General features: G+C 39.7%; 2 protein-coding genes and 1 long non-coding RNA gene across 3 annotated transcripts; 2 read left to right on the top strand and 1 right to left on the bottom strand.

Annotated features, from left to right (window-relative positions):
• The first annotated feature begins 1,293 nt into the window (after positions 1-1,293).
• On the top strand, positions 1,294-3,984 carry LOC139131852 (uncharacterized). Its single transcript, XR_011552205.1, has 2 exons — positions 1,294-1,493; positions 2,627-3,984. It is a non-coding gene; the product is annotated as an uncharacterized lncRNA (long non-coding RNA).
• A 4,582-nt stretch (positions 3,985-8,566) lies between these two features.
• Positions 8,567-24,841, bottom strand: LOC139131851 (uncharacterized). The gene is made up of 6 exons (XM_070698143.1): positions 24,299-24,841; positions 23,414-23,483; positions 16,039-16,097; positions 12,437-12,574; positions 11,603-11,855; positions 8,567-10,860 (listed from the first exon to the last, which is right to left on the bottom strand). Exons 1-6 carry the CDS (start codon positions 24,329-24,331, stop codon positions 10,700-10,702), a joined length of 714 nt encoding a protein of 237 aa, XP_070554244.1. The 5' UTR covers positions 24,332-24,841; the 3' UTR covers positions 8,567-10,699.
• A 6,812-nt stretch (positions 24,842-31,653) lies between these two features.
• On the top strand, positions 31,654-58,866 carry LOC139130531 (general transcriptional corepressor trfA-like). Its single transcript, XM_070696293.1, has 2 exons — positions 31,654-33,371; positions 57,178-58,866. Exons 1-2 carry the CDS (start codon positions 31,714-31,716, stop codon positions 58,766-58,768), a joined length of 3,249 nt encoding a protein of 1,082 aa, XP_070552394.1. The 5' UTR covers positions 31,654-31,713; the 3' UTR covers positions 58,769-58,866.
• Positions 58,867-61,651: the final 2,785 nt, after the last annotated feature.

Raw genomic sequence — 61,651 nt, 5'->3', positions numbered from 1 at the left:
ATAGAAATCACACAATTTCTTGAAATCTCAAACATGGGCACAGGATCTTCTTTTCTTTGGATGGGATCTAGCTGCACCTCATTTAACTATCAAACTCTAGGTGAGAATTTCAGTGAGGCAAACCTGACCTGGCATGTTGCTGTTATGCGTCGCGAAAATGATCATTCATACGAATTCACCTTACGAGCGAAAGGTGTCTCTGTTTATCGGTTAGTGACCTTAGACATAACCAGTGAGGACACTTCACAGGCGCTTGGCACATTGCTGGGATAATAATCGTATTAATATGTAGAATGTCTATATACGACTTGATTATTCAATAAAGAATCACCATATGTGATCTTAGTGTAGGCCTACAGGCCTACACGTTGACTGGGGCGAAATGGTTGCCTGGCTCGGGCCCGCGCGAACGCACTGCATAATCATCAATGTGTAGAATGTCTACATGACTTGATTATTTAATAAAGAATAACGGTACGTGATATTACTGTACATGTCGGCTAGCTTAAGCGAGCGGCTGTAGAGCTTTGCAGGGCTTTGGCCCGGCTTGGGCCCATTGTCAACCGCTGCACACAGGATGGAAAGGTAAGAAAGCTTTTCACCGCCCGATTTCATTAATCAGCGAAATTCACGAACTCTGAGCGTTTCCGGTGATAAAAACTGGTCAACGGTCAGATGGTTGCATAAGCAATCGATCGACTGGCCTCTTTTGCCTAAAATCATACCTTACCCTATGCTACTGGCGAGAAATCGTCCTGAAAATCGGCCTGGGCACACCAACCCAGCGCCGGCCATCAGCTGCATGCAATGTACGCGTCCAATGAGAGAAGAGCAATATTGAAAGACAAGACGTCATCTGCTCATCTGCGAAGGGTTGTATGCAGTACGTCATTGCATGCAGCTGATTCAAAATGGCCGGCGATTCTTTTATTGAATAATCAAGTTGTATATAGACATTCTACATATTAAATACGATTATTATCCCAGCAATGTGCCAAGCGCCTGTGGGACACTATTGCATTTTTTGAATGACAAGTTACAGCACTAACCTTGTGCAACATCAAATTAATTAAGGTACAAATCATTAAATGGGATAGAAAATACAAATAGTGCATTTCTGACAGGGTGAATTCAGGTGCAAAGTACATTTCCTCATGAACATCGTCTCAATTCGCACCAAATTTATACTCATTTACTTCCAAAATGTATGAAAGGTCGACTGACGACTCGACACGCAACGCCTGCTTTTACGTCGCCTATTGTTATGCTAAACAGTTAAATGATGTCATTGCGCAAGACAACTACGCAATGTGAACAGCTACACACCTAGCTGCGTAGGCAAGGCTGAAAACAAGTGATCTGGTGCTTCATTGAAAACGTTTATTGATAATCAACCGATTATCAATTTTGAACCCGGGCATGCTTTTTAGGCAATGCAGTGACGGGGGAGGCTGTACGGAACGCGACGTTGCTTTGCCAAAGGCGAACGCAAGGTACGTAAAATGTGTACGTATATTGAATGTGTGCATTGAGTGTGGTGTTGAGTAAGGGTTCAGTGGCCACCACGGCCACGTCGGCCATTCACAGCAGCTGACGACAGACCATGTTGTACCACGATTGAACTCCCAGCTTTGTAAATGTAATTGGAACGAAAAGCGTCATCTCTTCGCATTTTTTGCGTAACCTATTTCTATGTTTGCCTTTAGGACTTGACAGAAATAATTTATGGCCAAAACTAGTATACTCGTCAGTTGTCAATGGCGCTGTTCAATACTCTCTATGATCCGAGTCAATGACCTCCAGTCCGTTCAGACATATGTTTTGGTATAAGTGACAAATGGTACTGCCCGAACACGGGTCCACGCAAATGTGTGTTGTAATGAAATTGTTCTCAGGTTAGGGCCTTCACCCTATTGAAAGCAAAGAGGTACTACCTTCGTCTTACGTTTAAGTCATGGTTACGGTTATGACTTTGCGGTTAGAAGAAAACCAACATGCTTTAGCCAGGAAGAATTATTAAATTGTTCCTCGGAATTGCCGCTTCTACTTTAGCATTGTTTGATTTTTTTGAAAAGAAAACGCAAATGTTAGACCCTACTTGAGGACGTTAAACAAAACAATGAGCTTACTGCGACTGTTTTATTGTTTGGACACTTTTTGGTATGTATTTTTAAAGTTGTAAACCTCCTTGGAGCACATATGGAAATATTCAGAATTTGTTCTGTCAATAACTCCTGTGTATTTGTTGCCTCTATTACAGTGGCAGTTTGTAGAATTTACACTCCAAGTCTTCCATAACAATGTAACTAGTGAGAGATTTCGCTGAAAAATTGCGCTAACTTAACAAAAACAAATACTCCCCGCCTCTGTAGTTTGCCTAAAATTCGAAGAACAATTTTTTTTTCTTCTGGCATTAGTATCGTTATCCCTTGCCTTACAGCGGCGAAAGAATTTGGTTTTACGGTCTCTAATTGATATCATCAACACGCATTTGTCAATTGATTAAAACAAGGTCACTGTCAAAAGCGAAAAGACAGTCACCAAGAGTGAACAGATAAATCAATAATTTATATGAATTATAGAATAACAAGAAAGCTTTAATAATATTTGCCACTTTTTCTTGCAGATCATGACACACTAGAAATTAACTTTTGAGTCGTTGTGAGGACATCGTCCATTCAAAGATAGTGGCACACCTTTAGTTTTTGTTACACTGGATTCAAAGACCGTATCTTATGCCAGCGAAGAAAACAACCTTCAACTACCCATTCAGGCAGCAATCCTGGCCGGAAGGACGCGCCAAAGTCAGGGCTGGATTTCTGTCCAGAATATGGAGGAGGGCAGTGAAAACGAGGCCAAAATATGCATTTGCTCTGATACTGACGTTTTCATTTGTCAGCATGGCGTTCATGATGTACAGTCTAGCCTCGTTCAGGGACGACAGTTTAGCCGCAGAGAGAGGCATCGCTCTCGATCACGGTATCTTCTTCGATGACATAATGATCAATGTACAGAAGGCTCGTACTATGAAGCCAGAGGAACCGATAACGAATAAGGAAAAAGAAAAGTCTGCGTTCCTTGGCAAACTGATAACGAAGTTAAAAGAGCCGGTATAGTTTCCCGTACACATGTATTTTTTAACAGATAGTGAAAGATCTCAGTTTCATGTTACAGGAAGAAGGGCCCAAGTCAATGGTACTTGTCTTTGCGAATTTGTCACATTTGTCAGTCCAGTGAATATGCCATCATGGCTAAACACTATTCAAACATGAACGGGTAGGAACTTCTTCACGATGGAAGGTCCTCAGCATACGATTACATACCATTGCAGGCTAAAATGTGGTGCGATTCACAATATTACATGTTGCGATAAGGCTTTTCTTCGTCAGTCTTGTTTGAAAGACCAAGAGTGAGGTATTAATTCAGAGGATGATTCACTGACACTGTCCTTTGCTTTGAAATTTAGCCCACAGACTCCTTTGGGTGACATTCATTTGATCTGATAAAATGGCGACGATAAGTTTCGACCCTCTTTTTCTATGGAATCCTCGCGATAGCTTCATTCAAAGATGGTTGGATATTATTAATAATAAATGCCATACGTGCTGTATTTGAATTGGTTTTTTGTCACGAAATAGATTAAATAGCCATAACAATTGCCATCTTATTTGCTACTTAGGAGCTATGAAGCAAACGTTTAGTCTGCCAAATTGTTTGCATCGAAAAATGACAACAAAGCTAAATTTTCTACTTTCAAGTCTTGTTTGTTGGTTTGTAAGGATTACCTCACTCATGTGTAAAATTAATGACAAAATTTGCATATGTACAATTTTCAAGGGACACGTTTCTCATTTTATAAAAACGTCAATTTCTGTAAAGCCATTCATATTATAGCTTTGAAATGTAAAATTATTTCATCAAATTGTGTTGTGGTTCATCTCACTGACAGATTTAAAATGATAATAAAATTTGCTGATCTTCTGAGTTTTGGTCAAAACATCATTTTCTCCAAAACAGTAGTCCGATTCGCGAATGAAGTCCACAGTTCACATATGAGAGAGCGATTATTTATAAATTAGGCTAGCGTTATACTCAATCAATTTATTTTTAAGTCTCATACCATTGAAATGAGAGGAAACAAAAGTAGTTATCTGTTCGGAAGTGTTATACCAGTATCTCGGTTTTGTCTTCAATTCAAGTCATCCGAAAATTCCCATCCGATCTATTAAAGGGCCAGTAATGCTAATTTTTGATAATTTTTTCACCATTTTTGGTTTTAATGTCAACCATGATTTTTTTTGTTCTGCTCCCCAAGGCATGTTGATCTACACAGTATTTAGCTTGTCAACTCAGCCCGTACGTGTACAAACTGCATTGTTACTATTGAAAAGTGAATTCTGGTCCGGACTAGAATTCAAATGTAAACAATAACAATGCATTTTACACTCATAGACGCTATGTTGACGAGTCACATAGTTAGTGTTTTAACATTCTTTTGCGAGTAGAATAATAAAAAGTTAGCGTTACTGACCTTTAATGTAGAGCTAGGTTGCAGTATGTGAATGTTGAAAGGTTACAATCATGCTTCCCCCGGGCCACCCGTCCCTTCCGCTCCCTCTGTCAAACAACTCAACCTGAATTAGTTTGAGGCTGTATATCATGATATCTGCAACTTTGTGATACCTGTCGACAGTCTTCGTCATGTTACTTAAGGTATGACGTGGGTGTATTTGCGGAGAGATTACAGTACGGCTGTACAACGGAATGCGAGTTAAGAATTAACGTCAGAAGCAGATCAGTACACAGTTTGAGGGCTGATACACGTATCTATGGACCGAAATTCAGCGTAGGAAAATTTAATCAACGGATTAAAAGAAATACTCCGAACAGACCTTTGCCCATGTAAATCACTGCGCTTTGACAACGAATGCTATCTTTATTTACAATCACGTAAGCTGCGTAATTTTGAATTGTGAATTATTCCAACCGTGGTACAAAACACTAAAAGCGTCTGCCCATCTCTGATGAATAAATACGGATACATTATCAGATGAAACTACCTATAGAATTTGCTTCTCAATTATTCAACCGCTGAGCTACGAATGTTAGAGATAACAACACCGAGAAGTTAAATTAGTCAGGATATTGTTTCAGATATCGATCTGACATTAAATGTTGACATTAAATGGACGAACAACTTTCAGCAGTTTATTGCCTATAGAAAATTGCTACTTCAATGCAATCTGAATCTATAATGGTTTCAATATACGGCTAGTTTTCAATCGGATTCGAACCCATAACATACGGCATCAGTCGCCTAGCTGAGAGGCCACAGACAGAACCGCTCGGCTAAATCTCCACTCCCAAAAAAGAGCGGTTCAATAGCCGGCTAAGTTGTTACATTTTTCTGACTGAGACCGCTCAACACGTTGTAGAGTTCGTGAAGCACTCACGCACGCATGCTCACTATCATACATCGCACATACACACTTTATCGAAGCGAAGAAACGAATTTCGTCGCTTTAACTGGGCAAACGATAACCTCGGGGACAATTCTGTCCACCAGCAGTGTTACTAACCCAGGGTAGAAAATACGGCTAGTTTTCAATCGGTTTCAATGCTTCTTTGTGTCTGGAAAAATAATATGACTTGAAATCTTCTTTAGTATTTAGGGAGCCGTCATTATTTATGGCCTGGGGGGGGGTCGGAGGAATCTGAGGGGGGTCACTCAAAAAATCGAAAGCTACAAGGGGGGGTTGCTCAAAAGTTGAGAACAAGAAAGGGGGGGCTACTCAATTTTGTTGACATGTATTGAAGCATTTAGTGGAGTTACGAATTAATACAACAATAATAGTAAAGATATGTATATTCATACCCGGTATTTGTGTACACACACACACACACATAATATACATAATATACTAAAATCTCATTACACTATGTGTTTCACGTTATTGTGATCTTCAGACGAGAATGATCAGCTATTCGACGTGGCAAGCCTTATGTTAGAGGCTAGTACTGAGAACATTTTTCAGTATTTCCTGATTAAAGATTGATACACTTGCCTGATCATTAATGAGAAACGTCTGCTTTCTATATTCTACATTGTATAGGTTACCGATAGGGGAAAATGTGTACAGCAAGCTTATTCTGATGCTATAAAGTTTAAAACCAGTTGAATCCCTTGACAACAAACCCATCTTTTATTGCAGGATAATAATAATTAATATAAATGTGAATTTATGTATATCTGTCGCTATTTTTTCGGTTTCAAAAAAAAATAGTTGAAATCAGTGAACTGAAATATAAGTTTTGAAATACTGTCTCAGATTTATTTTCCTTTGAGTTTTTTATACGAAAAGAATACTCCCCAAGTGCCACCAAATAACACCATTTTAACCTCTATTTTTAAAAAGCTCCAATGGCAGGAGGGGGGACACCCCCCTCCTGACCTCCCCCGCGACCGCTTATGCGGTCTCTTGTGGTGCTTTCGCACCAACTCTTCCCCCTCTTGAAAAAAATTCTACAGAATAACTGCATGTCACCAGAGCACTGGATACAGACCTGTACATCAGCCCCTGCCACAGCAATTGGAACCTCCTTCCGACAAAGACCTATACCACAGGGGTTTAATCAGGGTCTGTACAGGGCCTGTCGCAGCAGCAATCCATTTTACTGTATAGATATTTAACTTTCCCAATTTTTTTTTTGGGGGGGGGGAGGGGGGGGGTCACTCAAATTTTCTGTAGTAGAGAGGGGGGTTACTCAAACACGTCATGGTTGGCAGGGGGGGTTACTCGAAATTTGGAGTTTCGAAAGCAATCCTCCGACCCCCCCCCCCAGGCCGTAAATAATGACGGCTCCCTTAGTCACAATATGTGCTGTTCAGAATACAGTACAAATCTCCATATCATGGTGTTCTCCGGGCCCGGCAACCAACACAATTCAAACGGAGCTTCTTGTTGCCATATGGTACGGGGTAAATCATACACATGCCACTTTCAGTTTATATTCGCATAAAGATTTTACCCATGCGATAAAAGATTTTGTCCTACTTTCTCATTGAACATCTGTCCATTATCAAAGTCATTATATTTTTAGTTAATAGGAACGGTTCTTTACTCTCCACCGCTTTATTACCATAGGTCGCATCAAATGTTTCCGTTTCAATCCAAATTGCCAATAGATTAGATTTATCTTTTGCAGTATCAACAATGCAAGTACGTTTCTATGGTTATATGAGGCCATAACTTTTGTTTTACAATATCATGCGCCCACCACATGTTAAGTAAATAAATCAATATCTTTAGACCGACAATTAGCGATAAGACTACCATGCGATTTCGTTGATTTTTTCCAGACAAATTTTAAAAATTGTCCGATTTTATCTTGTATTGAGTTTTTCTACATATTAACAAAATGTTGACAATATCAATTTACAAGCATTAGCTATTTCGTAACCCATGAAACAATGTCAATCAAACACCCTAAAATAAATGGTTCAGACTACTGGAACAGCTCTTTTGATGATTGTTTTGCAAAAAAATATTCAAATATATATAGGTAAACAACCATAATAAAAGACACAAACCTCTGGCATCCATGGACTAAATGTTAAAGGACCCATGAAATCACTTTATGTCCAAGAATTTGAATCATGCCGAGATGCTCTCGGACATGACGTGTTCATATCGGCCACCACTTGTTGCCAGCTGGGAAAAGTGAAAGTCTAGATTGACACTTCATCATGACAATTGTTTGCACGGTCCACCTGCACCTAAGATCACCCGATCACCCGATTTTTAATTTGTATACTTAAAAATCTGCGTTTCAGATTTTGTAAAAAAAATCGCAAAGAGTGTTCGTCAATTTTCAAATAGCTTAATGACTTTATGACTTTAAGGTAGAATACGCCTCGGGGACAGAAATTCAGGCTTTCAAATGTTATCAATTCTCTTCTGATCTACCACTTGTTGGGGTTCATTTTAAAGCTCTCGACGAAACAAAGTTTTGACCGCCTTAGTTTTACGAAAATCGAAAATTTTATTTTTCCCCATAGAGTTAACACAGGGAGTGCGGCCAATTGAATTTCAAATATCGGGAAATTTTAGGGAATTTGTCCGACTCTGGTGCCAAATTTTGCACGGTGACTCATGACTTTTATTTTTGCTTTGGTAACAGAATGGTCGAAAGTTTCATTGAGGTAAGATTGAGCAAAAGTTCAAGTCTTTCACTGTTGAGTTGCATATTACATTAAATAAATCAGAATACGGTCATCGTCCTGGTAACTCACAAATCAAGTTTGAAATTTATTGAACAGGAATCTTTTTAGTAAAGAAGAGCTTTTAACCAAACATAGGCAAAATTTTAGAATCACAAAAATGCGAATTACAAAATTATAAAATGTTCAATGTACAAATCAAAAAAACAAAGCATTTATGCGATTATTCTTAAAGAGAAAATTTCAAGTGTCCAAAACTTTGAAGGTCGCCGACACGACGGTCACGTGGGCGATAGGTTCAAGTTCAATTAGACTATTCACAAGCTGTTATGATATTACTTTGTTTTTACATTAACTATTCAGTGTTCACTAATGATGATTATGGTGATGATCATGAGGAGGGGGAGAAAGGTTGGCAGGATGATGTTGAGTATGGAATGTATCATGAACGACATGATGAAGAGTGATGATAAAGAGGGCTGGTGCGCCATCGTCTTGACAATATTAACAACATTGACATCATTAATTTTCTCTCGTGGTACACAGCACAAGTGCATTTTGTTATTCAAACGGAGACCATCAGCGAAATGCCCTCAAGGGAAGTTATAGCTCACATCCTCAGGGCACCTCCCGTATCCCTGCCAGTCGGGTATATAAATACTTCGAATCACTTGCACAAACTGAGGGCGCAGTGCGACTTGCTGTGCACCGAAAAACATTGCTCCAAATATCACAACGAATATCATTCTGCTCAAATATCGACATAGTTTTATTCTGAAAAGAACGGCAACGACGCTACGCGCAGAGTTGTATCAATGGCGTTTTAAAGTTTTTTGTATGAGAGTGTATAATGATATTTGTTTATGCACACATATCGACGAAACTGGTCTCTTCCATATCCATCATAATACGGCCTTTGATGCAATATGTCACATCGTGGACACCGCAGTTGTTGTGATAAGGGCCAATATTTTATGGTTCGATGGCCCGTTACCATGGCAATTTGATCTCATATTTTCTAATCTACTTGAATACACTTGAGTTATATTTGCAAGTGATACGACTTTCACACAATCTTCCTTCGCAAAAACTGTCATTTTTTTTTTTGCAAAACTGCCCTAGCTCACGTAAGGCTGCTCTGCAGAAGATGGGAGAAAAACAGACGTCCCCATTAATAGTGCGCTTGCACTCTTTCATGACATTGCCACATCACATGCAATGTCCTACGTAAACACATCATTCATTGTACAGGCCTTTTAAACCAGTGAGTGTATGACAATGTAATATCAACCCCCGCCCGGTCACAGCTGCTGAAATCTTTGCATAGAGGTTATTGCATCCGGGATGAAACGCGTGACGCCGAACGATTATTTTTTTGTTTTCGCACCATTTACAAGTTTTCACGAATCCTCCTTCTGTGTTGCATGGAAAAGAATAATTTCAGTATCAAAGGCAGGCGAAAAGCCAACAATATAACGGACATAAGCCAGTGGCACCATCCTGCATCTGATGTTGTTGTGCTCAATGTGAATGACAACTGTTATACAAGGGACTCACTTTTGCGCAGCGAAACGTTCGAACTTCACAGAATTGCCAAGGCGGCACAAGCGGCTATCGACGGTCTAGCTGAAGTGTATGAGTGTAGTATCCACATTCATTGTTGACAACTGAATGTTGAAGGCAGTAGAATTTATTTCGTCAATTAATGACATTTCATACTGTACTTGATGCAAAGTATTAACGCAGATAATACTTTTTATTTCAACACACTTCACAGAGAATGAGAAGAAAATGCAATTGTTTAATATCAACAAAAGTATTATAATGCTACAAAACTGAAATCCATTGTCCCTCCAACGTGGAAAGACTGTGGTCACGTGAACGCCACATCTAGCATGTCTAATGTGCAGACGAAGTGAATATTTGAACAAAACTGTCTTAAATTGTTGTAATGCTCTTCTGTATGTAATTTATTCGAGATGAGAGAGGGGGGGCAGAGGGAGGGAGAGTGTCACACAACACCACTGATGAGCTTCTAAAAGATGGTGCAAAATTTCGAAAGTTAGTTAAACTTGTGTCGTAAATGCCATTCAGAGTTCCAAGTATGGTACATGTACTTCACGCTGACAAGGTCATGGTCGCTGTTTTCATCGCCAGCCGCTACCCGCACTTGCGACGAGTCACACACTCAACAAACAAAGGATCCGGGAAAATTTCTCCGGTTGCATGCAATTGTAAATAATACCGCTAACCATGAACCCCCGTTGCACATGTGTTACAGTTACGATTGAGTCACGTTTTTCATACTTATAGAGCATGATCCAGGTCAAGGAATCCATGCTTTCCGCTCATAGAGTTATTTGCTTCTCCTTTTCAATGAGAATCCGATTCACCGTCGTTCCCTCAATTAGAAATCCGAAGAACATTCTTAATCTAAAAGAAGACAACATGCCACCTCATCAATGTGTTGTAAGTGTTCTAATCTTCTCCAGTACTGTCCTTTCTAAGGAAGTTCATGTCCAACGTTATGCTTATAGGTGTAACTGTTGTGACTGGAGTTGAACTTGGCGCTTTCGACGAGGTTCGGTGCTCTTGAATCTTGTATCTTACGCCCCCAACGGTGATGGCCGAGAATTTTTCTGTAAGGGCAAAGAAAATCGTGAACGAGAGTACATACTTTTGCAATGCAGTTTTAAGAAAGACGTAAGGTATTTTACTTCACACCGGTGTTGGCCTTTGTCTTTGCTCCAAATATCATGAACCAGCTTCAGTTTTTGGGTTTATAGTACACCGCGTTCTAGTGTACTGACGAAAGAACTATAATGGAGAGAAGAAGCGTGCAAAAGTTTGAATTGTGAAAATATGCTATCGGTGAAGTAATCAATTTGGGCATGACTTAGTTTTGTCAGTGCGTTTTTCGGTGACAATGTGTATGGAAACTATTGTACAAGTTTGTTTCAAATTTCCTGTGCAAATAACAAACTCGCATCCATTTCAGGTAATGACCTTGGTATAGCTACAAACTCTTGACGACTATTCCAATATTTGTGCTGTGACTTGTTTCAAAACAATGTGACAGCTGATTCTTGCGTCTTATTATCACAATATTTGCCAATAAAAAAAAATAGAAATGAGTGGATAGCTACAATAAAAAGGGGCACTTTAACTAACATGGAATAACAATTCTAACTTTTTTATAGTCTCTTCTGTATACCTTACCAAACTTTTAGATTCATTCAAGCTAGGAATAAGAAATGTTTTGTTGCTGCAGGGTACAACATGTACGCTCGTAAAATGTCAATGAAGTTAATATTTTCGTCAATATCTTAAATTTACGTAGACTACAATCAGTAGTGCTTTGTCGACCCATTGACATCTCACCTGGCGTACTGGTGGTGCATCTAGATGATGTGTAATCACTACCAAGGCTTGAATTGATATGGTAAGCTTGTACTAGCTTTCTGGGACTCGCTTTTCTCGGCGTCGAGTTGCTTGAGCTTCTTACGGGTATAAACAGCGACTTACTCGGCCTTGCCGATTCCCAGTGTACAGGCGGTTGGCACACCAGTGCCTCGCCACAGCTCAAGCCCTTCTGCGTCCGATCAAAACCAGGCTCTGGAATTTTCACCAAACTCTGCAAAACATTTTGACAAGAATGAACCGAATTCTTAGATTAAAAATCAGGGATGACATTTTCTTATGTTTTTGTTTTTTATATACATGTATACTTGTCTTTGTGTGTGTCTTTCCATCCATATTGCTGCCGGTCTGTCTGTCTGTGTTTCTGCGTGTATTTAATAAGCTTGTGCGTATGTATGTATGAATGTGTGTATGTATGTATGTATGTATGTATGTATGTATGAATGTGTATGTATGTATGTATGTATGTATGTATGTATGTATGTATGTATGTATGTATGTATGTATGTATGTATCAATCTATCTATCTATCTATCTAGCTATCTATCTATCTATCTATCTATCCATCTATTTATCTATCTATCTCCGAAGATGTTGCTACCTATCTCCTTTCTTCGCTACCTTACGTGTCTTATATAAATACAAAATATGAATGCATGGACTTTGAGAAATTTCAGTTTTAAAATGCTATTACAAAAATATTGCATGATTGCTCTGATGACCATACGTATGAGAATGTACTTTGTTCAAAAAATGTTTTTAATTAATTAGTTTTCCAACAGTTTGTACACATACTTTTGCATGGTAATTCCCTTCAACAGGTGAAAGTCCCATAAAGGTGTATCTGGCTGGCGGGTGCCTATTCAGAAAGCCAGGTTCATCGGCCTTCACGCCGAGAACTCCTTTCAGACTTTTGATTCGCCGTTTTGGTCTCTGAAGGAGAAAACAAGGCAATGTCAGCGGGAAAAATATCAAAACTGTCAATGCATAAACCCGCTACTTATTGAGCGTGATCATGTGGTGAGATTTCCGTCAATGAAAAAGTCTAAATTGTGTCGAGAATCATAGCAGTTGGCAAAATATCACAGTTTCATCAAAAGAAGTATTACGGGAGTGACTGCCAGTGTATATGTCTGGCCTTCAACGGTTTTGAACAATTTTATAGTGGTTTAAATTTGAATTTCGATGTGAGAGTGTTTAAGTTGAACACGACATCATCCATTCTGGCCTTCAACGGTTTTGAACAATTTAGAGGTTTAAATTTGAATTTCGATGTGAGAGTGTTTAAGTTGAACACGACATCACCCATTCTGGCCTTCAACGGTTTTGAACAATTTAGTGGTTTAAATTTGAATTTCGATGTGAGAGTGTTTAAGTTGAACATGACATCACCCATTCTGGCCTTCAACGGTTTTGAACAATTTAGTGGTTTAAATTTGAATTTTGATGTGAGAGTGTTTAAGTTGAACTCGCCATCACCCATTCTTTGTCTTTTTAGGTAGAGTATGCGCGCGCCTTGAAAGTGAAAGACGTCTCAAAGTTTCCTTTATTAAAACTTTCAACATTCTCTTACCGAATCAAGAATAAAATCAGGGGGTGGCCTTCCAAAGTTTGATACTAGAGTTTAACAGGATACCTAACTTTTATACCGATATTTGAAATTCAAAATGGCCACCATCTCTGTGTTATAAATAAACATTTTGATTTGTAGAAGAACCAAGAAAGTGGAAGAATTTCTCATATCAAGGCCTTTAAGTTATTATTATTATTATGATTATTATGATTATGATTATTATTATTGTTATTAAAGTAAGCGTTAATAAGAAGAAATGCAAATACCACGCTAAAGGGTAAAACAATACCATAAAAAACAATAATAACAGTGACGTTAAAACTGCATTAATAACATGTTCAAGACAAGTCAATGACAATGACACATTCCCCACTTGTAAATGGGTACTTTAATTACAAGTCTTCTGAGAGGAAAGAGTCCTCTTCATTATTAGGTCTGAGATTAAAAATACTGCGATACAGATGGGGCTTAATTGCCAAAAATGAGTTCCATGGTGGTGAAAACATAAGTAAGCCGCCATACTAATTACAAAAGGGCATTAAAATGAATCAATTAGTAATTAATCGACAGGATGCTGCCAAACATTTTTGCATCCTATCCTAACACTGACAGATTATCACCGGTACCATATTTCATAAAGTTTGATGCAGTACTTTGGACATTCACCCTAAAAACAAAAATCTATTTTGTAAATGCAAACTAGCAATTAATTTTTATATATAAATGATACCACTAAGTGTCATTGATTTGTATTTACGACACTATGAGAGCAAAATCTGTACCAAGTTTCATCAAATTTAACGCAGTATTTGTGGATATATCACTCTTATTAGGAAAGTTCATTACATATGCCATTACAAATTAATCAACTTGACACTGATAAATGTCTTTTTCACTGTTAAAGCAATGTGAGCTTAACATCTGTACCAAGTTTCATGAAATTTGATGCCGTATTTCTTGACATATCAGACTAATTACGAAAATTCAATAATTGACATGATACTGGTACATGACGTTCAACAAATTGATGTGCATGTATGACATAGGTCAATGTCCTTGTGCCAACTTTGAATGACACTGCTATATGTCTGAGTTATAGCTCTGTACATGAAAAAATCGTAACAAAATGGCCACCAGGCAGCCATTATATTGCATTGGACTGTGAAACCAATAGACATGCATATTTATGACATGATAGGTCAATGTCCTTGTACCAACTTTGAAAAAATCAGTTAATACATGTCCAAATTATGGCTCAGGATATGAAAAAATCATAACAAAATGGCCACAAGGCAGCCATATTGCATCGGATTATGAAACCAATTGACATGCATATTTATGACATAGGTCAATGTCATTGTACCAACTTTGAATAAAATCTGATGATACATGTCTGAGTTATGGCTAAGGACATGAAAAATTGTAACAAAATGGCCGCCATGCAGCCATATTGGATCGTATCGTGAAACAAATTGACGTGCATATGTATGATATAGGTCAATGTCCTTGTACCAACTTTAAATAAAGTTGGCTGAGATGTGCCTGAGTTGTGGCTCCGTACATGACAAAATCGTAATGAAATGGCCGCATGGCGGCCATATTGGATCATATTGTGAAACAAATTGACATGCATATGTATGATATAGGTCAATGTCCTTGTACCAACTTTGGATAAAATCGGTTGAGATGTGCCTGAGTTATGGCTCCGTTCATGAAAAATTCGTAACAAAATGGCCGCACGGCAGCCATATTGGATAGTATCACAAAACAAATCAATGTGGATATGCATGACATAGGCCAATGTCCTTGTACCAAGTTTGGATAAAATCGATTGAGATATGCCCGAGTTATGGCTCCGTACATGAAAAAATCGTAACAAAATGGCCGCATGGCGGCCATATTGGCTTGTATCACAAAACAAATCGACGTGCATATGTATGACATATGAAGAGTAATCCTTGTACCAAGTTTGAATTAAATCACTCCAGACATCTCTGAAATATCTGCGTGAACGGACGGACGCATGCACGGACATGACCAAACCTATAAGTCCCCCGATCGGTGTCCGTGGGGACTAATGAGGCAGCTGTAAATATCTTTAGTCAATCAAAGATAACGGACACCGTCTGTCAACCCATCTGGTACAGATACAGCCTTCATACTTATAAACGTGAAATATGAATAATGCTTGTCAAAATTTAACAATGAAATGAAATACTGTTCTTTCAAGCAAATTCCATTAATACGTGATAATAAATCAGCATTTTTCATTTCATTTATCCATTAAAGTGCATATTCCATATATGCATGTCAAAACAACATGCACGAGAATTATTATAAGTCTCGACTTCATTAACTCAGGACAACTTATTATTATTGTCTTTCTCATTGTCATAATATTACGTGCAGGCAAATATGAGCTCCCACAAGTGGAAGATCAGAAAAGATTTGTAAGAATTCAGTGTTCGAATGTCTGTTCCATGGGACAGGAATTGATCACTTATCGAACGCGTGAAAAACCTGAGTGTGGCTTGAATAAAACATGAATATGTCACATGGACATTTATATGTACTAAAGGACATGTCGCCTTCACAGCATATCGAAATATTAGAATGAAAAGTTTTTAGTTTAAAAAGCACCATATATTGCAATTTATAATAACTCCGAATTTAATAGAAATATTGAGTTATATGATCATCCATTACAACGCTAGCTTTGTCGTTGGTCAATACATTAAAATATAATTGCACACAATCTTGTACGTACTTCAGTTCACAATGAAAATATCGTAATGGATCACATACGACGTGACAGATCACCTACCTGGTAAGTTGAAAACATAGACTGGTCGTCATGGAAACACACCACACAGTTATCATCGTCTGTCAATAAGACAGAAAAGAAATTGAGCAATTAATTGACTTTTCATCGGCGTAATGTCAACGCCCCCACACATCGAATGAGCGAGACGCCATTGTTGTTCTTTTTTAGAGCATGATCAGTAATTAATGGACGAAGCCTAACTGATAATCGTAACATGCGTGAAATCGTAGGCTATATTCGCTTCATACTTTTCCACTTGGAGGGAAAGGACTTGCGCAGTAAGTAAATATTGACAGGCTCGTCACCTGAATAGAGCTACCTATTAGCAAGACGTTAGATTCTTGTAGATTTTTGTGCCTCATTCTTACACAAATATAAGCGACACAGACGGAATAACATTGTGGCATTTCTTGCTTTCCCGCCACTGACAAAATGTACCTCAAATAACCTCACTAAGTGAAATTTTGCCGATAGGTATCCTCGCCGTTTCAAAACACCCATTAGAGCATCAGGGTAATTCAGATGTGAAGTACTAAAATAACCTTCTTTTAATATTGAAGAGGACAGAATTGGCTATATAATAATGCATCAGTTGAAGTCTACGGAGGAAGTGTAATTTTCGATCTCGTTGAGGATCTGATACATTTCACCATTGTTATGCTATTGTCTTCACAGTTTATATAAGCTCAGACACGGTTCCTCCTTGCTGGGAAAGTTCAAAGCTTTCCGCGCATTACAAAAAATACATGGAGTTTGTAGCAATAATAACAAACAATTCACGGAAAATTTTAAAGGGAGTTGTACGTGGAAAGAATCTGAAGCCTTTGCCTGGCCATGTGTCATGTCTATCACCAACAGTGTACTTTGCTTCGAAAATTACAAGGAATTCTAACTATGACCACTAGGTGGCGGAATAGTGCTCCATGACAACCGTTTATATTTTCCGTTGACAGCTTGCGATGTACACACATATTTTCACCAGTTCAATTTAAACAGAGTTGAAAGTATTATCGATCGCACATTCCGTAAGGGTGGGTGTCTAAACGCCTGGCGGTGATTTCAAGTCTTTCAGTTAGCAACCCACGTAGTCTACTCAAAGTCAATAAAAACCGTCAAAGTACCGCGGTAAGACGTACGATGCAGTACTGCATTCTCTGCCATTGTGATCGTATTTATCTCTCGGTACATTAATAGCTATAGGGAGGATATGATTTATGTGTCTCGTCCTTCGCTCGGGCTGCCGTTCAATTCAGAATGGACCGAGTCCGCGTAGAAGTGATATTTCGTTTTCCGGGGAAGTTATAAAAGGCGCTCGAAACGAAAACTGTTTCGCATAAATGTTGTCACGACTTTTGTGTTTGTCTGTAGGCCTATTTTTGTTTAAATTTATACATTTATGATCTGGTACACTTTCCAGCATTGTTGGGGCTGATGTAGAGCTCATAATTTTTAAGGATTTCATCACCTGGGAACAGATTAAGGGGGCTTGCGTAGATTATGGAAGATTAACGAAATGCAGTCTGCTGGTCGTCACGATAGAAAGGAACCCGGCCAGTATGATGGCGTCAGCTATTTTAATTTAGTGACAGATTTATGGGTCGTTAAAGATATAATAATAAAGGTTTATTGCAAAACACATTGTGACCAAAAGGTCAAATTACGTTTATATACAAGACTTTAAGAAAAAAATAACTTGTACGAAAAATTTACATTGCTGTCCACAGCGTTGTAAGAAAAAAAAAAAAACAAAATAATGTTCAATCCGTTACATATTTATACGTCAACAATACACTCTAGAAAAACACCAGACTAACTTACATACTGTACAAAACAATAAATTAGACAGTGAGACTTTACACTTTTGTCAACAAGTTAAAACTATAAACAACGGGACTGACTTCTTTACGTCGTGTCCGACATGGAAACACTACACGATTACGATTTCTTGTCGAGTAACTGTGAGGAACAGGTGTAGGAATGTGGTAGTTGAGCTTATGATTTGGTTGTACAATATCTCTGGCAAACTTCAAACATAATTTTTGCCGCCTATCTTCCAGGGGTCAAGTTTAAGCAACGACAATGATTTACTGTAACTATAAAATGGGTACATAATTCTTAGGGCCCTCTTCTGAATGCTTTCTATCTGCGAACGCTGTTTTTCTGTCAGACTTCCCTGCCACACAAACACATACACGCATACTCTAGCGTAGATCTGATCAATGATACATAAATGCGCTTAAGATCATCAACTTTGGCTCCGAATCTACACAACACTCGTAAAATATGCAGCCTCTTTGATGCCTTGGATATCATTTCCTCAACATGTTTATCCCACTTTAATTTATTATTAATGGTTAAGCCAAGACATTTGAAGTTTTCAACTGACCCCAAATGCACATCATCGAGTACAAGAGGCTCGGGTTGGCTGAACTGTTTGGCAAAACAAAAGGACATTTCCTTACACTTTTTGGGGTTCAATTTCATATTATTTTTGACTGCCCAGGCACTAACTTTGTCTAACACTGTCTGCATAACAGACGTAACAGGTGCACTTAGGTTGACACACTCAGACAGAGTAGTGTCATCCATGAAAATAAAATGAGAACAATCAATACTTTCCTGCATATCATTAATCATGATTGTGAATAAAATTGGCCCAAGTTTAGTGCCTTGAGGTACCCCTGCTCTTAAACATTGCCAGCTGGAAAAACAATTACCGATTTTGACCTGTTGACGTCGCCCTGATAAAAAGTGGGCGATCCATTTAACAATGTTACTATTAACCCCGATTTTAACAAGTTTTGATACAAGAATGCTATGGTCGATCTTGTCGAACGCCTTACTAAAATCAAGGTAGCAAACCCTGGTCATATTTCTATGACCTTCAAGCTGTTCAATCCAATTTTGCACCATATCGACAAGGGCAAACGTCGATGATGACTTTTTAGCACAAGCAAATTGCTTTTCATCAATCTTACCACTAATATCAAGTTTTAACCACTTTTCAATCAAACATTCCATGATTTTTGCAATACTACAAGTCAAGGAAATAGGACGAAAATCATCGAGTGAACTTGGATTGCTATTCTTTGCTAGTGGAACAATTATCGCTTCTTTGAACTGATGTGGTACAAAACCTTCCTCGAAGGAAGCATTGAAAATGTCAACTAATGGTTGTGCAAATTCTTCTGCAAACTCACTCAGGAGTTTGTTCGAAATATTATCAGGGCCACCGGCTTTATTGGTTGGCACCGACCTTAATAATTTGACAAGGCCTTGAAAGGTAACCTTGGGAAGTGGATTACCTTCTGGAAGGTTTTGTATACACTCTGAATAATTCAGTGGAACGTATTCTTTCGTAATATTGACAAAGTGGGAGTTAATGGCATCTGCCAAAGCAGAGCCATGTAGACGTGAATTATCAATTTCTAACTCTGGGATACTCTGCGATTTATTTCTTCCACACAGCTTATTTACCTCGTTCCACCACTTTCTACTATCTCCGGTCTTACAATTAGCTAACTTCTTTGAATAGTAACTTTCCCTGCTATAGTATATTGTACGTTTCACCTTGTTTCTCCAGAATTTATACAAGGCCCATTTCCTCTCATTAAATGCTCTCTGGCGATTTTTGATCATCCGTTTAATTTGACTGGTCATGAAGTCAGACCTATGAACCTTGACCTTCTTAAGGGGAAAGTACTGGTCAATTGCGTCTGAGACTGATGACAAAAAGGCTGACACCTTTCCTTCACTAGATGGGCATTGATAAACATTCTGCCAATCTTGATTTATAATCCACTGAGCGAAGTCACGTTTACATGAATCTTTAAATGGACGAATGATAATTGATTTGGCAGGAATGTAAACAGACTTACTTGATCGCCAAAGAATCATTGAGTGATCTGAGGAACACAATGGGCCAAGTGGCTCTGGTTGGTTATACCATCGATCTAAGTTAGTTAAAATAAGGTCAAGGGATACTTCTCCTCTAGTCGGAACTTTCACTACTTGTTTTAAGCTACAGTTATTAACAATATGTCTTATTTTCATCCGGTTAAAATCACCAAGAATGATAATACCTGTCTCCGGTGATTTTGATATTACTGTGTCTACAACGTTCACCACGTGGCTCGTAAGTGTTTTTTCGTCACTGGCAGGTGGATGATACAAACAACCTATTAGCAGCTGGTTCACACCTCTTGGTAACCAATGTGGGCGGACGGTACACCACACAGATTCCACACTATCGCAATGATTGTTTAAAAGTTTAGGTCTCAAGGATTCGTTTATATACAGGCATACACCTCCTCCGCGTTTCTCCGGTCGATCTCTCCGAAACAGGTAGTAATTTTCCATAGATACAGTGTGGTCAGCAATGTCGTTAGTGAACCAGGTTTCAGTAACTGCTGCTATCTGAACATTATTCATGGAGCATATAGACTGTAGCTCATCTACTTTCCTGACAAGTGATCTCGCATTGCATAGCATGAAATTGGGAAGCGATCTAGATTTTTTGCTTCCAAGTGATTGTCGTAAGGGTACGAGAGTTCTTTGATTACTTCTACGTGCATTGCGTTGGGGTGACGAGTGGTTGACCATACGGCTAGTAATTCTCACTGGTATCAGCTGATTTTTCCACTTGCCTGATGCAGTTCCTCTCTTCGTTGGCTGCGTATTACACAACTGCAGTGAACGAAGTCTTTGCCAGGTGGAAACATCCAATCGGTACCTCATAGGATTATTCATGACAGCTGTCAGAATGTTTGTCAGCTTGCTCCTTGAATATACAAAGGTAGACATGCTTGGGTTGAAGAAGTGAGGAAATTCGTCTAAAAGCACAGTTATTGACGAGAAAATCTGCACGAGAAATCACTCCTGGAAGCTGGACACATTCACAAACATGGACACCAAAAACTGTACATCAAAAACTAACATCAAAAGACCTCAAACTGATAAAAAAACGTAAAAACCTGGAACACAACAAACACCTGGTGCTGCCGAAGCGCAACCGCAAAATACAAGATGATGACTTGAAGTTGATGGCGACCGAAGTACAACTCCAGCCTAATGGTACATTGCCTTCGTTGAGACAACCCTTTCAGAGAGCAACGCACTGTCAATTATGAGCGGAACCTTTATTGCAACTTGTTCAAAAGTACGCGTGATAGAGGTATATGTTTCCATGTTCTAATATGGAAGACCATTTTGGTATCAACTTCTCTGATACTAAAACTCCGAGTCGTTAAAATTGTAAATGTCGATAACGTTGATGACTGTATATAATTAACGACACCTCTTTGCCACTGTAGACTTAGATCACGATTGCAAACCCTAGCTTCGTCTGCTAAAGATCGAAGAAAGAAACGCTTCGTGTGTACCCGAGATATTTTCATCAAAAGACTTTCCTTCTGGGTCACAGACTTAGAACGATAAATGTGTGTTCACGCCGATTTAAATGGCCAGCGTGAGCCGATGGGGTCATGATGTCATGAAATTTTCAAAACGACCAATACCCGTGAGATTTACGGAGAACTGCCTAAAGATTCCATAACAATTGTTCAGCGTTTCTTTTCTTCCTTCGTTTGCTGGCATAGGGTAGAATGCAGGGCGCTATGACACCTTTGAAACTTCACTCTTAAAACATATTTCTCAAACCGACTACCTTTGTCCCAATGAATTTTTGAACTTTAGCCAAGGTTGTGCGTTAAGGGTTTCTATCATTGTTACTTATGCAGACAATTTCCCATCGAGTATTCACAGCAGTTTCTGGTATAATTCTTCTTTTTTAAATTCGAGCCAGCTGAAATCTTTGCAATTTTCTCAATTTGGTAATCAGTAGCAAACGTTGACTTACATACCCTTTGTTTTCGTAAGGTCAGCCAAATACGTCATTATAATATTTCAAGAGTTGCATAATTTGATCGCACCAAGTCATTAGGGAAAAGGCTTTCATATTGAATGGCACGCTGTTAATAAAATATCTTAAGATGTCACAATCTGGCACCTTTGCATAATCAATCTTTCGACCGGAGCTAGTCTGACATCACAAGGAGTTAACTTGGTGCCATCAAAAGGATGAATATCTAAATAATACGGCAGGCTTTAATGAGTGTTGATCTGTTTTCAAATTTTCCAAGGATTATCCTTCAAGTACATTTAAAAACAGTCATTAATCATGACACACAGAAGTCATCGCATCTGCATTATTTGAAGCCCAATACCTGCATTTTGGTGAAAACTAAAATCCCTTTCTTACACACAAAGAAAGGAAAATATTTCGTTAATTTTTAAGGAAAAGATTGATGTCTCAGTCAATGGCATAACACAATGAAACAAAAATGTTCTCGGTCATTCCCATACCCTTGAGGATCGCTGTAACTGAAAACGATGGAAACAGGCGAAAAATGCAACACCCCCTCTCTCTCTCTCTCTCTCTCTCTCTCTCTCTCTCTCTCTCTCTCTCTCTCTCTCTCTCTCTCTCTCATTACTATTCCTGTAAATTTTAGGCCGCACACAACATGGCTTCTCCGACACTTGAAATAGCATGGTTCTCACACTAAAGTTACTGACAAAATATTCTAAACCGGCTACAATAATACCGGGACCATGAGTCTGTAACTTTTTTAATTAAGCAAATCTCGTTCATTTTAGCATTTGAAACATCAAGGAATACTCATTTAAAATAAGTAAGGAATTACTGACTGTACGTACAATATCATGGCGAACTTTTGTGGCTACGAAATGAGCTAGTTGAAACGGTTAGGATGATCACTTGCAAGCGTTGCAATTTGTCACACTTCTCATTCCGAACTACAAAACTATGAAATTAACGAGTGACTCTTATACTTTAATACGGTTGGCACAAAGTGTATATACTGTTACAATATATCTAATACACTTTGATCTATCCATGTCAAGCGAATCTAATATTTCTCACGATCGTATCACTTCGGCAATGAAGTCTCCTCTACCGAGACCGGAATGTCGGCCAGCATATAGAGCTGCTTACGTTGGGTGTCGGCATGCGATAGATTAAGCACTCGATCACGAATATACCGGTTGTTATTACAAATTTCTGGTGTCCCAACTATTATGAACTAAAGAATTACTCCTTTTGAAAAGCGTGGTAAATCATTGACGATTGTTCTGATTGTTCGTGAATATTCGACTCAATATGTCTGCAACGAAGTGAAACGTGTAACGCCAGGGGTATGAGTGGCGAATTGTAGGTGTGTAATCAGCACTTCGGGTACCGGTACTTCATGTTGACATTACAGTGACAACAATGAGCGCACTTGTCGGTGGTGTGTTGACAGACCTCTCAAGCTTTGAACCTGGGCTTCTGTATCACCGAGCGGTCTTGCACACTTACCGATCGCATTCCCGTCATCGTCTTCAGTCCTCGGCGTTGTTTGTTTCTTCTTCAAACTGGTATCCGTTCTCTACACAAATAGGAAATGTGAATTCTTTTATTTGGACCTCATCGATTGACTCTCAAAGTGCCCCTTACAAACTTTATCTCACAGAGACTAAATGTTCAGCTTTGGAGAGATTCATGCCAACAGACAGACTCGATCAATAAATAAATATACACTTGGTCATGCTGTTGTTCGAGTCTTGTATCCCGGATACTGAGTTATCAAAAAATAAATATTGAGCGTTTTATTTGTTACATTTCACCTGTGTCATGGTTTTTGTGTTGCCATGCAAGACGACAATATAGGTTGATCTGATATTAGTACTAGCAAGGATCGGTCATTCAAATCACGTGTATACAATACAGTGTATGAGCAAGATACCCAAACTATTGTATTTAAGAGAAATGGGAAAAAATGTAAAAAATATAATTAAAATGTGTTTGGGAAAGTTAAATTTGCCTCTCGGCAAAGGAGATTTCAGCCACATTTAATCGCACATCTTACGAAATAGAATTCAATGTTGACACCGGCTCAACATGACTTACCGGCAGACGGACATAAAATCATCGTGGTTAGAGAGACCGGCTATATAGCAATGACAAACTTACAAAGCGTTTGTGAAGTTCCAGCTTTAACTTTTCTGTCCAGATTAATTCAGGCGTAGAGTAGACAATGATAAATGTCAGCCAAAGTCATCGGATAATGACACAACTTGGAAAAGTGCTGATTACATACTGACATAGGATACAATAACACAGCTCGGATGTAAGCGCACCACCGGTTCGTTTCAGAATATTAGAACTGATCGAAAGATTCTGAGAGTCCAGAAAATAAATTACCTGTCTGTATGGTCCCCGAAGGGAGAGCGCCATAATCTTGTCGACTTGGGATAGACAAGTTGAAACAAATCGTGTTCGTTGCCAGTGTCAAACTCCTTTTTCAACGACAGATAGTTCTTGTGCACTGTAACGCTTATTACGGGTGACCAATGGTTCCGCGAAAGGTTCAGTCAAATGAATGTTTCCGCCGTGGTCAGAGCTTTCATTCGCGTGTTGTTGACACTGCAGTGCCGGGATTACATCTAAATCTAGCCAAACAACATAACACTGGGGATTGCCGGTTTCAATAAGTTACCCCGCCAACGCCAGCCGGCAGACGATTACTTGCGTACGACGAGAGGTCGCGGAAGGTGAAAAGAAAGGCGGGAAAATCGAGAAGTTCTGCTAAATGACTGGCGACTGAGAGAGCGCTACATACAGATAGCCGTAAACTACAGAAACTAGATCACCCTATAACTGGTCGTCTTTGTAATGCAGGGCACTGTTGCGGCCCATGTTCTGTTGCAAGACCTCTTTACAGCACTATTCAACTTGCATTATTACGGCCTGATTCGGCAATAAATGGACGACAACAATAGAGGTCCAATCATCGCGAAACAGTAAAGTCAGAGACATTGTCTGCGTATTTATTCAACGGTTCCAGGGGATAAAAGACGATACGTTGATGGTATGTCACACACAGAGAGAGGCCGGTCGTCTTGGCCAGAATCGTAAATGGAAATTGCAATTATCTATTATACTATAGGGCTTACTTGGTACATTAAGCACATTTTGCTATCATATATAAGACCTGCAGGAGCTGGGATATAGCCAGGGAAAAGATCTTTTTCAATTTGCTTTGACATCATCAAGATCTTTAGTCCACTTGTAGCATCACAGGTATTGGGGTGATGTATATTATTCGATCAAGCGTCTCTTTACGTATAATGGCCATGACAACACACAGGCAGAGCATAGAGGTGTCATTGAATTGTAAGTTCAAAGGTTATGTTGATTCGAGGTTATCTTACGACAAATAGTCACACAGTCAGACAATGTGTATTTTATTATTTGAAGCACAGATTTCTTATCTTTGATATTAACACAATTGGAACTAATTTGGGATAATTGGATTTTCGTAAATTTTAAAGTTCTCAAAAGTGTTAGGTTCCAGATAGTTGACTGTTGCGATATTACAAATTACTCATAAAAACAAGTGTGTAATGTAAAAAGAGAAGCAGATGAGATTACATTTGTAGATTAAATCGGCATTACTTCACCATCCAATTATCCCAAATTAGTTCCAATCGTGTTTATTCTACTTGTAGCAAATGTAACTTGAAACTACAGCGCACAAACGGAAATTTGGTACACTAGTCGGAAATGTTATCTAAACAGAATTAGGTATGATAAATATGTGGTAATCAATAGTCCGGGGAGATCTAAATAAAATTAAAAAAAATCAAAAAAGCAAAGGAAACAACTGGAAGCACTGAGGTCTATGTCAAAAGTTTCAAGAAAATGCCAATGGTTAGTGCCAATGGACTGTTGTTGAATATAATATCGTCTCCCCCCACCCCACCCCACCTCCTCCCCGATGCATTGCTAAAGTTAAGTACGATCAAACAATCATGAATCTTACCGAGCTAAGGTCAGGTCAGGTTAGGTTTAGGTCAGGTCTATGCTAACAGGTATGATTAGAGATGGAATTTATTTTCCCATCTAGATGAGATGGTACGAATATCGGGAATGAATTTCAAACTATCCAAGATTTGACAAAGGAAAGCTCTCGGTTATTAAGAGGGACGGGAGGGGGTAATAGAGGGTGGTCCTCCGTGTAAATACGACCTTCCCCTCGATATAGCTTTCTCTGCCGCCCCCCCCCCTTCAAATTTGTGAAATAGAACACTTTCGCTGATCCAAAGTTGAAAGTTTGAAATAAGTGTATGACCTTTATAGTAATGTTGACTTTGTTTAAAATATGTTCATGTATTCAGACTGATTACCAGACACACGTTCATTTCTTTCATTGAAGCTTTGCCTGTTTCTGCTTATTAATACTTATCATATCTTCTTTAACGGAAGGTATTATCACTGCTTTCAGACTGAATAGTGTTTACATTAAACGTCGTGAGTACAATCGATATTGTTCCGTACATTCAGGAGATTCACTCTAAGACGTATGGAGACATGGTCACCCCAAATCTCTCTATCTATCTATCTATCTATCTATCTATCTATCTTCTATCTATCTATCTATCTTCTATCTATCTATCTATCTATCTATCTATCTATCTATCTATCTATCTATCTATCTATCTATCTATCTATCTATCCCACTATAGAAATTAGAGTGCTCGATGCCAAAGCAATGCGCTGTAAACCTAAATTGCATACAAGGCTGCGCTACTACAGAAACGAATAGGTCTGCCTGTATGCTGCAGAATGGACTCGATTACTTGTTACTTGAAGTCATGTTTACCTATCGAACATGTGAAGCTGGCGCTCACAAGAGAACATCTTTTCTATCCTAAAATTTTTTTAATAAGAGCTCAAATAAGAGTGTCATTTCTGCTGATATCGGTACGTCATCCATGGTGCACACATATGTATTATAATAAAGTACGCTTGTACTAATCTCTGTAAACAGAGCTCGAAGCGTAAATATGGCGAATTACACTGTGTATGACGAAATGTTGAAACACGGGCACTGGAGACTAGGCGAATGAAAAAGGTTAAACTATTGTTTAGAGAGATACGTCTTGAGAGAACGGGGAAAGAAAAGGAGGGACTAGGAGTGACGAAGGTCAGGAAATTGTATTCCTTAATGTAGGGCCGATGCACGAGAAAGATATCTAGCCAAAAGTCTTTGTGTGGAAACTCTTGGAATACTGAGCAGTCGAGAATCCGAGAAAGAGCGGAGTTGTATTTTTGAGTGCATTGATGTAGAAACTCAGAGACATACTGTGCTCACGACTGAATTGAAACAAATAGATGCAACTTTGTTGTGAATGCGAGAACTAATGGGTAGCCAGTGTAGTTTTGCAAGAGTGGTTAGACATGATCGTACTTTTTGGTATTACAGACGAGACGAGCGACACCATTTTGAACTCTTTGCAAGTTGGTCTTGTCCTGGCTGTTCAGAGCAACCAGGAGCCAGTTACAATAGTCTAAGCGAGACTCAGACCAAGCCATGCAGAGGCGAGGGTTTGAGTAGCTTGTCGAGGAGAGGAGGTGACGAATAGAGCTAATCTGTCTAATTTGAATGTATGCAGTTTTGCAAATATTCTGCACATGTTCAAACGTATTCAAATAAGAGATGAGAGTGAGTTTTAAGTTTTTGACACTGGAGGTAAAAATTATACTAGAATCGCCAAGATGTATGGACGAAGGGAAGATGATTTCACTGATTGTTTGGGCGATGATATTGGTATTGTTTCAGTTTTACTGTCATAGAACTGGAGTTTATTAGATGTCATCAACAGCTTGATGTCAATGATACAATTTAGCACAGATCCAATGATAAGCTTAGTTCGATCGATCGTAGCTTCCTCGTATAATTGATTGCAAAAGCTGGCGATTTAATGACTGCTTTCTGACAAGGTTGAAAAGAGCGTCAGAGGACAAAACAAAGTATAACTGATGGGGGTTGCAATTTATGTACTGGGGGACAGCTATGGCAATTCATAGGGTTATAATGTCAAGTTTCTCAATACCTTAAACAACACATTTGGAATTTTCATGGATCATAAAATTAGTAAATGTAAAATGCAACCTTCCTCAGGCTAGGTTTATAAAAGGGGACCCTCTCCAAGGGCAGGTTTGAAAAAAAAATGACCCTCCCTAATTCCTCTGTCCCGCCCCTCATAATAACTGAAATCTACTTAATTTTTAGTAATACATTGCCACAGGTTTTGTGTCAAGCCACTTGAATATTTTAACAAACATGCCAGACTATTTACAGTAAGTTTTGTTCATTTAATGCACAGTCAACCCAACAACGATCGCTCGCTTAGTTCAGAACAAAAACTTCCTGATAAACCGATATATTTTAGGTTTCCCTTTACATATTGAAGCCTCCAATTTATACCGACCAAGCTTACTCAACGCAGAGATGCTGGTGATGTATTACTTTGACGGAAATGTTTAACATTCAACTGGGCGTCCATTGTTCGATAAAAATACCCTACTCGATATACCGTAAGCGGGCGCTCTCCTATGTCAAACGTTCTGTATTTTGAAAGCCACAAAGAAATAAAGCAACCTTTTTTCTATTCATTTGCTAATTGAGTGCACATATCCTATTCGACCAAACTAAAATGTCGCAAGAAAACCTGTAGACTCATCTGCAATAGTCCCGTATTATTACTGGACATATATCTAGACAATTGGCCAAATACTTGAACTCATAAAGCCACGGAGATAGGCTGCATAGCCATTAATCGCATCGTGATTTGCATGTTTTTGTTCTTTTTTAACAACTACACTTACTGAAACGTTATCCTTCAAAAGAAGATACCAAAGCAGGTCACTTGACACCGTTTCAAAGTGGACGGCGCTGTACATGTATTGCTGGAGAGAAGAAGTTAGTGATAGTTGTGGGCTGTTCAAAATATTACCACTTTAAAGAACAAAGCATAATCAAAACAATACGCCTCATTGTATTCAAAACAGATCATAGTATTGGGAAAACCCCATCAGGTAAACCGATATTTGCGATTTTAATGTTCTAGGCCTAATTCGATAAGATTCGATGCATTTTGTTGGCCTGTAAATTGGTAGACTGAAAGATCCGTCGCCCTAGGACGCTCCCTACGCTCCCCTCCTCCTAGGGGAACGTAGAGAGCGCCCTCGAGCGACGGATCTTCCAGTCTAGTAAATTGGCTGCTGCTGGCAGAATACGACACATTTCAGGACTCGAAAGTAGCGGTAGTCTCGCGTCCACAGACTACCAACTTTTCCCTGGTGCTACCAAACTCCATGAAATGGTAGCCAACATGGACTACCAAAGCCTGGGACATGAAATTCAGTCAGTACTTGGTGTGCCATGATGTCTGGTCTTTCACTTTTGGACCAGCTAAATGCAGTCAAACGCAGATGGACACAGTAAGGCCAGACTGTGACTTTGTTTTGCAAATTACAAAGACGACCCTGCAATGGAACTTTGCAATAAAGTTGCAATATCTCAACTGATGTACTTGGATGACAGGCACAGAAAATGATGGCCAATGAAAATATCCTCATTGCATTTTGATCAAAAGGTATCAATCACAAACTCATCCCTACTACAGAAAGCCCATGGTCTGTTTTAGCCTTGCTGAGAAGGTGGTGGTCATTGCCATGACGACTTTCAAAATTGGCATGCAACTCTGAGAATGAAATGGTTGTCAATACAATGATAGGTCACCAAACTTTTTAGTGTCACTGTCGTCAATTATACCAGTTTCCTTTGGGTAATAAAGATGTGCAAGTATTCACATCAAATGACTAACAAATTCACTTCATAGGCAGAATCTTGGGAAAATAGCTTTTCTCTTGTTCATGAAAAAAAATCCCTAAACTAAAATATGCATGGGCTACCAGCCTTTGTCACTAGGCTACCACGCAGTACGCAGCTGCCTCGAATACTTTTCTGTTTACTAGAATCCGTGGCAGCAGAATCTTGTTGATAAGGTAAAGGGTGCTCAAAATAAATTCATTAAGTACTTGTGTTTTAAACTGAATATGCGTTACTGTTCATCAGGATACACAGAATTATGCAATTTTCTCAATTTGCCTCCTCTATACAATCGTAGGAAGGTTTCTTAACTTAGCTTACTTTACAAATGTGTGCATTCTGTGGTTAATTGTTCTCATTTAACTCAAATCCCACTGAATGTTCAACGTAGTCTACGGGTAAACCTACCATTTCGGGTACCCTTCTCCAGAATCAATGTTCGTAAACACTCCTTTTGCCACGTGCTTTAAGCACTTATAACGATATTGCAAAATTGCGCTCGAGTCACATTTTTAACAAATTTAGTCTTTTTAAAACAAGTGTGAGGAATTATTTTATTCATGATTTGTATGTTCTTTGTTATTGTCCTTTGCGTCAAATTTGTATTTGTCTGTCTTTTTATGTATTTTTATGTTTTGCGGAGCCTGTAATTGGGAATTTACTCCTGTTGCTTATCCGAATAAATAAATAAATAAAAATAAATAAATACCAACTTCAGAAAATGGTAGCCCAAGTGGACTACCAGGGGAAAAAGTTAATTTCGGGCCCTGCATTTGTAGCGTTTTCAATCTGTGTTTTTGTTTTTCCAGCCTGAGGGCGCAGTTCTGAGCATGATTTTCAATGTGTGTTTACATTTATAATATGGAAGCATCGTCATGTTATTTTCTTGGTCGAAACTTTCTAAAGTGTTGCCAACAAATTTCCGACATACTTGTTTTTGCCTTAGGTCGAACAAAGAAAAATTGTGAACATGATTGGAACTAATTTGGGATAATTGGATCTTCATATTATCAAATTTCTCAAAAGTGTTAGGTACTCTAAACCTTAATGTTGCAATATTACAATTTGCTCATAAAAACAAGTGTACAACTTTTAAAAAAAAAAGCAGCTGAGCTTACATTTGTAGATCAAACAGACATTACTTCGTCATCCAATTATCCCAAATTAGTTCCAATCGTGTTTGTGCTGTTCCGATAACCCGACCTACCCTATTTTTTTACCTGCGGACCCTAAACTTTTCGGAGCTATGTGAACACGGAAGTAAAAAAAGAAAACAAAACATGAAATCACGCGTCCGTTACTTGGCATTTGATTTTTGCTTGAACGAGGATGACTTTTATGTTTTTTTCCTTTTATATGTATGATATATTTTCCTGGAAATGTTGTGGCTAGTGTTTGACCGCCCTGAACCCCTGAAAAATGTATATTTAAGAATAAGAATATTTCGGGAAAAAAATTCCTGCCGACCTACCTACCCTATTTTTCAAAACCATGTTATCGGAACAGCACAATGATTTATTTTTTTTGTTTGAAATTCTAAATCAGTCCTGGTTGGGAGAACTGTGCCAAACTTTGTTCCATGGTGTGTACTTTTGGTTGCACAAGTTGCATTTAGGAGTTCATAGCATTTCCCGCGATATAAAATTATATTCTAGCTCTCACCGAAATTTAAACAATATGACCGTCGTTCGAACCAAAGTTCCGGCGCGCTATGTGACAGGAAGTACGCGCGACTAATGTGGCGCTTCGTTTGGCGGGAACGCGAACGAAAATTCGTTAGTTCTATTGCATCTGAACGATGGAACGGTGGAAACGTGTTTGTACGGTACACATAGGGATTTAACTATCAGGTAGTCATGGGTGAAAGGGAACAAAACGATACCGACGAAGAGGACAGGACCGAGCACGGAAAAACGGATGGTCAGATGATCGGGGTGCCATGAATGTGAAGAACAACAGCACGCCATCCAGCGTTGGAAAAGTTCACAACCTCCCAGTTTCTGAAGCGGGCATGGCTGAGTCTTTGGAGAAGGCTTGTTCAGATGATGTCTGCTTTTCTGAAACATCGCTGGTACCAGCGCCTGTCGGCTGCTGTAAGAAGAGCGAGGGCTGCGACCAAGGGCAAAAACAAGTGTCATCGTCAGCAGAGTCCGATTTTATATCAGGCGAACTTGAAACGAGGAAAGACGCAATGACCCCAACTACTGCTGGAAAATGTAGCTTGTCAGTCATCTCGGAAGTTACCTCTTGCGCGCGGAATGATAACCAGTCACAAATTTCTACCGAGAAGGCAGGAACTCACCTTGTACCGGAACAAAACATAAAACACCATCGGCTCGTCGAAACCAGAGTTTCCGAGTCTTCCAGGACCACAAAACATCAACCATGCATTGTGGGAGTCAGCTGTGGGAACTCGCAGACGTTGCCAAGTGATACCACGGCTACAGCACGAAATGGCGCCAAAACGCCGTTCATTACGTCATCCCCTTTTGCGACACCAAACATTGGCTTGAATGAGATGAACTTGGTTAATAAGTTGTCAAATCAAGTTTCAGAGAAGATGGTTGCAGTTTCTGACGTAGCTGAAGGAAAAATGCCTGATCACAGTTTCTCGATAACGCCACCAACGACGGGTGCCACATCATATTCCGTTGCAATGGAAAAGGATAAATCACCACTTCAAATGGGCACGCTCTCTGCTGGTGCTAAGTTAACTGACATAGCAAGCCACGTGAAAGCATTGTCATGTGACACTTTCAAAGCTTATCATGACAACTTAAAGGTGATTTCTACAAGTGTTGCTGCTCAGTCTAGCAGAACTGGACAAGGGGCAAACGTTCGAAAAAGCACATCTGTTCTTGGTGACGCTAAAGTAAATCCCACTGCGCAACAAAAAGTACCGGCAAACACGAAACAAACTGGGAATGCATATATATGTTCTCCAACAACCAATGATAAGTCAGAATGTGGAGTCCCATACACACTTCATCATTGTAGTGAACACAAAATATCAACCGCTGGGGGTACGCGTTCTTTCCATACCGACCAGCAGTGTGCCCGTTTGATACGCAGAGGCCGCGAAACAAATGCCATTATCAACTGGTCAGATAATGTGATTGTTGCCCTGCCGAGTTCAAAACCGAATTCTCTTTCAACTCATAGTTGTCAAAGTTCAAGCAAAACTTCCGACTGTAATGTAGCCACACCATCAGCGTCAACAACCTGCACTACTTCAAGTACACCGACAGATGTAAACGGAAGAATAGATGGTATAAACCAGCGTGAAGACCCTAAAAATAGAAGCACAGAGACTACTGCCGATAAGCGTAGCAAAGGCAGACGAACTGTGCGCAATTCAAGGGAAACCGCGCCATCTAACGATGGAGAAAACGTAGAAACCACAGATTCGCGACGGAGGCCATTGTCGCAATCTGCACGCCATGGTGTTAAAAGTGGGACATCTGAAACTTCAGAGTCCTCGACAACTTCACATTCAGGGTTAGGGAGTGACCGGAGAAACGCTTCCCGAAGTACTACCGACAATTGTTGCATACCGAGCGTGAAGGGGTCACTGAACGCTGAAACGGCCAGGGCAAGGTAAGACTGTAGAGCTGTGATGATGCGCTGTTCTCAGATGTTCCTTCGACAGGCCTAGAACGAAAACAAATCAAACATCAAAGCCATGCAGGAACGTAGTGAAATACAGTAAAGATCACGGGGAAAACATGATAGTTGCATTTTGAAGAATTGTGTGAACTAGTTTACCACAAGGGTAAACATGACCGCGATAAATAACCAGGCTATAAATTACTAAAAACTTTCAGCCTTAAATCACGACAAATATAAATTAATTAAAAGAAATGCATATTGATTGGTTAAAGGAAACTTTTGAGCAGCAGCTTGGCTGCCCTCTAATAGAGCGGAAAATACTTTAATTCCAACACGGCCCCTTCACAAGGGAGCCGTGTTTTCACGTCATCGTTCGTTACCCGATCAATGTGTGCGTTGGCGTGGTCTCCGCGGCCAAAAAAGTAAGAAAACATAAAAGAGTTTATAAAATTATCAGAATTGTACATATTTAATTGTTATTTTAGGGCAAACAGACTATTTTTTTCTCGCCTATGACACTGTGGAGTTTGAAGCGAGGAGTAAAGCCAAAACCCTTGAAACACAAAAATGGGGGGGGGTTCCCTCGGAAAAAATTGAATTTGCCAGTAACGTGTTGTCATACCGAACGATAACCAGAAGATGCTACAAATATGATCATCGCCCCCAACTTTGATTGTGAATTCCTCCAGAGACTATTTTTGTTAAATAAACTGATGTTGCGAAATTTTCGAGAACGTACTCGACTTTTGTCGATGTCTCTATTCAAAAGAAACATCTCGGAATATAGCTTCGTGTTCGCAATTATGAATCGGGCATAAACTCGACACGTGTCTCAAAAACACTGTGAATTTGCTACATGCAGTATCATGCACATCAATAAAATGTAAATTATTCCCAAAAGTATGCAAGTTTATGCAAATTAGCATACTTTTCCACAAAAATGAAGGTGCTCGCCCCCCGATTTCGGATTTGAGTCTTACGTCTTTGTCACAGCAAGGGCAGTGTTTGACCACCGACAGATCACAGCTGTTGCAGTGACATGACTCAGGCTGTCCGTCGACCGATTTTGACCTAGTCATAGCTTAGAAACCAATCGTCAGCATGTCATGCAATTTGGTACACAGCAATAGCATCAACATGGAAAGATCTAGATCTAAGGCTGCGTTCACAAAAAACGGTTAGTGGGGGCTGGAGGAATTCAGGGGGGATTCGAAAATTTTGGGGGTAGTAGAGGGGGGACTTGAAAATTTTGCTCTACCTGTAGGGGGGGACTTGAAATTTTTTGTTCCCTTTTATCTTTTACATTTTCCAATTCAAATTTTTGTAGGTAGTTCAATGAAAAATGAATACCATTTTTATGTCATCCAATTGTTGTAATGTTTGTAAAAGTTTAACAAAATTTAGAAACCAATTTGTTACATTTCATGACTTTTATCTCGAAAAAATCTAAACATGTGTGATTTGTTGTAAAAAACCAAACAAGCCTATAAATAACAGGGCAGAAACTGCAAATGATGATGATTTTTGCAGTATTTATATGTAATGTATCAACTACAGTTTCTTGCTGTCTCCCTACAGCATGCTCAAACTCACAATATTCAGTTTGTCGACAAAGCCTGTATATATTAATATGTATTAGGTGATGATTTAATTAGAGTCCAGACTGACAGTCAGCTGTCAGTGATACAAATGCATGGTACACATACACAGGCTGTGATAGCAAGCTGAATACTGGACAGTTCAACATGCTATAGGGAGTATAAACTGAACAAAAATATTGTCAAAATTATCTAAATTAATACATATGGAAGCAACATATGGAAGACCACGAGACTTGAAAAGTTATCCCAAATTTTTGAATTCTGGCATATGAGAATAATCAAATATTTAAGAAAAAAGATGGGGTCACCATGCTTGATTTTCTAAATTTTCCAATTCTTGTAATAAAACAATACAAAAGTAAAACTTTGAACAGTAAAGAATAAATGAAAAAATATGTGAATAAATGGAATTATTTATTTTTAACAAAATTTGCAATTATTACTACCGAAATTTCAAAGATTAAAATATTAATATTTTAGCCTTTAAATATTGTCAATTTTGAGTAACATCTAATTCATATATGTCTTGTACTTTTGAGCAAATTTTTGGTAGGTCACTGTACCCAGTTTTTACAATATGGCAATTAGCCAGAATTCACAATTTGCCTACTCATGATCGTCATTTTGTGTGCTTTTCGGCAGGAGCAATTGACCTGGCAGAGTTGGATTAACTCAAGTTGGCTTAGACTGATAATCCAAAAAGTTCACTGATGCCTTTAAAATGAATCAATTTAAGAACTTGTCTTAGGAATATGACTTTACAAAGTGCTAATAACAGTGTAGTGTTGAACACCTGTTAGCGGAACGCCGCAATACGTGATTTTTTTCTGCATGCACACCCTCTACAAATATGCGGGCTTGAGATAGTTGGGGGGGGGGGGGGGCCTTGAAAAATTTTGATCATATATGCTATGTTCAGACAGGGAAAATTGAAACGCTTTTGCAACACTATTTGTGATTTGTAAACACAGGGGATTAATAGATTGGTCCGCTTGCGTCCACATACACAAAATTAAGCCATTGTTTTGATGTTTAAGACGTCTTAATGCGCCCTCTCGAGTTCAAAAGGTGTGTATGGCCAAGCATTGTTTGTAACAAGATGGCTGAAATGGACGACGTCGTACTGGCTGTAAAGAATGTGAAAGAGGCTCCCCACCTTACTATCCAAAATGTTTTTGTGTCGAGTTTGTGTTTTATTCGTTTCTAAAATGTGTTCCTACATTCTTATCCGATTGTTTGTGTTAATAAAAATGTTTGTTTCGCCTCGCCATAAGCTTCCTCACACAAACAAAACATTACCGTCCACACTAATCCAAACTTCCCTACAAATATCCGAGGCGAAACAAACATTTTTATTAACACAAACAATCGGATAAGAATGTAGGAACACATTTTTGAAACGAATCAAACACAAACTTAATGACTCATCGAATATTTTTGTTCCCAATTAATAAATCTAAATTCTCGGTTTATGGCAATTTTTGTCGACTGATAAAAGTCTTTTCATCTTCAACATTCCATTCTAATTTCACCTACGGTATATAATATCCTAACCTCCTGTGACTTTCCTTCTAAACGTTGATTTGCCTTGTGCACCAAAGAGATGCTGTATTTTATGCCAAACGATGAAAAAATATGTGAAGAAATAACCATGTATCAGTCAGTACGGCAGGCGAAACCCGGAAGGCCATAACGATTGGGGACAGAGCAGAGTAGATCGAAACGCAAACGGGGTGTTATTATAGGAAAGGCGGTGACTTATTTTAAAGCTGAATAAAATGCTGTCTCTGGTTGTGTAAGTCTGTTGTCAGTGTTGATCGAAATATATATTTTGTTCCCAGTTGATTAATCATGGGGGATGGCAGTCTCGATCTCCCCTTAATGGTTCGATATTTACTGACTCGTTCCCTCTCATTTTTGTCAATCGATGAAAGCATTTTCGTCTTCCATATTCAATATTACTTTGACCAATGTTACATCCTGACATATACTGTCATTAGTTTTGACCAACGTACAAAGACATTGCCCATGCGTCCGGCTGATGAGATGTTTTGCAAAACGGTGAAGAAATGGGGGCCCGGAGACATCGATGTCAGTCTTTCCGGACTGTTTACATGTAGCTAATAGGGGATATCAAAGGAGATGAATCAGTTAGTTGAATAAAACATAACTTTTCGGACTTATTTTATGTCAATTTTGTCAATGTCGGACTTTTGATTCAAGAGAAACCAGAATCACCTGCAGAGATGTCTGTATTAAACACGGACGCACAATTGGGAATAGTTTGTTATGCTACTGTCGGTCTCAGTCGTGGTGTCTCTCCCATAAAATATCGAAGCTATAGGTCTACACTTGTCGTTTCGATTCACAGGTAGCGTATACACCGATGACCAGATATTGTACCGTTCTTAAAACTAGTCTAAGCAATTTTACGACACTGCACTATTGCCATCGTGTCTCCCCGTGAACGTCCTTGAACCTATGGACGTGACCATTGTTTTACTGCGCCCATTAGAGTGTAAACCCCTGTTCGTTACCAGCAGAATAATTTTTAAAGTTCTGTACATCAGTGTACACTGTGTGTATAAGCCCTAAACCTAGTTTAATTCAATTATGAGTAGTAAAGAAAACGTGGGCAACTGGGATGAAGTAAGAATTTTTACACCCATTTTATTCATTTATCTACATGAAGCGAAGGAAAAATTAACCATCCATGTAACTAAAGTATGACCCTGACCTATATACGAACTCACGCACGCGCAGCAGTGCAATTGTCCTGAACTAAGCGGGGAAATTCCCTGCTGAGTCACACACAACATGTTTATACATGTACGGGAAATTCCGTGTGAGTCATCACCATCAAACTAGCCTATATAAAGGAGCTTTTTTTACCCCCGTTGTCAGTCAGTCGCGGAGTCTAGCTGATGTTGAACACGAAGTTAACTAAATTTCATATCCATTTAATCCATAATGTCTTAGGTATCTTTCCAGAGGTGGACTAAATCCTTCTTGTTTTTGAATTTCTAGCGCCTGATGAAATATGTTCTGAATAAGTTCTGACCCGGAGCCTCCTCGTTCCGAGGGTTGCGCCTTTTTCTTGTATTTGTGTAAGCAGCTGTTTATATTGCACATAATAATGTTATATTTCTCTCGTCTCTTTGCTACTCCTGTTTTTCCTTGTATTACATCAATAACAACACCTGGTATAGGAGTTAAAGCTAAAAGAACTGGAACTGTCGGAATTGCTGCTATGACAGCAGAGCTTACAAGAATTCCTTTAGTAATATTAAGAGCCATATCAATTCGACCCATTAATTTATAACTGCGACGATATGCAGCGCTAGTTCTTTCGATATAGTCGGCCAATTGTTCAACGCTTTCAACAACTGAGATGTGCATTTTTTTTTACTGTATATGTAAGGGGGGATAAAAAATAATTGTAGTAATATAGAAAGACAATATGGCAGAAGGAGGAGAAGATATACCAATCCAGGATTTCGATGATGCAAATTTTAATGACGATGATGATGACGCTACTGCTGAAACATCATTTATAGAAGATGATAATACCATTGCAGAAGCTGATCCTTCCCTGGCTAGCCCACAGGTTGATCGTTTGACTGAACTTAAAGCAGATGAAAAATTAAGAATGGTTAATAAATTCTTAAAGGAGAATAAAATTACTGATCCGGATGCACTAAATGTATTGGCTATGGAATCTGAGATTAGGGATGGAAAGCTGTATTATAAAACCTCAAGCTGTCTAAAGATAGAGGAGGTGGATTTTATAAGCTAGCCACATTAAGGAGTGAAAAAGGAGGACATGCATTTATTAGAGAAGTATTAGGAGATCGCTCTAGCGCAGAGCCCGAAAATGTGAGTCGTACATCGCATTCTAAAGATGTGATCGCCGATAAAATACCGGCTGAGAAGATGACGCCAGAAGACTGGGTATATACAAAGATGAACTGACAGAGTTACGGCAAGATGCTTCTGGTAATGCAGATAAAATACAAGCTTTTGAAATAAAATCGAAAAATGGAACGATCTAAACCCCGAATATAGAGCTATTAATGATGAATTAAGGATTGCGAATATGCATCTTGGCGAGCTTAACAACGAAAAAGTTAAAATAAGGCTAGAGAAAGAGAAGTTGAAAACAGTTAAAGGATCCTGAAACGAGCACCCAAGGAAAAGAAAAAGCCGAGAAACTACTAGCTGAACTCATAACAAGAGAAGCTAAAATTGACAATCGAATTGAATACGAAAATGGTAAGATTAGCGGGGCACGTGAAAGTCTGGCTACGACTAGTCTCTTCGTGATGTAATTTCCGATCCAGAATTATCACTCAGGCTGAAGCTGACTGAGTTATTTAAACGAAATGGTATTACAATCGCTGCTACATACTGAACTGCCCTTGGAATGACAATATCAACAATTGCCTGGCTGTGACTAAAGGAGGAGGAGGGGAGCAGGAACGGCGGGTCTGGTTCAGGTCCACCCAAAGTATATACAAAAGCGAAAGAAATTGTAAAGCAATTTGGTGAATGGTTAAAAACATTGGCCGCAAAAAGTGCTGCTGCAATACCAGGTTTAATCGGCTCCCTCGTCAGTTTTCTATTAAAAACAGCAGGATCGGTGGTCGGATTTGTCGGAGAACAGCTATGGATATTTTTAACTGGTTTAACATTAGTCATTATAAATAAAATTATGTATTAATATATGACACCCCTACGGCATCGACATGTTTGGTGAAAAGAATATTGCAAAGTTTCTTTCTAAAAATAAAGACCTGTTTGGTTTCTCTGTCGAATTGGAATGGTGCAAACTCCGACGAGTAAATCGACATATCCTTCGAGCAAATCCAGGTGTCCGACTCAAAGATGATAATCTATATCATAACATTTTAGCTTTCGTGAAGGAATGTCAAAAGACTAACTTCTTTAAGCGACTAGAATTCATAGCTGTATTCCAGGATACTGAGGATGACCAAGAGGCTCATCATCTCCAAGAATATTGGGTTCTTCGATTGATTCGCGACACAGGCAATCGATTTATCTTTCAGTCAGACGGAAATATTTACGTAAAGATGTGATTAATTTTCTTTTTTTCTTCTACTATATACATTACACGAAAATGGGGTACGATAGAACATTATCACCGACTTTCACCAACCGAATACCGAATGGAACAAAGTCAGAAAGAACTCATCACGTGATTGCTCATAATCCAAGTGAGGCAGATCCAGGCCAGACACTTATCATACGATGTCCGAAGTTAGAAAGCGGAGTACTCTTAGTTCCAGATACTTTCGACCTGGTTTTTGATCTCGAAGTAATGGGAGATGAATATAACCGAGTAGTACAAAATGTTGCAAAAATTTGGTGGAGCGTATGAAACTCACATTTGAGGGTCAGACACTTTCCGATTTGAATAAATATAACCTTATTGAATGCTATCGCGATCTCTTCAAACATAAAAGGAGAGAACGAACATGACACTGTACGGAATTCAGAACGAAAATCTAAGAAAATTAAGAAGCGGTTCGACCGATGCAGATCAAAACGTCGTGGGCGATAAGTTACTTTTCGACACATATAAAACAAAATATGCTATTCGTCTCACTCATCCCCTAATAACAGGTCATGGAGTTGCATATCCAAAAGCTTAGGGAGTCATATTGAATGGGAAATTACGTTGGCACCCGCCCCCCAATTACTTGTCAGTAATCAGGTTGTTACAACCAATTATAAATTAAAAACATTCAAATGGAATACGAGACAATTCTGACCTCGATCTCGCGAGGTCAACTGCTGGTTATTACAACGGTGGAAAAAGTTACCTTTACGAGCATATACATTATTTTAGAACAATCCCATTCAAAGAATCGGACACGGTTATCAATGAAAATATAAATGTACCACGACGTAGCATTAGAGGTATCGCTATACTCTTCACTAAAAATCAGAATCAGACAGAACTGAACAGTGAACTTTTCTTTAACCCCTCCATTGAATCTGTGTCTGTAATGATTGAAGGCATTGCAAATAAAGTGTACGCTCAGAAGATGATACCAAGACAATTTTGGCGAGAGGTGCGACGGTATTTTGCTGAAGATAAAGATGGTGTGAAATTGATATAGATGAGGCCGATTATTTGAAGAATAAATTCTGTCTGTTTATCGATCTGCGTAGTTTTAAAGATATTGAGTTTCATGGAAATGGTTTAAAAGTAATGAACACAAAGGACGGAATTCAACTTGAAATTCTGAAGAAAGACACCTCAATTAAGGTTGGCGATGACACTCACGATGTCAATATATTTGCCCACATTTATGTTATCAGTGATGCCCTGGTCTCTATTGAAAATAGTAGATTAATGTCTTTACAATATTAACCATGACCCGTCGTCCGTCCTATCGGCCATGTTTCTGCCAACCATTCGCCCGTGTCTGGATTGTATAACTGCACACGTTTGATATCATTTGGCGCCATCATAATTTTACTACGCTTTTCACTACGGATTTCTCCAGCCTTTTTCCGTACAAACTGTACAAACTGTGCCGGCTCCGGCTTCTTCCCAGTTTCAAACAGATCTTTATAATCTTCAAAGTTCAAATGTTTTCTAACACAAACATCTTTCACCCCTTTATTTTTTTTCGTCTCCGAAGTTGGAGTTCGAAAAGCATACACTTTCGAGCGTATGCCGACAAAATCAAGAATAGGTTCACCATTCAACTCATCTTTAAATTTACCTATCACTTTTTTATTAATCTTCGGAAAATCGGGGGCTATTGCGGAGCTCATCCCACTAGTATCATATATAGACTTCTCACCATTCTTTTCCACATCTTCTCGGACTATATCATTGAAAGTTACGTCCGGATCCGGGGAGGGTACACTGTAAACAAAACTGTCAGTATCCATGTAGGCTAATCGTATTCCAGGGAACCGCTTTCGAAAGTAATTGTAATGCGTCTCATACATAAGCAGCTTAGAAAGTTCCAGTACTGCGGCGCCGATGAAAACTGGTTTTACATATCTATGCTCATCCGTTTTCAGTTCCAGTAGGGCACTGTCGCAGGAATCGCCATCCTCTTCGGAAGTTATGAAAGTTATATGTTTCATCTTTGGATTATACTTCTGAATCTTTTACGTCCACTATCCGTGCCGTTCCAGTCCGAAACAAATTTAAAGTCTCTGTACTTTCGAACATCTTCTATTGTCTTACCGAACATTGCATTATTCATCAGCTTATAGAAATTCTTTTCGAAATCTGTCCTCCCCTTTGTCCTCATTTTAGTGTTAAAGTCAATATATTTCGCGAGACATGGAGCCTCATCGAAAGCAAGCACCCGATAAATCTTTTTCAATCTCATTCCCATCCGAAGATAGAATTCCAGCAACTTGTAGTGTAAGACATAGGACTCTCTATCCATCACACTTGTAATCAGTCGACCGCCCTGCCTCGGAAATTCATAGTGATGCGGTGCTAATGGCAAATCGCTGTGTTCTTCATGTAATTCGGCTGGGTATTCTAAGTCTACTTCTAGAAAACTTGGTGGAAAGGTGGAACCAGGTCCCCACGCTCCACCCCCCGTTCCGCCCCCCGCTCCACCGTCTCGGGCCCCTTCCCATTCCTCCCACTCTTCCATCGTCATCCAATGAAGTCCGCCCGTAGGCATTGCCTGACTCATTGCCCAGCCGTAGAGATTGTTTGCATCGAGATATTTTATTTCGGTCACCGGCTTCTCTGGATCGTAATTCCCACCAGTGGCGCCGGCCGCTGGATGATTTGACTGTAAATAATGAATATTACACTGGCTGATGCCGCCTCGAATTCCCCGTTGTACGAAATTCATCTGCTCAGCATCTTGAATGAGCCCAAACTTATTACCCGTGTAAAGTAACATAGCATCCCATGTCAAGCCGGGCGCTGACATATAGTGGGCTGGATCTAACTTGTACGCTTCTAAACATGTGTCACGGAAATTTTCAAATATATTTGCAAGAAGTAGAACGTCAGTCTCACAATAGAATTCCATATAATCACGAATCGTCTTACACTCAACTTCGTCCCATACTCTTAATGCATGTTCGTAATCAGACTCTGAAATCCCCTCTTCCGTCAATTCGCTATAAAATTCCCCCCTCTCCGGGAGCTCCTCCTCTTCTAGTCTGTCAACCGAGTCTAAATATTCGTAGGGGAAGAAACCTTTCGCCCTTTGAATGTCCGGGTACGTAAGTGGTACTGCCGTCCATCCGTGGTCCGGCACAGTTTTTGCCAACTTCGCCAATGACCCCATCATCAGCTGAGCACTGTCCATAAACTTTATAGAAAAGAAACGTCTCTTTATCTCCCTCTTCCCTCCGGCAACAACAATTGAGGCGTGAAAAATAAATGTTTTCGAGAGACCCATAATTCCTCCATTGCTCGTCTTAGCTATAATTTTAGGCTCTGGTCCCCCTCCGGCGTCGATTTCATGTAATTCTTTCAAAATAAAAGAACCATCGTATCCCTTGAGGTTGTGAAAGTAGATAGGAATGGTTCTCGACGGCCGGCATCCTTCGCAATAGAAGGTCGCCTCCTCCTTCACTACTCGGTATCCTGCCGGCTCTCCACATGCAATACAGACTGGATCACATCCGTCGCGCCGGTAATTAGAAGGATCCCTCATCGGTATTATTTTCCAATAATACGATTTCGAATAATACTCGGCCCGTTCTTTCATATCCTTTAGAAAGTCTGTAACACAGGAGAGACCTGTGAATGTTCTTTTACCATAAACAGTGGGTCGGCCCGGGCCTCGTTCCGAAGAGGAACTTCCCCACCCCCGTTCCACCATAACATACGAAAGACAAATTGGAATGTGTCGGCCGGTCCCCTTCTCAATAATTGCCTCAGTATCTGCATAGACGACGTAGGGAGAAGGAACCTTCTTCCGATGTCCTTCAAATTGACACACTTCCTTAGGAAAACCTGGCTGGGCAGTGTCTGTTCCACAGTACACCTGATGTTTTTCTAATTCTTCTGTTGACTTAAAACCTCTTTTACAAACCATACAAATACACTTCCGTCTGCGCTCATTCTTTCGATTAGTACGAGAATTACGAAGGCGATTTTCCGCAGTAATTGGTACGAAGTGAGAACGGCCGCCGTCTTCGCCAACTATCAGTAAGATATTTGCTATTTGATTCCTATCACCTTCGGAACGGGCTTCACCTTCGGCTCCGCCAGGGGCACTATATAACACAGTTATGTCGGACGGGGGAGTGGGATCATTTTCGTAGATCTGAAATACTTGAAGTTTGACCCCTGGATTTTGCTGCTCGAAGCGCCTGAATACAGTCAGATCGGCGGGCGTGGGCGTGGGAATACCTTCCCAACAGTAGTCAGCCATAAATGGAGCGTACGTATTCCATTTTCTCCTTACCTGACCACATTTCTTTTCACGAAACTCGGGGTCGGCCAACTTTAAACTTGCTACGATGGCGTATTGAAAACAGTTCTCGCTGCCCGAAGGTAGCACCAGATCGCTCACACAATGCTTATTTTTTAACCATCTGGGAAGTTGGACTGCGCCAGCCCCGAGTAAAACTTCTACTAGAATTACTTCAAAATTAAGTATCTCCTCGAGAACGAGACCAGAACCCTCAACATTTTCAATTGTATCAAGCATAAGGTCGTAGCGATCTATTAATTGTTGCCCCACATCCGATCCCGATCCTCTTACATCTTTTGTGTATGTATCTTTTAATTTAACATACAATGTACGCGGTTGTGTATTACCAGTTTTCGGATCCGATAATTTGACTTCCATTTCGGTATAACAGAGTACATCTTTCGTTCCGTTTCTTTGACCATACCTTCAATATCCACCAGCTCCCCGATATCCTCGACTCGCTTGACTTCAGAAATTCTTTTCGTAAAACTGCTCCCTTGAATGCTTCATGTAATCGATGGGCCATAATAATCTTTATGATATATACTATCCTAAAATTTTTTAAAAATGAAAAATAATTATTTTATGATAGGTCATCAAAATCCACTATAATATTTTTGTCAGCATTTATTTGTTTATATATCTCACCTAATCTTTCTAAGTCGACTATTCTTCCGCATCTTGAATTTCTGGTTTATTAGGTGCAGCACAAAATATTAATCTCTCAACAGTGAAAGAAAGGGCACGTTTATTTAAGCGCGGTTTAAATGCTAAGAATTCTATCTTACTACCTTTCCGGATATTACGAGGTACAATAGCAGGATTTTCTCGGACTGGCAATGGGCTCACTGCTTTAAAAGCACAGTCAATTTCTTGAACCATATCAATACATGTAGCGAAATCGTGAGCCCCTCCCCCTCTTTTAAATCGAAATTTAAAATACGCCACGCCCTGTGTCTCGCTCCCTCGCTTCTGATACACTTTAGATGGATTGTAAAATCCAGTAGTATTCTTGGAGTGAGCGGCCAGGCTTGCAGCATAACTTTTAGCAGTGCTTGCATCGAAACTTTCACCTAGGGTACGGAATACTATTAAATCGGTAAACTTTTGAAGACTCGGTTGCCAACGGACACACACCCCATCGCATGTAGCTGGATCTCCTCCCGAACCATATTTAGGTCCGATGTTGAAAACTACTTCTAGCTCACTGTCTACATATATAATAGGATCTACATATTCACCAAATACTAATTTGCCTCCATCATCAATTTTGATGTTTTCTCCGGTTTCAAGTATTTTTATTGCATCTGAAATAGAAAGGATTGTCATTGTCTTATCGTATATATCTTAATAAAAAAAAAATTTTAAAAAATTTCTATGATATAGTATCCCCAAAATGTCATACATATTCATAAATGGACCAACTGGAAGTGGTAAGAGTTACGATGCAGTAAATTTGTCTGCGTCTCACGTACCAGAATTTGACACTAGTTTTTCTAGCAACATTGCCGACTTTTATAATGGGCGTGTCACCCCCCGTTTCGATTGCCGATTTTCAGAATCAGTTTATAGAACATACTCTTATTAGTTTACAATGTCGGGCTGGGAGGACCTCTCCTTCGGAACGCTACATTATTTGTGACTCTTCCATAATTCAACATCTAACTTTTTCTAGAATCCGGGGCGTTTCCACGGAGTGGGAAGAAAAAAAGATTGTTTCTAGAGCATTTGACCATTTGCATAGTTTCATTATCATATTCAAAGATATGCCTTGGGATTATTGCAGGCGGAATGTGTTGACTCGAGCCAGGTCGTACGAAATAACCGCCTTAAAAGAACTAGAAGAGATTCACAACAAGTTCAAACAGACTTTCTTAGAAATTTGCCACGACTACAGGCTTCCATGTTTGGTAATTAGTCAGCCCCTTACGCCTGAAGTTCTCAAGAATATACTTAATCCAACGATTGATACAGAGACAGTCGGACCAGTAGATTTTCCACAAGCTTTTGACTTTGGAATTGCATGGGGCAGCTCACGCGATAGCGGCAGCCAGGGATTTTTAATAGACGGTTTCGAGGAGGAGGAACTTGAAAAAGCTTATTATCCACCTGGTCAAAACAACTAGAACAACGTCGAGTCTCACTCAAGAACCTACACAAACTTCTTAATGCTTGTGAAACAGTGTGTGCTTATAATGCTCCGTTTGACTTACGAGCACTTGATATGATGAAAAGGGTGGACTTTGGAGTTACTTGTCTATGGTTCATGTCAGTTGTGTACATTATACTTCAGCCAGAACTTATTGATAAAGCTGAAAAAGGGGCGCTCGAAAGAACGGACCGTGGCAACATGAGAAGTCGCTTTGAAGATCTTGCAAACTTAATATGTTCAGGAACTGAGGGGCCCCCACCTCATCCACATACTGCCGAAAAAGATGCAATAAGTGAACATTACTTACGACAGTACATGATAAATACTTGGCCAGGTGGGTGGAAGCGAGGTGGTAAACTGACACTTTCTTCTTTCAAGAAATTAAGACTTTTTCCATGGTACTTATTGAATAACTTTCGTAAATACTTACGTTAGTACTTGACAAGTACCAGCACAGGAACTTACGTAGTACTTGACAAGAACCAGCACAGGAACTTACGAAGTACTTACGTAGTACTAATAACATTTTCCTCTGGCTCCCAACTATTGAAACTTTCCGGATAACCGCGCCATTTTATCAGATAATATTTCTTTCCCCTAATTTTTTTCGTCTTCAAATTCGTTCTACTCTGTACAGCTCGTCGGCACCTTCCGAAAGGGCGCTCTGAAGTTCATCAGAATAGAAAGTGCCGAGTATTTCCTCTCCATTCAGATCTTTTATTTTGTAAACTGGTGGTGTTCCCAAGCCAGCTGCGTACACAACTTTTGAAACTACGAAATCTCCTCTGTCCAATTTGGTAAATACCCTTTCTTAAAAGTGGTCTTGTATTTTGTAATTCGGACACGTTCTCCCGGCTTGAATTCAGGGTTGGCTCCCCCGGCTGCCAACTCAGGACCGAATAGTGTATAAAATGCCTGCCAATCGTTGTCCTCTGTTACGTCCCTGGGTTTCATTTTGATACTTCCGTGAACGGTGTTGTTGTAATTCTCGAGAAGTTGTGGTAGAATGGGGAGCCAGGAACGTGTCTGTTTATATGTAAAGTATTTCCACATCATCGTCTTGAGGGTCCGATTAAAACGTTCAACGACGCTAGCTTTTTTGTCACTGTAGGTGTGAAACCAGTGAATTCCCGCCTCCTCCAACCACCCCTGCATTTTTCGATTAGTAAATTCCCGCCCCTCATCTGTCTGAAGTTTGTCGGGCCTTCTCCCAGATTTCTTAATCACATCTTGTAGTGCCTCTAACGTATCATCAGCCGTTTTTGACTGTATCGGCCTGGCCCATGCGTATTTACTGAGCACATCGATTACTGTTAGCATGTATCGAATGTTTTTATTCTCTTTTGCGAATGATGAAGGGAATTCCACGAGATCAGCTTCCCACTGAGCGTCTATCGATGTTACGAAAACGCGCCGGCCCCTTCGGAACGCGCCACGAGTACGAGGGACCGGTTTATGAAGATTATAAGTTAGCTGAGTTTTTAACCAGTCCTGTACCTCTTTCTTAGTAACGTGGAGTCCACTGGCGCGTGCTGCGTCATACAATTTTTGTACACCTCCAAAACCAGTTTTCGGGTTGTAATATAATTCTCTAAGAGTGCCTTCGGCTTCAGCTTCCATAATTGCTATATTATACGAAAAATTTTATGTCGTACGGATGCCGTAAATGAAATACTAGTTTACTGAATGGCCTACTTTTCAATTGCTTGATTAGGCCCACGGCTTCCCGTTCTGACACCTCCATTCCATATTCTTTTATAATAGTTTTGTTGTCTGTCTTGCTCGGTGTGTAAAATAGTACTAACATCTGTATGTTTTCCCTAAATGGTTTACTAATACTAGTATATTGTTGAGTCAGAACCCAGACAGATAGTCCGTCGTGTCTTGCGCTGAAACCAAGTTTGACTAAAACGTCACTGCGCTTCTTCCATATCTTTGGACGCAGCGCAGTCGTCGAGTACTATTAAAGTGTTTGTACCGGCCCATTCGTTCCGTACGAAGGCTAGTGTATCATCCACAGCATCGAGTCCGACTGGAAACACAAACACATTGTCATCGGTGAAAATGAATTTTTATTATACGTTTTATTGTTCATGAATGTCGGACAAATGAAACTATATATTCAAATTTTCCTAGGTACGGACCGGTGAGGAGATCCATTACATATTCCGTTTTGCCAGAATTTGTCGGTCCAGTTACAATCATGTTGAATGGTACAGTTGCATACATCGGATCTATATACTGTACATTAATGTAATGAATATTGCTAAAGATAACAAACCAATTTTACCATATTCATGAATAGGGTCTGCGCCGGTCACTGCTGCTGCCCGTTCCGAAGCGTTCCGAAGGGCCTTCGGGGACCGAGTCGTGTCATTGTGAGGTGGTGGTGACACTCCGGGCTCGTCCTGCCACTTCACAGGATCCTCCCCTCCTTCCATCTCGTGTACAGCACTTTCTCGAACTTCCGTGTTTATATCACCGTTCACCCCGAAGGACATAGATTCTGTAGCGTATTGCAATTCATTATTATAACCCGAGATTGCCGGGCCCGAAAGGATGACCATCTCAGACGGTAAGAGAAGTAAATTTGGTGAGACTGCCATATCAAGTTTGACGCCAGTATTCATTATTGTGTCTTGATATCGCCTATAACTGATTACTTTGTCGGTATTACGAATTTCATCTTCGAGGAGAACGCCGAATTCTTTTCTTACTTGCACTGCACTGCCAGTATCGCCCACAATGGTACTGCGAATATTTGCTTGTGCGCCGAGTATGCAATATACGTAGGCTTCAAGACTTTCGTTGAGGCGGGCTAGGCCAGCCTTTGTTAGTCCCGAGTCTCCCGTCAGAGGAATGAAACTATTATATTGCCCCTCCGTTCCATCATTTCGGAAGAAATAATAGTGTGGTCTGTCTTTGTCGGGCAGTACATGTTTTTTCTTTCCAAAAATGGTATGTGTATAGAAAACGCCTCCGTCGGCGGAGAGGAAAAAGTCCTGACCGTTGTATATCGCTTTTGGCTGTCGAACGGGACCACGATTAGTGTAATATTCATAACCATAACCAAGACCTGAGTTTTGTCCTTTTCGATATCGAAAGTCGGACTTCGTGGGGCTTATATTTCCAAATTCTGTACATAGAAGTTCATATTGAACGAGATTGTATGGATTGTCGCCAGCTTTGAAGGTGGGGGTATCGTCTGGAAGTGCAACCTGCATTTCGTGAAGGATACGACGTATTGTAAAGTATACATGGAAACGGCAGAATGATCGTATTTGGGGCGGAAAATCCCCCCCTTCGGAACCGAAGAGATGGGCGAATGATATACCACAACCAGTAGTGCTGCACCATACGGCAAATTTAATTGTTGGTCCCAGTATTTCATGTTTGGCCCGCCCAGCCAGACATTACTTTCTTTAGCTGATCGATGAGTGATTACGTTATCTTTAAATACATCCCGTGGATGAAAAGTAAATTTTTCTGTCGGCGTTACATATATTTCTAAGTCCATGAGAATAGGTTTTATTCCTCCATTCGGTTGGTAAGGAATATCAGCATGCTGTACTGTTGGTATGCTCGTCTTATTCAATTGAAAAGCAACTGGGAATAGGTCTGTACTCATTATTCGTGTTTCTATATACAGATAGATTTAAATGGAGGAGAATTTTCCATACTTCAGAATCGTACTAACATTCCAGACCATGTTAATATTATATTTCGGATTCAGGTTTAAACGAATTTTTTATTTTTTACTAAGAATAGATAACATACTGCAAACAATGGAGAATTTAATAAAGTCATCGGCAGCGGCAAATACGCGTTCCGAAGGGTCTTCGGAACTACCTTCAGACGCTCGATCCATAATAGAAACAAAGCGTGAAAAAATACTCTGTGTCATCGCAAGTGGACAAAGTAAGTTATTTTTTGGTAAGGAGATTTCAGTTGCTGACGTAGAAAAATGGGGAGATGAAACGGTGAATAAAGCATTTAAAGTCTATGAAGCGAAATACAGTTCTCTTATAAGTGATAATATCACTCAAAGTTTCATAGATCTAGGAGCCCGCGCAATAAGTCAGGTAGTTCCGATCGATGACCGAGATAACTATGCCACTGATCTTAAAAAGGATTTTATTCTAAACAGTGAAATAAAACGATTATCAGGACGGATAGCGTACACGTGGGGCCCATACTTGCTATAGTTTCCACCGGTTTAATTACAGGTAAACATTTAAATTTTAAAAAAATCGGGTTTAATATAGTACCTGAAATAAATGGATTCAACTTCGCCGACTCAGCAAACGGAAACGACCTCCACACCGCAAACGACGACCTTCCCGACTCCGTCACAGCGCAACATAGAGAAAGTTACAATGCCGCCGAAGCATCCAGGGAGAGTTGCTGCGGGCAAGCGACTAGCGGAATGGAACAGGCAAAACAAGGAGAAGAAACGCCAAGCAATGGTGGGGAATGATAGCGATGCGGTAGCGGCAGACCTACCGCCTACAATGAAAGAACAGTGTGATAATAATTCACACTGGTATAATAAATGTTATCTTGTTTTAGGAATTGTGGGAGTTTCATTGACTGCATTAGGGCTATATTGGGGGCGTGCTCGGCATACCCCCTGTCCTCCCCGGAAACCGCGGGAACCGCTTCAGAAAGCGAAAAAAACAGAGCCCGTAGCAGCTCCCTCCGGAACAGTTCCGACAGGGGTTCCGAGGGGAGGGAGGGGGGAGGGGGAGGGGGAGGGAGAGGGGGGGCCCAGCTCCTCTACATTGTATGAGATGGATTAACTCCCCATATTTTTTTTTTTTTATTTTCTATTTATACTAGTCAGCAATCATGGATATTAAAACAGTTGTAAACACAATGTACGATGGTATTGTAATCGCAGGACTTGCGATGGGATATCTTATGATCTCCAGCAAATTTCTGAAAATAGAGGTTGGCGATCCAAGTCGACCAAATTTAACTCGCTTGGCAAAATTAGGCGGTGCGACTGCTGCCGCGGTTGCGACCAAAGATCTCCTTGAACAGAAAAATATTATTCCTGCAGAACCTTATACTTCGTAATGGGCACCTTCGGAATAATAATAATATTCATCGAACATTTATACTTAGTAATATATACAGCGCACAACAATGATCATTTGGATTGAAAGCCAAACAGGTGAACCAGTCACTGTTAATTTTTACCCTTGCATTGACACGACACAGTTACGAAGATAAGACTGCTAGAGTGCGGACTATATAATTCATGGCATAACATAACATCGACGAATAATGTAATAAAATATCAAGAAGGTGACCAACCAAAGAAGACTAAATCAATACGTCCAGTAACTACAATATCGATACGTTAAACAAAGCAATCGGGTTGAAGCAAAAAATTAATTTTGAAAAACATCTGCCGACAAACCATGTTTATCTAACTTTGGCTAAAGATATTAAAGTTTATTTCAATGCTACAGGTAGCTTTGCCAACGTAGTTGGTTTTTCAGATAAACCTGAGGACAACCCAGTTATAAAAAGTACTATTAGTCCGAAGAAAGTGGATTTCTTAACAGTCACTAAATATATAGTTCATTCAGATGTAGTCGATGTTACTGGAAATTATGTTTCATTTGGTTCGGGTGCCTCCGGAGGATACATACAGGGGAAAGTATCGAACTGTTTACAAATACTTCCCATCCGGGATACGAGAGAAATAAGTGAAAGGTTACTTACGATTTTAAAAACGGAGCAATTTCTATGCCATTGAGAAAAGGGGGAGATTACATGAATTCAATGCGTATCTGGATAACGGATCAGGATGGGAACATGATCGATTTCAATAACTGGCCAATTAGCTTTTGTATTGAATTGCTGTAGTAGTCCCGAAGCGGGGCCGGTGTAACCCTATCGGAAGATAAACCATCCCACGACTAATCCTCCAGCAATATAGATCATCTCATATTTCTTTTGCTCAGGGCTGGGTTGATAATAATCTGAGAATTGCGCTAACGCTTGCGCTGGACTTGACGTAGAGTTGCTTTGCACCGCTTCTGCTTCTTCCAGTATTTCTGCATCTGTATCTCTTAATTCTGCCGCAGCATGTGCGTCCTTTGCCTGATTTTCTCTTTCCCAGTCAGCCTGTAGTAATCTTTTTTCTGACCATACGTTGCGATCATGTTCAAATTTTTCTAATGCTTTATCATGTCGAACTTTCTCTTCAATAAGAGCCTCACCATTCCCAGAAAGCTTTTGTCCGATAATATTTCCTCCTGTGAATGCCGTTGCATTTAATACAGCACCGAGAACTGTCATTCCTATAGCTGAAGCCATGACTGTGTATTGTATATTACAAGGTATTATTTTAATTTTCACTGTATATAGGTCCCTACGGAGTATGTCTGATCCAAGTGGCTTCGGTCTAGGTACAATTCGTATGCAAAATCTTGAGCTTGAAGATCTGAGTGATGTTAAAGTTAACAATAATACTAAGATGGCTGCTAATCATAATAAGGATTACGTCCTTCGTTATAAAGACCGCGAAAATATTTCGTTTTAGCCAATGCCGCGGTGCAATCCCACGAGCATGCTGTAGAATTTTCCGAACTTAAAGACATTGATGAAACTGTAATTGACGCCACAAAGGCTTCGAATGATATCTACTCCTTTTGCTCTGACATGGGATTCGGCTAGTCAGAAATTCATGCCTTATAATGTGCCGCGTAACATCTTAGATATATTGGATAGTGAAATTGCAGGAGGTGTTGCTGAACCACCAGGAACTCCGAATGTGATTTATTTTGATAGCAATGTAAACAAATATAAATTGTTAGATTTTCGTAGTTGGCTTACTCCTACGAATCCATACATTGCACTTCTTGGTATACCAATTCATCTTAAAATTAGTCCTCTTAATACAATAATGAAGGCAGATAATACACTAAGAAGGTGGATAAACGAGGGGGAGAATTATTGCTCGTATACAGCTAGCGGAGTTCCAGTTAGATTATTTTGGGACACAACTTTAAAGAAACTGGTCTTAAAAGTGTCGGTGATGAGGCAGCTGTTCTCACTTTACAGACTGTAAATCAACAGATGACTGATAATATGAAAATACTTCAACATGGTACAGTTCTCATTAGATGTGTAAAGTTAGCTACTGGAGATGAATTTGACGATTTGGTTGGATATTATGCTATGAAAACAGATAACAGAACAACTTGTGATATTATCATAAGTATTGATAAAGATCGGGGAGGGGAAATGAGTATTGAATGTTTTGTTGGTGGGAATAGAATAGAGAACGACTTAGGAACTACATTTGTACGTAGAGATAAAAGAGTGAACACTTTAGATATCAGTACCATTCATCTGAAACGACTCATATTATTTGAAGTAATGGTCTTTCGTCATATTTTAAGTTCAGAGGAAATTACTAAAATTTTATCTATCGGGTGAACAAGTTCGCACCGATAGGAACTTCGTGTTCAACATCAGCTAGACTCCGCGACCGGCCGGCCGGACTGACAACGGGTGTAAAAGTCCCTTTTATATAGGCTAGTTTGATGGTGATGACTCACACGGAATTTCCCGTACATGTATAAACATGCTCAGCAGGGAATTCCCTGCTTAGTTCAGGACAATGCACTGCTGCGTCAAACCCCTGTTGCGCATGCGTGAGTTCGTATATAGGTCAGGGTCATACTTTAGTTACATGGATGGTTAATTTTTCCTTCGCTTCATGTAGATAAATGAATAAAATGGGTGTAAAAATTCTTACTTCATCCCAGTTGCCCACGTTTTTCTTTACTACTATTATGGAAAGGTATTAAATAATAAAGGGTCGTTACAGTTGCTAAAATTGCGAGAAAAACGGCACTTTTTACTCAAATAGAATAGTCCTATTCACCAAGCGCTATTGTTTTAAATCACGTCCATGGTGTGCTGTTGATTTTCATTCTTTCGTGCAATTTCATTCGCTTGAATCAATTATCCTTTCATTTTACTGCTCTGTGGACTCTTCTGAATATGTGTTTTGGATAAAAAGAACTCTACAGTGAAAGACATAAACTTCGACGGTGATAGGTATACAATATCGGTTCGGATGTGTGAAGATATACAGATTACAAGTTATTTTAGAAGTTCTCAAAACCAGTAAAATAATTCTGCGCGCCACTTATTGATAATTTCTTCTTGTGAACGTCCTTGAATCCGTGACCGCGACCATCGTTTTCGAAGTGTTCGACGGTCGATGATCGGTAGATTAATGAAGATATATGTTACTGAATATATGTTATGTGATTGTTTAATAGCATGGTTAGGTAATAGACGGTGTAGTCTGTAGAGGCGATACGGCGAAATTCCACGGCCCAAGGGAGCGTACATCGCATGGTTTCTTACAACGAACGAGCCGTCGGTTTCCATAGCTACTACGTGAAATCCGGCCTCACCGATGTCCCTGTCCTGATTCGGAGAACAACCTTCAAGCTGCGTGTTGAGGTTCAGATGTCCTTTTTCATATTCAAAAGGCTTATTGATTTACAGAGAATGCCCGTCTTGTTTTTAGCTTTAACTTAGCACATGATGGCAATTGAAAATTCAAAGCCAAATAGCCAGTGGGAAAAAAATAGACGACTCGCTCTCACCAGCGGTCGAGGTCGCAATGAAAAAAATCGAAGTCTCTGAAATCGGTATCATTGCTCCGCCATGTTTATTGTTGGTTGTACGGCCAGTTTAAAGTCACAGACTTTCTTCACGGTAAAATTCATATAATTGCCATACCGCGAAGTTCCCTGTGCATTTCAATATGTCTATTTGGAAGCAAAAGCGCCGCGGACATTCAATCGATGGTGATGAACTTTCTCCAGGCCGTGTTACGAACTTTACCGGTTTTCGATATGAAAGATGCAATATATTATCAGCGTTGTTCACGTTGTGTTTTGAGTTTGATATGGAATAGAACAGGAAAACACTAACGATTAGAGTGACGATAGAGACCATGCCCGATACGGAAAATTGACATCAACTACTTGCATTGAGCAGTGACCTGAAACTTCAGACTGATATATAAATGTCGACAATATAAAACATTGAAATGCCGGAGAGAGAGAGAGAGAGGGAGAGAGGTTTACGCTGTCGCGAACTGATTATACTCTTTCGGATATGACTTCGGTGTAGACGATACACAGACATCGAAATGTACACCTACTTTCCAGAAATTCGACTAATCTTATAATATAGAGTGGAACAAATCCAAAAGTGTTGGTTGAAGTAAATCTTCAGATGTTGGTTTTCAAAGTTAGATAATACTTACAGAAATATGGTCGTCATAGTCTTCTTTTAAAAACTATTATCTTCAACACCACGTTTCTTATGATCGGTGATGTCATTTTTATTATTTTTACAAACTTTCGATGCATCAAACGCTATAAGACTATCTCATCTGCCTGTCAAGGAGTTACAATATATTTCCGAGGGCTGGCACACGATGTCAACTTACGTGTCATCCGTCGAGCGGCCGGTGGCAGTGTCACAGATTGTTCCGTCTGTAATCGCGGCCACTTTGATTTTGATGTGACACCAACGTGCGTTTGAGGTTTTTTTGTTACGAATTTGTGGACCTCACAAAATTTCACAGTCCATGCTTTGAAGCAGTCTCAACATGGCAAACATGTCTCGCTTAAATTTCATCCTCGTCGTTCCAAATTAAATTCGACCACTAAATTATTTCGGCAGTTTTTAATTTCCTATTAATTCGACGTTTTTCAAATCGTAATGAATTTTTTCTGGTCGAATTGATAGGGTTTTGGCAGCAAGCTTATCTCTTCGTCGGACCAGTATACCGCGAGATGTAGTACTGTGTTCGGCAGCCATGGCGAAAGTGAATATTGTATATTGGTTGTTGTTTGTTTTATGTTACAAATACCTGTCGCGTGAGGGCGTTTGAAACGCTTCTGAAGCGGCTCAGTCTGTCCACACAGCGATTTGCGGATAGAGTTAATCCCTACAACGGCTCTGGTCGGGCCGACTAAACCGTCTCAAATCTGAAACGCTTCAGAACCACTTCGGAGTGTCCACACATAATATAGGGGGAGGGGCATTTGAAAATTTTTTAGGGCATTGAGGGGGATCTGAAAAAAAAGATTTCAATCGCGATTCCTCCAGCGCCCCCCCCCCTCCCCCCTAATCGTTATTTGTGAACGCAGCCTAATGAGATTTGGATGGTATGATGTCTGTGCATAATGAACGGTCATTTTGGTAATTAACGAATTTATGCACCAGGCTATAATTTAAGAATTACCCAACCAAAAGTGATGTAATATGCAGGCACCCAAACTGTTATATGGCCTTACTATGGTAAAAGTTTGGTTGGCGTGGCCTACAGATTACAATCGTATTTGCATATTTAATGGATTTCTGTAATGAGGGTCTATGATCAATACTGAGTTCACCGATTTTGAGCGGACTTTTACGGTACATTTTTCATACTTATGCTGAAACACAGATATTTTTTGTTATTACTGCTCCCATACCATGTATCAAATGCATTTGTTTTGGGACATGGTATCCACCCTATTTCTTTCTTTGATTATCCTTTTCAGGGAAGCCCAGCCAGCTGTTGTAGCGCATCATTCGAATAATACGTATGCCGAAGTGAATCGGAAACTGAAAAATGCCTGGAGGACTCGTGCGACCCAACCAAATGCAGCTTATAACCAAACCACCGCCACAATAAGACATCAGAACAAAACAAGTAACACATGGGATAGAAGGGCTGAAAAGAAAATCCAAACCAGGAGAGCAGCTCCCGGACAATTTTTACTCATTGATAAAGCGCCCTCTTTTGGCCAACGTCTAAACGTATCATATCGGCCTGCCGAACACGACGAGAGTTCGGGTTGGGATATCTGCAATCAACGAGGGCGCCCAATTTCGGCGCGGGACATTGAACGTGTCATTGATAGTAGATTTTTATGGGCAGTCACTTCACCGAAGCCAATGTTTGCTTACAAGGGATACACATTAAGTGAGAGTGGGGAAATGTTGCAAGTTGCCAATGGGGACCCGAGCTGGTTGCTACCGATGTGGATCCTAGAAGATGAAGACATAGTGCGAAGATTTTCTCTAGAGGCGCAAACAGTGTCTGCCGAAGCAGTCTACCAGTCTCTAATGAATGATGTCTGCTCAGCCGAGGTGAAAACTGATGGACATTACTCTTTCAAAACAGGGGTTCATGAAAACGCTGATCTGAAAGACACAAGTACCGATCAGAACAAACGGCTGATCGAAGCCTTGGACGAGGCTGATGATTTGGAGGTTGAAGAGGCTTTCTTGAAATTGTTTGGCAACTATTTGGCGAACAACGCCCTCAAAGTTGAAGGAACTTCTCAAGAGATGGCCGCGTCACTAGAAGACGAGAGTGCGCCTAGATCAAACACTACCACAGAAAAACACGAAAGCTCATTTGAAGTAAAGGATTCCCCTGACAAACAAGTGCGTTCGGGAACTGAATCAACGATCGCTAACGAGAGTGAAAGTCTTCAGAGGGACAGTGAAGTTTCAGTGCCGTCTCGTGACAAGATACAAGCTGCTGTCGATGACGTTCATGTCCGGTCGCCTTCAGAAAATACCCGCCAAAGTCCAATCAAGTCGCAACAACCGTCAGACAGCGGGACATTGGTGGTGGCATCCTCAAACCCTTCAATGTTGCGTAACAGGGTTGAAGCAAACCACACGCCAAGCAGTGAAAATCTTTCACCAGAGCGACGAGAGTCAAAAGAAGTCACGACTAGCAATACATTAAACAATGATTGTTGCCAAAGCCCATCCAAGAAGCAAAAAGTAGACAGCTGTCCCACATTTACACACAATTCGACAAGTGACCGAAGTAAAACCAGGACAACCGCGGCGAAAAGTGCACTCACGTTTACGCGCACAGAGCCGTACAATACGAGACGAAAGAGCCTGCTGGACCGCCTCGCTTCCACCACTAGCCCATCTGACGCTGTTGAGCCAAACCAATTTTCAGAATCACCCGGAACTTCTCACCTGCACAATTCTTCAGTGCTTGAAAATCCATTGGCCCAAGAAAAACCTAGCAAAGCCTCGAGAGAAGAAAGCCGACGACGAAAAAAAGACTCACCTGTTTGTTACTGTTATTCCCGCCACTGCAGTCAGTGCTATATTCGGTAAATCTTTAGACACAACAATTGCATTGCTAACATGGAGATAAGCATTTGATTTCTCGTGCAATCGCCACCAATGTTTCTCCAGACATTCAGGAAAACAAAAGATGCCATTAAATCCGAAATTTATTTAGTAGATTTGTAAACTCTGCACGTTTCATTTCTTTTTGAATACATCTATGAAGTTTGTTTCTCACAGATAATTGCCAGGTGCGGTTTAACCTGACTTGTCTATTGTTTTCAGTTGTATGTATGTAGGGCCTATGTATGTATGTATGTATGTATGTATGTATGTATGTATGTATGTATGTATGTATGTATGTATGTATGTATGTATGTATGTATGTATGTATGTATGTATGTATGTATGTATCTAGTATGTATGTATGTACTATGAATGTATTTATTTTTATTTACACTTTTACTGAGCGGCCGAGTTACTGAAATAGTAATTTTCATCGGGGCTCATACAATTTTCGAAAAAGGAAAAAATACATCAGTCATACAAGAAACAAAGGTATATTAAAGAGGAACATTTCTTTTAACATATTCTTTCAGTTTACATTTGAAAGTGTACAGACTGGTCAAATTTTTCACTTCACTCGGTAATGAATTCCAAACTTTCGTGGCACTGAAAACTACGTTGTCCAGTGCCTAAACACATCTTGGTACATGACAATTCTCACGTGCAGTAGAGCGTGTAAAATAATCATGAACATTACTTTGTGGAGTAAATAAATTAGATAAATATTGTGGAGCATAACCATTCATACATTTGAAACTTAAAAGTGCCATGAAATAAAAAATTCTTTGTCTAATCGACATAAAATTGAATGTAGAAAATTAAGCATTTGAGGGAAAATCAGTTGATAACTCAAGAAGTGTGCGTAACGCCCGTTTTTGAAGAACATAAACTTTGTCAAGATTATTTGCCGTTGCATTACCCCAAACAACACAGCAATAATCTAAAATACTATCTAAATACTCTGTATGAGTCCATGATATAAGATAATGCGACGATCAAAAGGGATATATCGACGTAATCTGCGCAGTAAACCAATTCGTTGACTAAGTTTTTTGCATAAACTATCTATATGGACGTTCCATGATAACGTGTCATCAAGTGTTACCCCTAAAATTCCACCACATTGTACTTGAGGAATAAAAGTGTCAGCAACCTGTACAGATAATGAACTGTGAGTATCATTTAAACGACTGCGCTTACAATGGGTTGTAATCAGAAGGCATTTTGATTTTCTGGCATTAATTCGCATGATTCGTAGTAATCCAATTTGAAATAGGAGTGATATCTTTTCGTATTGCATCGTTAACATCACTAATGCATTTACCCTTTGCTAACATTGTTTGGTCATCTGCATACATATGTAAGGTAGAAGAATCAACAAATAAAGACATGTCGTTCATAAAAATCATGAATAAAAGAGGGCCTAAAATTGAGCCTTGTGGAACGCCTACTGTAACATCATGTCTAACAGAAATACTACCCATGTAGTCAACAACTTGCTGGCGATTTGTCAGATACGAGTTAAACCAGTTAACAGTACATTCAGACAATCCGTACAAAGATAGCTTTTTCAATAAAAGGTCATGATCAATAAGGTCAAAGGCCTTGGACAGGTCAAGTAGAATCACGCCATTAAGAAACCCATGATCAATATTTTTCAAAATTTCATCAGTTAAACGGATTAATGCCGTTTGACAGGAGTAGTTCTTTCTGAAGCCAGATTGCGTGTCAAAAAGCAAATTAGCAGTAGAAAAGTACCCAAAAATGCATTGTGGACATGTCTTTCCAGTATTTTTGAGAGGGCGGCAAGATAGAAATAGGACGATAGTATAAATGTATGTATCATGTGTGTATGTAGGTATGATGCATGATAGTATGAGTGTTTGTACGGATAGATAGATGAACGTACGTACCTAGTGTAGGTATTATTTATTTATTTATCAAGTAAAACAAAGGAAAGTGAGTTACAACGAGAAAAAAATCATTCGGTCTCTTTAAGTTTATTACCGTAGTGGCTTAAATATTATCAAAAAACAATAAATTTCTAGGAAAACGGAAAGGATAACGACAGAACCTTGAAATCCACGTTGCTAGGAAGTGAAAAACTAATACAAATAATGGAAAAATGGAATGCGACGCGTACTTTCTCGGCAACTTCAGCGTTACTAGGCAACGAACTGAATCCACTTGGTGAATCAACGACTTACGTCAGTTCCTGTTGAAATGACGTAGATTTCAGGTTTGGAAGCCGTAATTTTGAAATTTCGAAAGCTGGCACGCAGGGCTATATAGCATGGATATACAGATACGGAATCAGCGATCCAGTGTGAAAGATAGATGTGCCGGGGTTGTTTATTCTACATTTTTGCCGAACAAGGCAGCATGAAGTCCATTTCGTGCCAAAAGTCTCTTTGAGTGTGACAAGTTCAAGTTGATGAGCGTGTGTCATTCGGACCGGTATAACATTGCCAATAATGCACACAACAATGCTAGTTTCTAACCGTTACGATAAAAGTCGGTTTACTTAACACTGTGAGATGAGGGCGCTCTTGTTATCGAAATGATTTTTGAAAAGAACGCATGCGTTCGGAGAAAACGACAATGTAAAGACAGCTTAGCGGCAAGGTGAGGAGTTGATTAGATTCAATAAGTCTAACACATCCGTGAGAGAGAGGGAAAGAGAACAGGCTTGCTGAATAAATGTGGGGAGCTGTGAAAACCAAGTTATTACAGGGTGGTGAATTTATTTAAAAAACACTAGAATGCTATAATGCGATATTTGTGAATGCAACGTTTTCCATGGAAACTGCTTGCCGTTAACACTTGATAAATTAAAAACAACTCATAGATAACAGATTTAAAATC

This window comes from Ptychodera flava, chromosome 4 (genome assembly GCF_041260155.1).
Source record: "Ptychodera flava strain L36383 chromosome 4, AS_Pfla_20210202, whole genome shotgun sequence".
Lineage (NCBI taxonomy): Eukaryota > Metazoa > Hemichordata > Enteropneusta > Ptychoderidae > Ptychodera > Ptychodera flava.
This window is presented reverse-complemented; position numbering and strand designations above follow the sequence as displayed.

What these genes read in the sequence shown, in the direction of transcription:
- LOC139131851 (XM_070698143.1), bottom strand. Translation starts at nt 24,331, where the DNA reads ATGGCGCTCTCCCTTCGGGGACCATACAGACAG. An exon ending in CTATGTTTTCAACTTACCAG is followed by an intron (nt 12,575 to 16,038) that starts GTAGGTGATCTG and finishes TTTCTCCTTCAG; the next exon opens with AGACCAAAACGGCGAATCAA. An exon ending in AAGGGAATTACCATGCAAAA is followed by an intron (nt 11,856 to 12,436) that starts GTATGTGTACAA and finishes AATGTTTTGCAG; the next exon opens with AGTTTGGTGAAAATTCCAGA.
- LOC139130531 (XM_070696293.1), top strand. Translation starts at nt 31,714, where the DNA reads ATGAATGTGAAGAACAACAGCACGCCATCCAGCGTTGGAAAAGTTCAC. An exon ending in GCTGAAACGGCCAGGGCAAG is followed by an intron (nt 33,372 to 57,177) that starts GTAAGACTGTAG and finishes TATCCTTTTCAG; the next exon opens with GGAAGCCCAGCCAGCTGTTG.